Source organism: Rhopalosiphum padi, chromosome 3 (assembly GCF_020882245.1).
Source record: "Rhopalosiphum padi isolate XX-2018 chromosome 3, ASM2088224v1, whole genome shotgun sequence".
Classification (NCBI taxonomy): Eukaryota; Metazoa; Arthropoda; class Insecta; order Hemiptera; family Aphididae; genus Rhopalosiphum; species Rhopalosiphum padi.
The window spans coordinates 13,366,365-13,423,402 of NC_083599.1; the positions used below are offsets into that span (position 1 = coordinate 13,366,365).

Genomic DNA, 57,038 nt, shown 5'->3' on the forward strand with positions numbered 1-57,038 from the left:
TTGTGTGTTTTATAAACAGTTAAAAAAATGAATTTTTAATATTCGTCAAAATTATCATACAAAATCATGTTTTATAGTGTTTATGAAGAATCATCTTACATAATATCTATAGAAGTTAATAATAGTAAATTAGAATCATTTCTTAATATAGTGGTCCAGGTTTCAAGAGATTAACTTGAGAATTGAGTGTTTTATAAACAGTTAAAAAATGAATTTAAAATACGAGTCAAAAATTATCATATAAAATCATGTTTTATAGCGTTATTGAAGTATCAGCTTAAATGAAATGTATGCTAGTTAATAATGGTAAATTAGAATAATTTTCTTAATCTAATGGTCTGACTTTCATGACACTAACTTGAGAATTCACTGTTTTATAAGCAGTTAAAAATATGAATTTAAAATACGAGTCAAAATAATCATATAAAAACATGTTTTATAGTGTTTATGAAGTATCAGCTTATATGATATATATGGAAGTTGGAAATGGTAAATAAGAATCATATACTTAATCTAATGGTCTGAATTTCATGACACTAACTTTTTGTTACACTACTATTAATTGACTATCAATTATATTCAATATCAATTACTCGTACTATGCATAAAACTATTATAATTATCAGGATCGTCCAGTCCATTTTCAACGTAGGATGTTGAAACTTTCCCATGTGGTAGAAATGGTAATTCATGTATCAATATGTCCTGAGTATATCTGGTGTACAGCCATCTAAAAAAAAAATAGTAAGTTAAATATGTATAATGGTTGGAGGACAAAATGTCCACTACTAGATACCATAAGGAGAACGACAATTTTATATAACAACTAGTACGTGGACAACACTGAGTAATTCAGAAGTGGAAACTATCAAAACATAAACTAACAGACAAACTTCATTTTTATACAAAATACATGAAAGGAATTTACAACTGAAACTTAAATACAAAAAACGAATGTAGAACTGCAAAACATAGATAATAGATGATAATAAATAATAATTATGATAAGCCATAAAAGATAGTACAAATGTACCAGAATGTTTTGTAGAAGGAATTCAAATGTATTATGAGTGTAACTAAAGAATACATTTGTACAACAACTGAAAATCGCTCCTTTTCAATACGAAAAAATGTTAAGTTGTATTATTCGTCAAAATTAACTTATAAAATCATATTTTATAGTTTTTATGAAGTAAAAATATCAGGTAAAATGAAAAAAATGAAAGTAAAAATTATAAATTAGAATCATTTTCTTGATCTAGTAGTCAAGGGATCAAGACAGTTACTTGTGTTAACTTCGGGCATAAAATATGAACAATTCGTTTATAATATCAAAAATCTTAATTAATAAATAACGAGTAGACTCAAAATCTAAGTAAAAACAACGACCCCGTTACGATACACAGCAGTACGGTGAACGCCACACAACTATCTAGTTTCTTTCTGAGGCGATTCGGCCGACGGATGTCGTCCCTACTACGGCGACGCTCACGCCCTCTGTTGGTGTATACATTTAATATTTGACTGTTTTATAAGCAGATTAAAAGAGGAATTCATAATATTTCTCAAACTTATCATATAAAAACATGTTTTATAGAATTTATGAAGAATCAGCTAACATAATATCTATAGAAGTTAATAATAGTAAATTAAAATCATTTTCTTTAATATAGTGGTCCAGTTTCAAGAGATTAACTTGAGAATTGTGTGTTTTATAAACAGTTAAAAAAATGAATTTTTAATATTCGTCAAAATTATCATACAAAATCATGTTTTATAGTGTTTATGAAGAATCAGCTTACATAATATCTATAGAAGTTAATAATAGTAAATTAGAATCATTTTCTTAATATAGTGGTCAAGGTTTCAAGAGATTAACTTGAGAATTGAGTTTTTTATAAACAGTTAAAAAAATGAATTTTTAATATTCGTCAAAATTATCATACAAAATCATGTTTTATAGTGTTTATGAAGAATCAGCTTACATAATATCTATAGAAGTTAATAATAGTAAATTAGAATCATTTTCTTAATATAGTGGTCCAGGTTTCAAGAGATTAACTTGAGAATTGAGTTTTTTATAAACAGTTAAAAAAATTAATTTTTAATATTCGTCAAAATTATCATACAAAATCATGTTTTATAGTGTTTATGAAGAATCAGCTTACATAATATCTATAGAAGTTAATAATAGTAAATTAGAATCATTTTCTTAATATAGTGGTCCAGGTTTCAAGAGATTAACTTGAGAATTGTGTGTTTTATAAACAGTTAAAAAAAATTGAATTTTTATTATTCGTCAAAATTATCATAAAAAATCATGTATTATGGTGTTTATGAAGAATCGGCTTACATAATATCTATAGAAGTTAATAATAGTAAATTAGAATCATTTACTTAATCTAATGGTCTGGATTTCATGACACTAAGTTAAGAATTGAGTGTTTTATAAGCAGATAATAATATGAATTTAAAATTCGAGTCAAAATAATCATATAAAAACATGTCTCTATAGTGTTTATGAAGCATCAGCTCAAATGAAATGTATGCAAGTTAATAATGGTAACTCTTATGAAAGAAAATTACAAGTCAAAGGTGTTAACTAAAATTTTATTCAGATTATTAACGAATCTCAATTGTTTCACTGCCATTAATTTACTATCAATTATATTCAATAACCCTTACACGCACATTACATAAACCCAATATTATTAGCAGTATCTTCTAGTCCATTTTCAGCATAGGATGTTGATACTTTCTTAAGTGGTAGAAATGTGAATTCATGTATCTGCATGCTTGAGTGATCTGACATACGTCAATCTGAAAAATTGTAGTAAGTTAATAATGTATAATTGTTAAAGAATAACTTGAGCATTTAGTATTTTATAAGCAGTTAAAATATGAATATAAAATACGAGTCAAAATAATCATATTAAAACATGTCTTATAGTGTTTATGAAGCATCAGCTTAAATGAAATGTATGCAAATTAATAATGGTAAATTAGAATCATTTTCTTAATATAGTGGTCCAGGTTACAAGAGATTAACTTGAGAATTGTGTGTTTTATAAACAGTTAAAAAAATGAATTTTTAATATTCGTCAAAATTATCATACAAAATCATGTTTTATAGTGTTTATGAAGAATCATCTTACATAATATCTATAGAAGTTAATAATAGTAAATTAGAATCATTTTCTTAATATAGTGGTCCAGGTTTCAAGAGATTAACTTGAGAATTGAGTGTTTTATAAACAGTTAAAAAAATGAATTTAAAATACGAGTCAAAATTATCATATAAAATCATGTTTTATAGCGTTATTGAAGTATCAGCTTAAATGAAATGTATGCTAGTTAATAATGGTAAATTAGAATAATTTTCTTAATCTAATGGTCTGACTTTCATGACACTAACTTGAGAATTCACTGTTTTATAAGCAGTTAAAAATATGAATTTAAAATACGAGTCAAAATAATCATATAAAAACATGTTTTTATAGTGTTTATGAAGTATCAGCTTATATGATATATATGGAAGTTGGAAATGGTAAATAAGAATCATATACTTAATCTAATGGTCTGGATTTCATGACACTAACTTTTTGTTACACTACTATTAATTGACTATCAATTATATTCAATATCAATTACTCGTACTATGCATAAAACTATTATAATTATCAGGATCGTCCAGTCCATTTTCAACGTAGGATGTTGAAACTTTCCCATGTGGTAGAAATGGTAATTCATGTATCAATATGTCCTGAGTATATCTGGTGTACAGCCATCTAAAAAAAAATAGTAAGTTAAATATGTATAATGGTTGGAGGACAAAATGTCACTACTAGATACCATAAGGAGAACGACAATTTTTATATAACAACTAGTACGTGGACAACACTGAGTAATTCAGAAGTGGAAACTATCAAAACATAAACTAACAGACAAACTTCATTTTTATACAAAATACATGAAAGGAATTTACAACTGAAACTTAAATACAAAAACGAATGTAGAACTGCAAAACATAGATAATAGATGATAATAAATAATAATTATGATAAGCCATAAAAGATAGTACAAATGTACCAGAATGTTTTGTAGAAGGAATTCAAATGTATTATGAGTGTAACTAAAGAATACATTTGTACAACAACTGAAAATCGCTCCTTTTCAATACGAAAAAATGTTAAGTTGTATTATTCGTCAAAATTAACTTATAAAATCATATTTTATAGTTTTTATGAAGTAAAAATATCAGGTAAAATGAAAAAAATGAAAGTTAAAAATTATAAATTAGAATCATTTTCTTGATCTAGTAGTCAAGGATCAAGACAGTTACTTGTGTTAACTTCGGGCATAAAATATGAACAATTCGTTTATAATATCAAAAATCTTAATTAATAAATAACGAGTAGACTCAAAATCTAAGTAAAAACAACGACCCGTTACGATACACAGCAGTACGGTGAACGCCACACAACTATCTAGTTTCTTTCTGAGGCGATTCGGCCGACGGATGTCGTCCCTACTACGGCGACGCTCACGCCCTCTGTTGGTGTATACATTTAATATTTGACTGTTTTATAAGCAGATTAAAAGAGGAATTCATAATATTTCTCAAACTTATCATATAAAAACATGTTTTATAGAATTTATGAAGAATCAGCTAACATAATATCTATAGAAGTTAATAATAGTAAATTAAAATCATTTTCTTAATATAGTGGTCCAGGTTTCAAGAGATTAACTTGAGAATTGTGTGTTTTATAAACAGTTAAAAAAATGAATTTTTAATATTCGTCAAAATTATCATACAAAATCATGTTTTATAGTGTTTATGAAGAATCAGCTTACATAATATCTATAGAAGTTAATAATAGTAAATTAGAATCATTTTCTTAATATAGTGGTCAAGGTTTCAAGAGATTAACTTGAGAATTGAGTTTTTTATAAACAGTTAAAAAAATGAATTTTTAATATTCGTCAAAATTATCATACAAAATCATGTTTTATAGTGTTTATGAAGAATCAGCTTACATAATATCTATAGAAGTTAATAATAGTAAATTAGAATCATTTTCTTAATATAGTGGTCCAGGTTTCAAGAGATTAACTTGAGAATTGAGTTTTTTATAAACAGTTAAAAAAATTAATTTTTAATATTCGTCAAAATTATCATACAAAATCATGTTTTATAGTGTTTATGAAGAATCAGCTTACATAATATCTATAGAAGTTAATAATAGTAAATTAGAATCATTTTCTTAATATAGTGGTCCAGGTTTCAAGAGATTAACTTGAGAATTGTGTGTTTTATAAACAGTTAAAAAAAATTGAATTTTTATTATTCGTCAAAATTATCATAAAAAATCATGTATTATGGTGTTTATGAAGAATCGGCTTACATAATATCTATAGAAGTTAATAATAGTAAATTAGAATCATTTACTTAATCTAATGGTCTGGATTTCATGACACTAAGTTAAGAATTGAGTGTTTTATAAGCAGATAATAATATGAATTTAAAATTCGAGTCAAAATAATCATATAAAAACATGTCTTATAGTGTTTATGAAGCATCAGCTCAAATGAAATGTATGCAAGTTAATAATGGTAACTCTTATGAAAGAAAATTACAAGTCAAAGGTGTTAACTAAAATTTTATTCAGATTATTAACGAATCTCAATTGTTTCACTGCCATTAATTTACTATCAATTATATTCAATAACCCTTACACGCACATTACATAAACCCAATATTATTAGCAGTATCTTCTAGTCCATTTTCAGCATAGGATGTTGATACTTTCTTAAGTGGTAGAAATGTGAATTCATGTATCTGCATGCCTTGAGTGATCTGACATACGTCAATCTGAAAAATTGTAGTAAGTTAATAATGTATAATTGTTAAAGAATAACTTGAGCATTTAGTATTTTATAAGCAGTTAAAAATATGAATATAAAATACGAGTCAAAATAATCATATTAAAACATGTCTTATAGTGTTTATGAAGCATCAGCTTAAATGAAATGTATGCAAATTAATAATGGTAAATTAGAATCATTTTCTTAATATAGTGGTCCAGGTTACAAGAGATTAACTTGAGAATTGTGTGTTTTATAAACAGTTAAAAAAATGAATTTTTAATATTCGTCAAAATTATCATACAAAATCATGTTTTATAGTGTTTATGAAGAATCATCTTACATAATATCTATAGAAGTTAATAATAGTAAATTAGAATCATTTTCTTAATATAGTGGTCCAGGTTTCAAGAGATTAACTTGAGAATTGAGTGTTTTATAAACAGTTAAAAAAATGAATTTAAAATACGAGTCAAAATTATCATATAAAATCATGTTTTATAGCGTTATTGAAGTATCAGCTTAAATGAAATGTATGCTAGTTAATAATGGTAAATTAGAATAATTTTCTTAATCTAATGGTCTGACTTTCATGACACTAACTTGAGAATTCACTGTTTTATAAGCAGTTAAAAATATGAATTTAAAATACGAGTCAAAATAATCATATAAAAACATGTTTTATAGTGTTTATGAAGTATCAGCTTATATGATATATATGGAAGTTGGAAATGGTAAATAAGAATCATATACTTAATCTAATGGTCTGAATTTCATGACACTAACTTTTTGTTACACTACTATTAATTGACTATCAATTATATTCAATATCAATTACTCGTACTATGCATAAAACTATTATAATTATCAGGATCGTCCAGTCCATTTTCAACGTAGGATGTTGAAACTTTCCCATGTGGTAGAAATGGTAATTCATGTATCAATATGTCCTGAGTATATCTGGTGTACAGCCATCTAAAAAAAAATAGTAAGTTAAATATGTATAATGGTTGGAGGACAAAATGTCACTACTAGATACCATAAGGAGAACGACAATTTTTATATAACAACTAGTACGTGGACAACACTGAGTAATTCAGAAGTGGAAACTATCAAAACATAAACTAACAGACAAACTTCATTTTTATACAAAATACATGAAAGGAATTTACAACTGAAACTTAAATACAAAAACGAATGTAGAACTGCAAAACATAGATAATAGATGATAATAAATAATAATTATGATAAGCCATAAAAGATAGTACAAATGTACCAGAATGTTTTGTAGAAGGAATTCAAATGTATTATGAGTGTAACTAAAGAATACATTTGTACAACAACTGAAAATCGCTCCTTTTCAATACGAAAAAATGTTAAGTTGTATTATTCGTCAAAATTAACTTATAAAATCATATTTTATAGTTTTTATGAAGTAAAAATATCAGGTAAAATGAAAAAAATGAAAGTTAAAAATTATAAATTAGAATCATTTTCTTGATCTAGTAGTCAAGGATCAAGACAGTTACTTGTGTTAACTTCGGGCATAAAATATGAACAATTCGTTTATAATATCAAAAATCTTAATTAATAAATAACGAGTAGACTCAAAATCTAAGTAAAAACAACGACCCGTTACGATACACAGCAGTACGGTGAACGCCACACAACTATCTAGTTTCTTTCTGAGGCGATTCGGCCGACGGATGTCGTCCCTACTACGGCGACGCTCACGCCCTCTGTTGGTGTATACATTTAATATTTGACTGTTTTATAAGCAGATTAAAAGAGGAATTCATAATATTTCTCAAACTTATCATATAAAAACATGTTTTATAGAATTTATGAAGAATCAGCTAACATAATATCTATAGAAGTTAATAATAGTAAATTAAAATCATTTTCTTAATATAGTGGTCCAGGTTTCAAGAGATTAACTTGAGAATTGTGTGTTTTATAAACAGTTAAAAAAATGAATTTTTAATATTCGTCAAAATTATCATACAAAATCATGTTTTATAGTGTTTATGAAGAATCAGCTTACATAATATCTATAGAAGTTAATAATAGTAAATTAGAATCATTTTCTTAATATAGTGGTCAAGGTTTCAAGAGATTAACTTGAGAATTGAGTTTTTTATAAACAGTTAAAAAAATGAATTTTTAATATTCGTCAAAATTATCATACAAAATCATGTTTTATAGTGTTTATGAAGAATCAGCTTACATAATATCTATAGAAGTTAATAATAGTAAATTAGAATCATTTTCTTAATATAGTGGTCCAGGTTTCAAGAGATTAACTTGAGAATTGAGTTTTTTATAAACAGTTAAAAAAATTAATTTTTAATATTCGTCAAAATTATCATACAAAATCATGTTTTATAGTGTTTATGAAGAATCAGCTTACATAATATCTATAGAAGTTAATAATAGTAAATTAGAATCATTTTCTTAATATAGTGGTCCAGGTTTCAAGAGATTAACTTGAGAATTGTGTGTTTTATAAACAGTTAAAAAAAATTGAATTTTTATTATTCGTCAAAATTATCATAAAAAATCATGTATTATGGTGTTTATGAAGAATCGGCTTACATAATATCTATAGAAGTTAATAATAGTAAATTAGAATCATTTACTTAATCTAATGGTCTGGATTTCATGACACTAAGTTAAGAATTGAGTGTTTTATAAGCAGATAATAATATGAATTTAAAATTCGAGTCAAAATAATCATATAAAAACATGTCTTATAGTGTTTATGAAGCATCAGCTCAAATGAAATGTATGCAAGTTAATAATGGTAACTCTTATGAAAGAAAATTACAAGTCAAAGGTGTTAACTAAAATTTTATTCAGATTATTAACGAATCTCAATTGTTTCACTGCCATTAATTTACTATCAATTATATTCAATAACCCTTACACGCACATTACATAAACCCAATATTATTAGCAGTATCTTCTAGTCCATTTTCAGCATAGGATGTTGATACTTTCTTAAGTGGTAGAAATGTGAATTCATGTATCTGCATGCCTTGAGTGATCTGACATACGTCAATCTGAAAAATTGTAGTAAGTTAATAATGTATAATTGTTAAAGAATAACTTGAGCATTTAGTATTTTATAAGCAGTTAAAAATATGAATATAAAATACGAGTCAAAATAATCATATTAAAACATGTCTTATAGTGTTTATGAAGCATCAGCTTAAATGAAATGTATGCAAATTAATAATGGTAAATTAGAATCATTTTCTTAATATAGTGGTCCAGGTTACAAGAGATTAACTTGAGAATTGTGTGTTTTATAAACAGTTAAAAAAATGAATTTTTAATATTCGTCAAAATTATCATACAAAATCATGTTTTATAGTGTTTATGAAGAATCATCTTACATAATATCTATAGAAGTTAATAATAGTAAATTAGAATCATTTTCTTAATATAGTGGTCCAGGTTTCAAGAGATTAACTTGAGAATTGAGTGTTTTATAAACAGTTAAAAAAATGAATTTAAAATACGAGTCAAAATTATCATATAAAATCATGTTTTATAGCGTTATTGAAGTATCAGCTTAAATGAAATGTATGCTAGTTAATAATGGTAAATTAGAATAATTTTCTTAATCTAATGGTCTGACTTTCATGACACTAACTTGAGAATTCACTGTTTTATAAGCAGTTAAAAATATGAATTTAAAATACGAGTCAAAATAATCATATAAAAACATGTTTTATAGTGTTTATGAAGTATCAGCTTATATGATATATATGGAAGTTGGAAATGGTAAATAAGAATCATATACTTAATCTAATGGTCTGAATTTCATGACACTAACTTTTTGTTACACTACTATTAATTGACTATCAATTATATTCAATATCAATTACTCGTACTATGCATAAAACTATTATAATTATCAGGATCGTCCAGTCCATTTTCAACGTAGGATGTTGAAACTTTCCCATGTGGTAGAAATGGTAATTCATGTATCAATATGTCCTGAGTATATCTGGTGTACAGCCATCTAAAAAAAAATAGTAAGTTAAATATGTATAATGGTTGGAGGACAAAATGTCACTACTAGATACCATAAGGAGAACGACAATTTTTATATAACAACTAGTACGTGGACAACACTGAGTAATTCAGAAGTGGAAACTATCAAAACATAAACTAACAGACAAACTTCATTTTTATACAAAATACATGAAAGGAATTTACAACTGAAACTTAAATACAAAAACGAATGTAGAACTGCAAAACATAGATAATAGATGATAATAAATAATAATTATGATAAGCCATAAAAGATAGTACAAATGTACCAGAATGTTTTGTAGAAGGAATTCAAATGTATTATGAGTGTAACTAAAGAATACATTTGTACAACAACTGAAAATCGCTCCTTTTCAATACGAAAAAATGTTAAGTTGTATTATTCGTCAAAATTAACTTATAAAATCATATTTTATAGTTTTTATGAAGTAAAAATATCAGGTAAAATGAAAAAAATGAAAGTTAAAAATTATAAATTAGAATCATTTTCTTGATCTAGTAGTCAAGGATCAAGACAGTTACTTGTGTTAACTTCGGGCATAAAATATGAACAATTCGTTTATAATATCAAAAATCTTAATTAATAAATAACGAGTAGACTCAAAATCTAAGTAAAAACAACGACCCGTTACGATACACAGCAGTACGGTGAACGCCACACAACTATCTAGTTTCTTTCTGAGGCGATTCGGCCGACGGATGTCGTCCCTACTACGGCGACGCTCACGCCCTCTGTTGGTGTATACATTTAATATTTGACTGTTTTATAAGCAGATTAAAAGAGGAATTCATAATATTTCTCAAACTTATCATATAAAAACATGTTTTATAGAATTTATGAAGAATCAGCTAACATAATATCTATAGAAGTTAATAATAGTAAATTAAAATCATTTTCTTAATATAGTGGTCCAGGTTTCAAGAGATTAACTTGAGAATTGTGTGTTTTATAAACAGTTAAAAAAATGAATTTTTAATATTCGTCAAAATTATCATACAAAATCATGTTTTATAGTGTTTATGAAGAATCAGCTTACATAATATCTATAGAAGTTAATAATAGTAAATTAGAATCATTTTCTTAATATAGTGGTCAAGGTTTCAAGAGATTAACTTGAGAATTGAGTTTTTTATAAACAGTTAAAAAAATGAATTTTTAATATTCGTCAAAATTATCATACAAAATCATGTTTTATAGTGTTTATGAAGAATCAGCTTACATAATATCTATAGAAGTTAATAATAGTAAATTAGAATCATTTTCTTAATATAGTGGTCCAGGTTTCAAGAGATTAACTTGAGAATTGAGTTTTTTATAAACAGTTAAAAAAATTAATTTTTAATATTCGTCAAAATTATCATACAAAATCATGTTTTATAGTGTTTATGAAGAATCAGCTTACATAATATCTATAGAAGTTAATAATAGTAAATTAGAATCATTTTCTTAATATAGTGGTCCAGGTTTCAAGAGATTAACTTGAGAATTGTGTGTTTTATAAACAGTTAAAAAAAATTGAATTTTTATTATTCGTCAAAATTATCATAAAAAATCATGTATTATGGTGTTTATGAAGAATCGGCTTACATAATATCTATAGAAGTTAATAATAGTAAATTAGAATCATTTACTTAATCTAATGGTCTGGATTTCATGACACTAAGTTAAGAATTGAGTGTTTTATAAGCAGATAATAATATGAATTTAAAATTCGAGTCAAAATAATCATATAAAAACATGTCTTATAGTGTTTATGAAGCATCAGCTCAAATGAAATGTATGCAAGTTAATAATGGTAACTCTTATGAAAGAAAATTACAAGTCAAAGGTGTTAACTAAAATTTTATTCAGATTATTAACGAATCTCAATTGTTTCACTGCCATTAATTTACTATCAATTATATTCAATAACCCTTACACGCACATTACATAAACCCAATATTATTAGCAGTATCTTCTAGTCCATTTTCAGCATAGGATGTTGATACTTTCTTAAGTGGTAGAAATGTGAATTCATGTATCTGCATGCCTTGAGTGATCTGACATACGTCAATCTGAAAAATTGTAGTAAGTTAATAATGTATAATTGTTAAAGAATAACTTGAGCATTTAGTATTTTATAAGCAGTTAAAAATATGAATATAAAATACGAGTCAAAATAATCATATTAAAACATGTCTTATAGTGTTTATGAAGCATCAGCTTAAATGAAATGTATGCAAATTAATAATGGTAAATTAGAATCATTTTCTTAATATAGTGGTCCAGGTTACAAGAGATTAACTTGAGAATTGTGTGTTTTATAAACAGTTAAAAAAATGAATTTTTAATATTCGTCAAAATTATCATACAAAATCATGTTTTATAGTGTTTATGAAGAATCATCTTACATAATATCTATAGAAGTTAATAATAGTAAATTAGAATCATTTTCTTAATATAGTGGTCCAGGTTTCAAGAGATTAACTTGAGAATTGAGTGTTTTATAAACAGTTAAAAAAATGAATTTAAAATACGAGTCAAAATTATCATATAAAATCATGTTTTATAGCGTTATTGAAGTATCAGCTTAAATGAAATGTATGCTAGTTAATAATGGTAAATTAGAATAATTTTCTTAATCTAATGGTCTGACTTTCATGACACTAACTTGAGAATTCACTGTTTTATAAGCAGTTAAAAATATGAATTTAAAATACGAGTCAAAATAATCATATAAAAACATGTTTTATAGTGTTTATGAAGTATCAGCTTATATGATATATATGGAAGTTGGAAATGGTAAATAAGAATCATATACTTAATCTAATGGTCTGGATTTCATGACACTAACTTTTTGTTACACTACTATTAATTGACTATCAATTATATTCAATATCAATTACTCGTACTATGCATAAAACTATTATAATTATCAGGATCGTCCAGTCCATTTTCAACGTAGGATGTTGAAACTTTCCCATGTGGTAGAAATGGTAATTCATGTATCAATATGTCCTGAGTATATCTGGTGTACAGCCATCTAAAAAAAAATAGTAAGTTAAATATGTATAATGGTTGGAGGACAAAATGTCACTACTAGATACCATAAGGAGAACGACAATTTTTATATAACAACTAGTACGTGGACAACACTGAGTAATTCAGAAGTGGAAACTATCAAAACATAAACTAACAGACAAACTTCATTTTTATACAAAATACATGAAAGGAATTTACAACTGAAACTTAAATACAAAAACGAATGTAGAACTGCAAAACATAGATAATAGATGATAATAAATAATAATTATGATAAGCCATAAAAGATAGTACAAATGTACCAGAATGTTTTGTAGAAGGAATTCAAATGTATTATGAGTGTAACTAAAGAATACATTTGTACAACAACTGAAAATCGCTCCTTTTCAATACGAAAAAATGTTAAGTTGTATTATTCGTCAAAATTAACTTATAAAATCATATTTTATAGTTTTTATGAAGTAAAAATATCAGGTAAAATGAAAAAAATGAAAGTTAAAAATTATAAATTAGAATCATTTTCTTGATCTAGTAGTCAAGGATCAAGACAGTTACTTGTGTTAACTTCGGGCATAAAATATGAACAATTCGTTTATAATATCAAAAATCTTAATTAATAAATAACGAGTAGACTCAAAATCTAAGTAAAAACAACGACCCGTTACGATACACAGCAGTACGGTGAACGCCACACAACTATCTAGTTTCTTTCTGAGGCGATTCGGCCGACGGATATCGTCCCTACTACGGCGACGCTCACGCCCTCTGTTGGTGTATACATTTAATATTTGACTGTTTTATAAGCAGATTAAAAGAGGAATTCATAATATTTCTCAAACTTATCATATAAAAACATGTTTTATAGAATTTATGAAGAATCAGCTAACATAATATCTATAGAAGTTAATAATAGTAAATTAAAATCATTTTCTTAATATAGTGGTCCAGGTTTCAAGAGATTAACTTGAGAATTGTGTGTTTTATAAACAGTTAAAAAAATGAATTTTTAATATTCGTCAAAATTATCATACAAAATCATGTTTTATAGTGTTTATGAAGAATCAGCTTACATAATATCTATAGAAGTTAATAATAGTAAATTAGAATCATTTTCTTAATATAGTGGTCCAGGTTTCAAGAGATTAACTTGAGAATTGAGTGTTTTATAAACAGTTAAAAAAATGAATTTAAAATACGAGTCAAAATTATCATATAAAATCATGTTTTATAGCGTTATTGAAGTATCAGCTTAAATGAAATGTATGCTAGTTAATAATGGTAAATTAGAATAATTTTCTTAATCTAATGGTCTGACTTTCATGACACTAACTTGAGAATTCACTGTTTTATAAGCAGTTAAAAATATGAATTTAAAATACGAGTCAAAATAATCATATAAAAACATGTTTTATAGTGTTTATGAAGTATCAGCTTATATGATATATATGGAAGTTGGAAATGGTAAATAAGAATCATATACTTAATCTAATGGTCTGGATTTCATGACACTAACTTTTTGTTACACTACTATTAATTGACTATCAATTATATTCAATATCAATTACTCGTACTATGCATAAAACTATTATAATTATCAGGATCGTCCAGTCCATTTTCAACGTAGGATGTTGAAACTTTCCCATGTGGTAGAAATGGTAATTCATGTATCAATATGTCCTGAGTATATCTGGTGTACAGCCATCTAAAAAAAAATAGTAAGTTAAATATGTATAATGGTTGGAGGACAAAATGTCACTACTAGATACCATAAGGAGAACGACAATTTTTATATAACAACTAGTACGTGGACAACACTGAGTAATTCAGAAGTGGAAACTATCAAAACATAAACTAACAGACAAACTTCATTTTTATACAAAATACATGAAAGGAATTTACAACTGAAACTTAAATACAAAAACGAATGTAGAACTGCAAAACATAGATAATAGATGATAATAAATAATAATTATGATAAGCCATAAAAGATAGTACAAATGTACCAGAATGTTTTGTAGAAGGAATTCAAATGTATTATGAGTGTAACTAAAGAATACATTTGTACAACAACTGAAAATCGCTCCTTTTCAATACGAAAAAATGTTAAGTTGTATTATTCGTCAAAATTAACTTATAAAATCATATTTTATAGTTTTTATGAAGTAAAAATATCAGGTAAAATGAAAAAAATGAAAGTTAAAAATTATAAATTAGAATCATTTTCTTGATCTAGTAGTCAAGGATCAAGACAGTTACTTGTGTTAACTTCGGGCATAAAATATGAACAATTCGTTTATAATATCAAAAATCTTAATTAATAAATAACGAGTAGACTCAAAATCTAAGTAAAAACAACGACCCGTTACGATACACAGCAGAACGGTGAACGCCACACAACTATCTAGTTACCTTCTGAGGCGATTCGGCCGACGGATGTCGTCCCTACTACGGCGACGCTCACGCCCTCTGTTGGTGTATACATTTAATATTTGACTGTTTTATAAGCAGATTAAAACAGGAATTCATAATATTTCTCAAACTTATCATATAAAAACATGTTTTATAGTATTTATGAAGAATCAGCTAACATAGTATCTATAGACGTTAATAATAGTAAAAAAGAATCATTTACTTAATATAATGGTCTGGATTTCATGACACTAACTTAACAATTGAGTGTTTTATAAGCAGATAATAATATGAATTTTTAATATTCGTAAAGATTATCATATAAAAATGCATGTTTTATAGTGTTATTAAAGTTTTAGCTTAAATGAAATGTATGCAAGAGAATAATGGTAAATTAGAATCATTTTCTTAATATAGTGGTCCTGGTTTCAAGAGATTAACATGAGAATTGTGTGTTTTATAAACAGTTAAAAAAATGAATTTTTAATATTCGTCAAAATTATCATATAAAATCATGTATTATAGTGTTTATGAAGAATCAGCTTACATAATATCTATAGAAGTTAATAATAGTAAATTAGAATCATTTACTTAATCTAATGGTCTGGATTTCATGACACTAACTTAAGAATTGAGTGTTTTATAAGCAGATAATAATATGAATTTAAAATTCGAGTCAAAATAATCATATTAAAACATGTCTTATATGGTTTATGAAGCATCAGCTCAAATGAAATGTATGCAAGTTAATAATGGTAACTCTTATGAATGAAAATTACAAGTCAAAGGTGTTAACTAAAATTTTATTCAGATTATTAACGAATCTCAATTGTTTCACTGCCATTAATTTACTATCAATTATATTCAATAACACTTACACGCACATTACATAAACCCAATATTATTAGCAGTATCTTCTAGTCCTTTTTCAGCATAGGATGTTGATACTTTCTTAAGTGGTAGAAATGTGAATTCATGTTTCTGCATGCCTTGAGTGATCTGACATACGTCAATCTGAAAAAATGTAGTAAGTTAATAATGTATAATTGTTAAAGAATAACTTGAGAATTTAGTATTTTATAAGCAGTTAAAAATATGAATATAAAATACGAGTCAAAATAATCATATTAAAACATGTCTTATAGTGTTTATGAAGCATCAGCTTAAATGAAATGTATGCAAATTAATAATGGTAAATTAATATCATTTACTTAATCTAATGGTCTGGATTTCATGACACTAACTTGAAAATTGAGTGTTTTATACGCAGATAATAATATGAATTTAAAATTCGAGTCAAAATAATCATATTAAAACATGTCTTATAGTGTTTATAAAGTATTAGCTTACATAATATCTATAGAAGTTAATAATAGTAAATTAGAATCATTTACTTAATCTAATGGTCTGGATTTCATGACACTAACTTGAAAATTGAGTGTTTTATACGCAGATAATAATATGAATTTAAAATTCGAGTCAAAATAATCATATTAAAACATGTCTTATAGTGTTTATAAAGTATTAGCTTAAATGAAATGTATGCAAGTTTATAATGGTAAAAAAGAATCATTTACTTAATCTAATGGTCTGGATTTCATGACCCTAACTTAAGAATTGAGTGTTTTATATATAGATAATAATTTGAATTTTAAATTCGAGTCAAAATAATCATATAAAATCATGTTTTATAGTGTTTATGAAGAATCAGCTTACATAATATCTATAGAAGTTAATAATGGTAAATTAGAATCATTTTTTTAATATAGTGGTCAATTTTCAAGAGATTAACTTGAAAATAGTGTGTTTTATAAACAGTTAAAAAAAATGAATTTTTTATATTCATCAAAATTATCATATAAAATCATGTTTTATTGTGTTTATGAAGTATTGGCTTAAATGAGATGTATGCAAGTTAATAATGGTAAATTAGAATCATTTACTTAATCTAATGGTCTGGATTTCATGACACTAACTTGAAAATTGAGTGTTTTATAAACAGTTAAAAAAATGAATTTTTAATATTCGTCAAAATTATCATACAAAATCATGTTTTATAGTGTTTATGAAGAATCAGCTTACATAATATCTATAGAAGTTAATAATAATAAATTAGAATCATTTTCTTAATATAGTGGTCCAGGTTTCAATAGATTAACTTGAGAATTGTGTGTTTTATAAACAGTTAAAAAAATGAATTTTTAATATTCGTCAAAATTATCATATAAAATCATGTATTATAGTGTTTATGAAGAATCAGCTTACATAATATCTATAGAAGTTAATAATAGTATATTAGAATCATTTTCTTAATATAGTGGTACAGGTTTCAAGAGTTTAACTTGAGAATTGTGTGTTTTATAAACAGTTAAAAAAATGAATTTTTAATAATCGTCAAAATTATCATATAAAATCATGTATTATAGTGTTTATGAAGAATCAGCTTACATAATATCTATAGAAGTTAATAATAGTAAATTAGAATTATTTTCTTAAAATGGTGGTCCAGGTTTCAAAAGATTAACTTGAGAATTGTGTGTTTTATAAAAAGTTAAAAAAATGAATTTTTAATAATCGTCAAAATTATCATATAAAAATGCATGTTTTATAGTGTTATTAAAGTTTTAGCTTAAATGAAATGTATGCAAGAGAATAATGGTAAATTAGAATCATTTTCTTAATATAGTGGTCCTGGTTTCAAGAGATTAACATGAGAATTGTGTGTTTTATAAACAGTTAAAAAAATGAATTTTTAATAATCGTCAAAATTATCATATAAAATCATGTATTATAGTGTTTATGAAGAATCAGCTTACATAATATCTATAGAAGTTAATAATAGTAAATTAGAATTATTTTCTTAAAATGGTGGTCCAGGTTTCAAAAGATTAACTTGAGAATTGTGTGTTTTATAAAAAGTTAAAAAAATGAATTTAAAATACGAGTCAAAATAATCATATAAAATCATGTTTTATTGTGTTTATGAAGTATTAGCTTACATAATATCTATAGAAGTTAATAATAGTAAATTAGAATCATTTACTTAATCTAATGGTCTGGATTTCATGACACTAACTTGAAAATTGAGTGTTTTATACGCAGATAATAATATGAATTTAAAATTCGAGTCAAAATAATCATATTAAAACATGTCTTATAGTGTTTATGAAGAATCAGCTTACATAATATCTATAGAAGTTAATAATGGTAAATTAGAATCATTTTTTTAATATAGTGGTCCAGTTTTCAAGAGATTAACTTGAAAATAGTGTGTTTTATAAACAGTTAAAAAAAATGAATTTTTAATATTCGTCAAAATAATCATATAAAATCATGTTTTATAGTGTTTGTCAAGTATCAGCTTAAATGAAATGTATGCAAGTTAATAATGGTAAATTAGAATCATTTTTTTAATATAGTGGTCCAGGTTTCAAGAGATAAACTTGAGAATGGTTTGTTTTATAAACAGTTGAAAAAATGAATTTTTAATATTCATCAAAATTATCATATAAAATCATGTTTTATAGTGTTTATGAAGAATCAGCTTACATAATATCTATAGAAGTTAATAATAATAAATTAGAATCATTTTCTTAATATAGTGGTCCAGGTTTCAATAGATTAACTTGAGAATTGTGTGTTTTATAAACAGTTAAAAAAATGAATTTTTAATATTCGTCAAAATTATCATATAAAATCATGTATTATAGTGTTTATGAAGAATCAGCTTACATAATATCTATAGAAGTTAATAATAGTATATTAGAATCATTTTCTTAATATAGTGGTACAGGTTTCAAGAGTTTAACTTGAGAATTGAGTGTTTTATAAACAGTTAAAAAAATGATTTTTTAATATTCGTAAAGATTATCATATAAAAATGCATGTTTTATAGTGTTATTAAAGTTTTAGCTTAAATTAAATGTATGCAAGAGAATAATGGTAAATTAGAATCATTTTCTTAATATAGTGGTCCTGGTTTCAAGAGATTAACATGAGAATTGTGTGTTTTATAAACAGTTAAAAAAATGAATTTTTAATAATCGTCAAAATTATCATATAAAATCATGTATTATAGTGTTTATGAAGAATCAGCTTACATAATATCTATAGAAGTTAATAATAGTAAATTAGAATTATTTTCTTAAAATGGTGGTCCAGGTTTCAAAAGATTAACTTGAGAATTGTGTGTTTTATAAAAAGTTAAAAAAATGAATTTAAAATACGAGTCAAAATAATCATATAAAATCATGTTTTATTGTGTTTATGAAGTATTAGCTTACATAATATCTATAGAAGTTAATAATAGTAAATTAGAATCATTTACTTAATCTAATGGTCTGGATTTCATGACACTAACTTGAAAATTGAGTGTTTTATACGCAGATAATAATATGAATTTAAAATTCGAGTCAAAATAATCATATTAAAACATGTCTTATAGTGTTTATGAAGAATCAGCTTACATAATATCTATAGAAGTTAATAATGGTAAATTAGAATCATTTTTTTAATATAGTGGTCCAGTTTTCAAGAGATTAACTTGAAAATAGTGTGTTTTATAAACAGTTAAAAAAAATGAATTTTTAATATTCGTCAAAATAATCATATAAAATCATGTTTTATAGTGTTTGTCAAGTATCAGCTTAAATGAAATGTATGCAAGTTAATAATGGTAAATTAGAATCATTTTTTTAATATAGTGGTCCAGGTTTCAAGAGATAAACTTGAGAATGGTTTGTTTTATAAACAGTTGAAAAAATGAATTTTTAATATTCATCAAAATTATCATATAAAATCATGTTTTATTGTGTTTATGAAGTATTGGCTTAAATGAGATGTATGCAAGTTAATAATGGTAAATTAGAATCATTTTCTTAATATAATGGTCTGAATTTCATGACACTAATTTAAGAATTGAGTGTTTTATAAATAGATATTAATTTGAATTTAAAATGGAGTCAAAATAATCATATAAAATCATGTTTTAAAGTGTTTATGAAGAATCAGCTTACATAATATCTATAGAAGTTAATAATGGTAAATTAGAATTATTTTCCTAATATAGTGGTGCAGGTTTCATGAGATTAACTTGAGAATTCTGTGTTTTATAAGAAATTAAAAACATTAAATTTTTAATATTCGTCAAAATTATCATATAAAATCATGTTTTATAGAGTTTATGAAGTATCAGCTTAAATGAAATGTATGCAAGTTAATAATGGTAAATTAGAATCATTTACTTAATCTAATGGTCTGGATTTCATGACCCTAACTTTAGATTTGAGTGTTTTACAATCATATTAAAATAGGAATTCGTAATATTTCTCAAAATTATCATATAAAAACATGTTTTATAGTGTTTATGAAGTATCAGCTTAAATGAAATGTATGCTAATTAACAATGGTAAATTAGAATCATTTTCCTAATATAGTGGTGCAGGTTTCATGAGATTAACTCTTGAGAATTGTGTGTTTTATAAGAAATTAAAAACATTAAATTTTTAATATTCGTCAAAATTATCATATAAAATCATGTTTTATAGAGTTTATGAAGTATCAGCTTAAATGGAATGTATGAAAGTTAATTATGGTAAATAAGAATCATTTACTTAAACCTATTGTCAGGGTTTCATGACATTTACTTTTTGTTATATTGCTATTAATTTTCTATTAATTATATTCAATTATAAGCTCTACACTTACGTTGAATAAAACAATTTCTTATTATCAGTATCCTATAGTCCATTTTCAGCGTAGGATGTTTTACATTCCAAACTGATAGAAACATGAATTCATGTCTCAGCATGGCTTTCATTGTCTACTATACTGCCATCTGAAAATATTGTAATCAGTTAAATACGCGTAATAGTTGGAGTAAATAATGTCATTACTACACACCATAATTGGAACGAAAATCTTTGTATGAAAACTAGTACTTGGAAAATACGGAATAAGTCAGTAACGGAAACAATTAAACAAAATCTATCTGAACAACTTCATTCTTAGTATAAAATATTTGAAAACAATTTTCAGTTGAAACTTAAATGCAAATACAAATGTAAAATTGCAAAGTGATATGAAATATAATCATATAACACATGATAATAAATAATAATTATGATAAGCCATAAAAGATAGTACAAATCTACCAAATTATTTTGTTGAATTTGAATGTAAAATAAATGTAACTAAATAATACATTTGAACAATAACTTAAATTTTCTTCTTTTCAATATGAAAAAAATATGAATTGTATAATTTGTCAAAATTAACATATAAAATGATTCGTTAAAGTTCTTATGAAGTAAAAATATGTGGTTAAAAAAAACATATTAAAGTTATAAATGATAAAAAGGAATAATTTTCAAAATATAGCAGTCAATGTTTCAAAACACGTACTTGAGAATAAAATATTTTATTATCAATCAAAAACATGAATTTTTAATATTCGTCAAAATTATCATATAAAATCATGTTTTATAGTGTTTATGAAGTATTAGCTTAAATTAAATGTATGCAAGTTAATAATGGTAAATTAGAATCATTTTCTAAATATAATGGTCCAGGTTTCAAGAGATTAACTTAAGAATTGAGTGTTTTATCAATAGATAATAAGTTGAAGCTGTTATAATCATAATAATTTTTACCACGCAAATTTAAAATATTTTAAGTTGTATTATTGTTTTTATCTCAAAGAATAATTTTTTACAACATATTTTAGAATAAATATCTTTTTTATTCTAGTAATATTAGTTAAAATACGGACCCATATATTATATGCTAGGTATAGGACAGAATTTTAGGGCCCCAATTACATGTCGGGGGGTGCCCATGCACACCTGGAGCCCTCCCGTGCGTACGCCTATATATAAATCACCACTGCCGCATCTCATAATATGTGAAAATTAACTTATTCATATATTATATATATTATTATAATGGTTCTAATTACCTATTTGATAAGAACTCTGAAAACTGAATTGAATTATCTAATATGTCTGCTTTAGATCGATTAATCCACATTTTAAGATATTTGATTGAAACTTAATTTACCTAGCGTTGTTAATAATTTAGTGTTAAAATATAATAGTTATTCTTATCGTTTACACACCAATAATTTTTTTTTTTGATTGTTAGAAAAATATATTAGCTATTAATATAAATAATTTTATAGATATGTGTATGGTATACTGGCCAAATAAATTACTTATATTTTTCTTTTCTCAATAATGGTTACTCTAATAACTTTTTTACTGTTCTGTCTGTTCTGTTTTAACCACATTATTTCTGAACTTTACATACTTATTTGTTATAGTAAAATCTTTTATTATATTTTGTCAAAATAGGGGTCACATAATAATGAGAAAAACTATGTATCAGCTGACCACCCCCCTGATCAGAGTAGGCCACTGTTCTGTTCGAAAAACTATCACAATTAACAAAGCCATTAAATTAAATGTAATTTTGTGGACTCGACTCTATATATATATATATATATATATATATATAATAGAAACACATAGATTTCATATAGATTATAATTTATAAAAATCAGTGATCACAATAGTTTATTATTAATAATTAACATTCTTATAATTAATAATTACAATTTAAAAACAAATCCGATCATTAGTTATCATTAAAATGTAATAGTTACACTATAATAGTATTATCACACAGTTAAAAAAAATAAAATAAAAAATAATACAACAACCAAGTAAATAAAACAAGTTGGCAATGATTATGATATTACATGAACAAACAAGGAGATCATGAAATTCTTAAATACCTACATACATTATATTTCTTAACATAAAAATAGCTATTGCGATTGATATTGTTAGTTTTATATAAAAAAGTAATAACAACAGTTCATTAAATATTAATTAATAATAATGAGTTCACAATAATTGTACTATAAATTCATTTAAGGCAATGACTTTATACATTGTACATTATATATTATCGACCAATCAAAGTATTAATTATATTTTAATGAATAACAAGAATACAAAACGAATGACATAATGTTATTAACGTTAAGCATTGAAAACAGTTATACCATTTTTTTGTCTTAAGTGGTTAAATTAAATGTTACACAAAACATTATTTTTTTATCACATAAAACAGATTTATAGAACTAATTAATTCATAAATCAACTATTAGCATATATAATTAGATAATATAATCAATAAAAAAATTAATTTTTTCATAAAACAGTAAAATAAATGTTTATCATAAAATAAATATAATAAAAATAAATTTGTTTAGATATATTAAGTCCATAGTCGAAGTAATCAATAATAAAAATAAAAATCAACTGTTAATTTTTCAAATAGTGTTATTGTAATTTATCATAGGTTATAAGTTGAGAATTATTTTTAAACAATATTGCTAAATTTTTTGATGGAACATCATATTTATCATCAGCATAAAATATAGAAGTAAAATTGTAAACCTATACGTAGAATTTAATAATGTTATTTGAATTAATCTTCAACTTGTTGATAATTTTAAAATAGATTATAAAACATCAATTCCAAATGTACTCTAAAAATTTGTTCAAGTTATATTGGCTTAAATTAATAACAACTGATATGCATACCATTGATTTTTAGATATTATTTCTATATAAAAGAAATCACAGAAAAATTACTAAAATATTGTACTAAGTAGATTAATTAATATATTATATAATTTTTTATATTGTAACGGAATATACATTAGGAAATTGCATTATATAAACTACGATTTTATATAATTAAAAAAATGCTGTTTAAGATTTGAAATGAAAAATCCTAAAACAGTAAGATAATACAATTGTTACTACATCTTTTTAATTTAATTGATAGGGTTTTTTAATTGTTTGCATAAAATAATATATTTATAAGCTACTTTAATTTAGATTTAAAAATAAATATAGAAACTTTTCTTTTTTGAATTTTGAACAATACAATACAATGATCAAGTTATCACCATTTCTAACATTTTAGCTCATAATGAATATTTTTTATGTTAATGAAGTAAGTTTATGTTAAAATATTTTTTTTCAATCAATAATATGTGGTATTTGTGTTCTATTTGACATTTGACTAGGTACATATTTAAAAAAATTTAAATGATTATTAGACTTAAAACATTTATGTTATCTGTCTTAATGCAATAATTAATTATGTTTTCATTGATACATTCTAATTATATACATTTTTTAAATATAAAATACAATAGTAATGACTAAAGACACAGATATCTAATCTTATTCATCATAAATCAGAGTCTAAAATTATAATAAGTAATTTTGTATACGTATAGTAATTAGACCTTTTGATATACAATTTTATTCTGGGTTACATTGTGTTCGTTGTGACTGAATTATTGTTGATGATATTTGTTTAGTTGTAGAAAGCAATTGATTATCTAGAGGAATATCCATAAACTTATGTGATGTTGGGGTAAATACATCATCACTTTTTTTTGCAACTATTTTATTTAATGTTACTTGATCACTATTTAAAGATTGGTAAAATCTTCGAGTTGGTGGTTTTGGAAATTTTACCGATTCTTGATTTTTTTGATTATGTAACTCATGTTCAAACACTACTTCAGAAATATTTTCTAAATTAGGTAATAGAGGATTATTGTTTATTAAATTCATAAAACGACCTGTAAAATAAAATATAATTATTTAAATATATATATTAACATTAAACCAAATAGTATATTATGTGATAATAGCTAAACAAAACCATAAAAAAAATAGTTCTTAAACCAATAACAAAATAAAAGCAAAAAACTTTTTTGAATGATTTAAGTTAATAGTATTAATAATGTACAGGGAATAATAGAACATAAAGTGAACACATTTGTAACAAGGAATGTAATTTAAAAATACTAGAAGTTGTAAAATACTTATAACATTATTGTAAGATTAGTAAAAAATGATAGTTACTACTACAACATTACATTTAGAAATATCTGATTGATGAAAATGATTTCATACTTTTAATAGTACTTAGGCGAAAATCATATATACATAATTTGTTTTATCAATTATCATATAATTGATAAAATTATCATTTTATAACTTGTATTGGTTTCTAATGCCTCCAATATTTAAATAATTGTATAATACATATAAATGTTGTCATGTCATTATTGGTTAAGACCACATAATTGATGTTGTGATCATAGATATCATTATAAACCAGTATCTATTATATACATGAAAAATAAATAATAAAAACAAATAAATAGTCTTACGTTTTTGTATATAACTTGGATTACGAAACTTAGGATGTTTTAGCCATCCAATAAGATTAACATTATTATGTTTTCTCATCCAAACTCTATTTTCTTCATTTTCAGAATATAAACCATCATCAGTCCATTTTAAACAGAATAATGGCCACAATTTGTTACCAAAAAATGTTCCAAAATATTCAGCACATACTTGTCTTACTGCTTCTTCAGTTAAAACATTTGAACGACTTCTAATTAGAAATTTTTTACATTCCTGCAACAAATATGACCTTATTAAATATAATTTAAATAATTTACATAAAATATTTCTCAAATTTCATATTATTTAATAACAAAAAAGTACAATTTATTCTTGAATTATGATATAAAGTTTATAAATATAAAACAATTTATAATATGTTTATAAATTAGTTGTTTTGAAAATTCATACAATCAAATCAAACCATAATAGAATGGATTTTCATACTTAATAAGTAACAATACTTATTTTAGTATAATACTAATGAATACCTATATAAATCGATAACATATATTTTTATTATTAGGAAAAATACAATCTGTATACTATATACAATAAGAATTTATGGTACATTTTTATTTTACAAATTGTTTTGCTTCACATTAGAAGCCCCATTGGAGGTATTATCAATTATTGTAATAGGTGTAACTGTAATATAGTCAAAAAAATTATCATTAGATAATTATACCAACAATACAGTTCTAGTGCATATTTAGGCTGATATAAGATTAATATAAGTAAATCACACTAACTAATAGAAAATTTAAATATAGTAAATTATTTATCATTAGAACATTTATATTTTGTTTAAATATATTGTAATATTATAAGAATACTAGTACTAAAAAATATTTATTAATTTTCTTTACGTACAGTAAAATATTTAAATTTGAATATTTTTTTATAATAATTTTAGTGACTATTTTTCTGATGAATTTCATACAAAGATTGAAACTAGGAACTATGTTCAAATTTAAAAATCTCTTTGGAAAAAAAAATATTGATACTTATAAATACATAGAAATATATACAAATAGATTATTTTACAGTATAAAGGATATCAATTAATAAGTGTATTTTAATTAAAAGTTAATATTTTTATAAATTGCAGTTGTTTGATTAAAAATAAAGATGTATTAGTAATTAATAATTAACTATTTTATAAAAAAGTTCCAATAGAAAGTTTTGCTTATAAATATTATAATCAATGTAAAAAAGCTGTTAATAAAAAAACTAATAAATTGGCAACTTCACATCCAGTATTATGGTTAAAAATAACTTAATAGTATTGTTATCATTGTTATTAGATATAATAAATCATAACCATTATCTCTTCAAATAGATGCATCAATTATTGGATAAGTAGGAGGTTGAGAACAAAGCTTTAAAATTATTTCCTTACAATTAACTTTTTGTCATTAATGGTTTTTTTATACTAAATTAACAAATTCCATAAGTTTATACATTTAAAATAATGGTAGTTAATAAACCGCAATGTAGCTTAAGTTAATAAAAAAATAAAAAAAGTATCATTAAAAATCATTTTCTTACCCTTAACAAATAAAATAATCTATAAGTAACTTCAGCTTGTACAATTTTGATTGCTTCATCAGTTAAGTTTGAACTTGGACTATCTTTATTATTTTTACTATTAACTTCATCCATACAAATTTTTACAGATCTTTCTGTAATAACTAAATGTCTAATTCTTTTTCTAAGTGGAATTGGAGTTATTTTTGAATTAGCAATCACTTCATTATGTATTGAAATAGATGGACGGGGTAAAGGAACACGGGTTGGAAATGAATTTGAACGTACAGGAAGTGGTGTTTGTCGGGGTAAAGATTGTCTTGGTGAACTTTGTCTAGGGGTACTTTGACGTGGGGAATTTTGACGTGGTGATGTTTGTCGTTGTATATTTTGTCGAGGGGAAGTATTTCGTATTGAACTATTTCGTGGACTTGGAATTCGAGGGGGCGGTAAATTTCTTATTACCTGTAAACATAAAAATTTAATTTAATTAATCAATAATAATACATATTTTTAATTTAATTATATTTAATTTACTTGTGATTGAATATTTACAGGTTTTAATATTAATCTATAATCAACACCTCTTCGTGGGGATGATACCATAGCTGCTCGATAATTTGATGGTAAAATAACTGATCGAATAGTTTGATGTTGTCCAATACGTATATTATTCTCTATATTTGGTTGTGTATTATTTCGAGTAAGTATAGTTCCAGATTTTTGAGATATTGGAATTTGCATATAATTTGTATTAAGCTGTTGAATATTAGAAACAACTGGAGTACTTGATGAGCTTGGTTTACTATCAGTTGAATTGATTCCCTTAAGAAAAAAAACAAAATTAAAATTATTAAAAAAATAATTAAATAGTAAAATAATATCATTTGATTATATATTTTAATAGTTTTAATTAAATATTTTTTAACACACGTTTTATTAAAAAACTAAATATTAATGTACCTATAGTATAAAAATATAATATTTAAAACTTCATATTATATTATGTTGCAGATATTTAGTAAGGTTGTGCTTTTTGTAAAAATAATATGAATAAGATATGTACAAAACCATTAAATAAATAATAAAAATACCAAGTCTATATCAAATTATTTTTTTTTTAATAAAAATATTAATTAGTTATCCAAAAATATAGATAATTACTTTAAATTATGAATGATATTAATTAAATAAAAAATACAACTTTTTTGGTAAAATATATTTTCAGTATTTAAAGATCAAATAATTTATTTATTGTTTTAATAAAATGTTACACTATCAAATTATTTTAATATTTTATTTTGCATTTAAATATTTCAAAAAATTTGATATTTGTATAATAATTAATAATATATTATATTATAAAACTTAAAGATAATTTTAAATTAGTTGTTTAAATAATGTTTATGATAATTTTCAATATTAAGAGTAAATAAGTGTTATTAAACTAATATTAATAATACAATATTCTTTAAATATAAAAATCCTCAAACGATTTTTTTTTTTTTTATCAACAAAATTAATTATTTTTATAGTTCAGTAATTTTGTCTTACTTGGGTTGTAACATTAATTGAGTTTAGAACTAATTTACAATCAGTGCCTTGCTGTGGAGAAACAGCCGTTCGGTAATTTGATGGTAAAATTACTGAACGAATTGATTGATGCTGAGATTTTTGTTGTTGAATATCAACGTTAGATCTTAAAGTATTAGTAGACAACACAGTCCCGCCAGGTTTTTGAATCAATGGTATTTGCATATAATTTGTATTAATTTTTTGTAAACTTGATATGGGGACATTTTTAGTGCGGGACCAATCATTTGATGTTAGTATATAACTTGTACCAGGTTTTTGTTCATTCAGCTCTGAAATTATTATTATATAAATTAATTAATAACTTAACTTTCTAATTGTATCTAGATACTTACTAGGTTTAAAAGAAATTTTTGTAGTGTCATTTCCTTTTATTTGACTGTAGTATGTTGCATTCAATCTAGGAAAATTTATTCCAGTCCTTTGAAATATTGGAGATGTACACGTTGTTACACCAACTGTTCTAGACACCGTAACACTTGACCCAGCTAAATGAATAAATAAATATTTTATAGTAATAAATTGAAAAATGTCTATAGCACATTGCAATGAATTTAAGTAGGTTTATATGAGGTGTTTATTAAATAATATAAATTAAAATTAAAATAAACACATTCTATGCATAAAAACTTCTTGGTTTTATAAATTTTACACTCACAGTTGTTTTCTGTGTCAGTTGAAACACTAGATATTGAAGATTGTGTTCCTAATGGCGATATACTAGAATTTGTTTTTTGTGTACTAGATGTTAAAATATATTGTGTATTAGATTTTTGTTCTCCGGCTACTGTGGTTGTTACGACATTGTTCATCCTGACAATATGAGCACCGGATGGCAACATATAAGTGACATTTGATTGTTGGGTACTTGGCGACATTATATGCTTGACGTTGCCCGTGCTCACGTACTGGGGTATAGTTGTTCGAGCGGTCGACTGGACTACATACTGATGGGTGACGGGTACTTGTGAACTGGCGACGAGGGTGTAGTTGGTAACGGGCCTCAGGTTACTGGACGTCAGCACATAGCTATTGGTCGGTGGCGAAATGATTGTAGACGCCATTTGAGTGGTTTGTACTTGACAGGTGACTGCCGTCGGTGTGGGAAACGTAGAAGAGCTACAACAGCTTGGTCGTGGATTTTGATCCATCTCGTGCGGTTAATATCAAATGACAGTGGACATTGTATCCACCGAGTGCGTTGGTTTTGACATGGTAACAATATTAAAATCGAATAAATGCGACGAGAAATAAAGTGGTCGACCCGGTGCGGTCGCAGACGTCAAGTGGACGTGTGCCGGAGACGCGAACGACGGGCGCTCGGGGCAGTAGCAAACGGTCCGGAAAAAAAAAATTCGAACGGAACGAAAAGTAAATGTCGTACGAAATCGACGTACACTGTAACCATTTGAAATGTTGTATGTAACTTGCACATGACCGATACTGGTATCACACGTTGCGGTGTTGTTGATAGTGCCGCTCGTCCAATGAAAAGGCGCCGTCGCGAACGCACCGGCAATTTTTTATTATTATTGTGCCGTAGATAAATAACAACAACAATAATAATAATAATAATAATATTAAAACGATATAGATAATAACCGGTGCGACTGCTGCGACTTTTCCCAAGACGGTGTCGGGTAAAGAATAATAATATAATAAACGTTCGACGACTACCACCTCTGTACAAACTACAAGTACTACTCGCCTATTACTGCCGTAATAGTCGTGACGTCGACGTCTGCTGAACAGTAACATAAAATAATACGAGAAACAAAAAAATGCGACCGTTCCAGTGTTCTACGTCACTAGGTACCTATTTGTTCTTTACTTCTGAACGCATATTTTTGTCTCTGCTCGTCGCGTATTACAGTGTGTGGTACGAAATAGGAGAAACGTTCGTGTGTCGTACGATACTGTATGATATTATATTGGGTAGAGGCTCGGGTAGCCCGCGACTCATTTAACGTAATATTGTGGTATGTTATGAGTTACTACGACGGTTATTGTCTAGGTAAATATGTCAGACTAGAACAATGATGTTTTGATTGTCCGAATTTAATTTCTTGTACACCTATAATTATATACTTTGTATTGTACTTTGTAACGTGTTAACAGACAACAGTATTTAAAAACCTTATACCTGTCGAGGTAGCTCTTGTTTCTTAGTGTCAGTGTCATGACTACTGAGTGTGCTTTGCACACATGTCCCGAGCTTAGGACCTAATGGCTTCATAATCATTTTCATAGTCATACTTGATGAGTGATGACTGTGTTTCTCTTATTCTTTTACACGCTACAACGTCCATACCACTGACCCGTGACATTGTATTCGGTGTGTAGTCCATGACATAAAGTTTATATTTCTGTTTATTTCTGTTTTGTATTCAGATAATGAAATTTAAATGTCTTTCATCGTGACTCGTGGTTAATGTGAAAGATGTATAATATGTTAAATATATACCTGATTTACAGCTTCTTTTTTATATTATCTAACCTCTAACCTAATGAAAATGTGATGGTAAATAAATACAATAACAATTTAAATTGTCCCTTTGGAAAATATTTATTTGTATAATTATTAATTTATTATTATTTCTATAATATGAATATTCTCATCTGTAGAAATATTTTTATAAACTTATTATTATTTATATTTAGCACTTCTATTAACAAAAATAAAAACAAGAAATATAAATTTATAACAAAAAAGTTATTTTTTTTACCTACTTAATTATTTTTTTGTAGGTACTTTGCATGTAATACTGATAAATGGAAAGAACTAGCATATAAGTAGGTAACAATAAGCGACAAATTGTGTAGAATTATTGATAGAAAATATTGTATATTTGTACTCTCAAGTATATATATTAAGTACTTAGGTACTTAATTGGAATTTATTGTAAATTAAAGAGTGTCTTTTATAATAATGTTCCACTATGATATAACAAATATTACTGATATTTACAGCTAAATATATTTTAATTTAAATCAATTAATTTTTATTAATTTTTTTCCAATGTAAAATCCTAAACACAGAAAAAATAAAATAATAATAATTATGTATATAAAAAAAAATACAAGTTATATATTTTTCTTTTATTTATCATATTTAATTATACATAAATTATAATTTATAAGTTAATTAATTAAGTATGGATTTTATAAATCAAAATAATTATATAAAAGTATAATAAAACATTTAAAATTAATTTTGTTTGTTGAATTTAATATGGTCTACATTAAAATTTAAAATGTTGGTTAAATAAAAATTATAAAAGCTTTACTTATAGAAAAGTAATACCTATAATTATATATATATATATAATTTATAACATATATATATATGTATTATACAAGATATAAGATGTCAATAATCTTTATACAGATAATTCATACACCAACAGGACACAACTAAACTTTGTCTAAATACCAATACATAAAAACTATTACCAACAAATGAAGTAGGTACATAGGTACAAGGTACAACAAAAGTAACAAAGTAGAAGTATGAAATGAGTATTAATAGAAAACAATGGGAAAAATAGGTAACTAGGTAAGTACCTAGCTTAATAATTAATCGTGGTCAATACGGTACCTAAGTGTCGAATGTTACTCATCATTATTCATTGTATAAGTCTGTTTACATAATACACGTGTTAAATTTGAATTCAATGATGAATCATTATATTCATCAATCATTACATATTATGAAGAACGATTTTGAGAAAAGACCGTCAGCCAATCTATATTTTAAATAATTTATTTTATAATTAGTAATATGATAAATTGAATTAATTTTGACTGAAAACAATACATCTATACTCTATACCTGAATTAATTTTAACTTCAAATTTTTATAAAAAAATAATTGTGATAACAAATTGTTTTAGAATTTTCGGATCTTATAGGAACTACTTATCTATAAGTAACTTTGCATTAAATTTCTTAATCTTATGTATGAATAATTATTTCATGAATTTTTAACTAAAAATGATTTGCTAAATTTATTGATTAAACATTTTAATTTCAGTTGCTTATAAAATTTTGTAGCATTTCTTATGTATTAAATTAAAATTCCTCTAAAGCAATATTTTCTATAAGATTCATTTGTTGTTTATTAACTATGATTTACTCTTTTAAAAATTGAAAATTTCTTCGTTTATTCTCGTATTTACACTTCAATTGAATTGTTCTATAATTTTACTATCCAGTATCCTCATTATCGGTTAGGAATATTTTATGTTTTGCTAATTTTTGACGAATTTTCGTTAACTCAATAAAATTTAAATTTTATATTCAATTTAACTTTATAGATTCTGTATGAGGTTAGATGATTTGACGTATTGTCAACTGATCACAGATGGTCATTCATTTAGCTTACGGTTATTTGAAAGTTACAATATTCTATCTTGTGGTTATTTGATTAAACAGTAAACTGAATTCCCAAATTACGAGTATATTATTTTGATTGCCAATTGTTATGCTTATCTAATTTCTTTTATATCTATATAATGTAATGAGTTCAAAATATAGTTATATTTAAAATTGTTTATTAGCAAGTTATGTTATGTTTGGTTGCAGTCGATTAATTTAGAGAAAAAAAGTACCTATGTTAATTTTGATTGTATTATTAAGTATCAAACTTCTTTGAGAAAAAAAAGAAAAACTCTCAGATGAAAATTTGAACTTGCGTTGGGCAATGAGTTAAAAATAAGGTATACGGTTCTGATTTAATATTAGTATAAAAATGAATATATCGTATTTAAATTGATATTCTTAGCTTATTACTTTATATATATATTTATTATATGTAATTTTAATTCGGGGAGTAAATGAGAGAGCTTTCTTTTACCTTACCTTTTACGAAACTTGTTGGTTGAAATAATCTTCTTGAGTTTTGAATGGATTAGGAATTAATACAAAAGTAAATGATGAACAATATTTTAATTTAACAAATTAATAACATGATACAATTCAGATACATGAACAGTGATAGGATATTGACCGTGTGTGCGACGAGCGCCTTACTGAATATTTCTTGTGTTTTTAATGTTTTTATAGAAGATTTTGTGGGATGCTGCCTATGCTATCTATTAATTAATCTCACAAAGCATCTGTGTATTGTGAACATGACATTTGATAATAAATTATTCATTTAATTTATCTACTTAATTCTAAATGTTAAAATTAATTATATTATAGTATAAGAAAATGTTATATTAAATTATCTATAATTTGTTTACTTAAATTGCTAAATGTTAAAATCAATTAAATCTAATTAATAAATTAATAAATTAATAATGATAATGATATATTATATATTATATTATATCATTACAATAATTCGCAAGACTCGTATTATTCAGTTTTTAATCTACTTTTCTACAATAGTCTTTAGTTACGAACTATACCTACTATCTATATATTTACTTATTTTTATTATATAGTATTAATTTTTAGATACTGAGCGGAACAAAGAATGTACCCACCTACTGATTTTAAAAATATTTGTTTTTTGTCTGTATACACGATAAGTAACCGAAAAATGGTTTGATTGTTAACTTTGCGGTTGGTTTCAGATATCAATTTGTACCTTTGTACTTTCAAGTATTAATATATTAGTATTTTTTTAAATAATCTGGGAAAACAAGCAACACATATTGAGTAAAACAGGAGTTTTTACGCAAATCTATAGTATTTGACAAAATCGATTTTGTTTTCGTACTTGTAACAATTATAGCGCACCAAGTGCTATAATAATATGTGACGCGAATTATCGTCGTCCAGTATATATATATATATATATATATATATTGTAAGCGTACAGTATATACAGAACCATTATACGGTCTGTAACTGTCGTCTGTCAACTGTGCTGTAGCAGGTAAATAGGTAATATATCAATAATAGCGGTGGTAAAATTGTAGCATAATGTATTTTACGTCTGTCACACGCCAAGACGCAGTAACACAACACGCCTACAACGACGTTCATTATTCTTCGTCTTCGATGTCCAGTTCTTCGACGGTCGCCTCCTGGTACAGCTGGTACTCGGACACCAGGTCGTGCATGTCGGCCTCGGACTCGACGAACTCCATCTCGTCCATGCCTTCGCCCGTGTACCAGTGCAAGAACGCCTTCCGCCGGAACATGGCGGTGAACTGCACGGACACCCGTTTGAACATCTCCTGGATGGCGGTCGTGTTGCCGACGAACGTGCCCGACATCTTGAAGCCCCTGGGCGGTATGTCGCACACGGCCGTCTTGGTGTTGTTCGGTATCCACTCGACGAAGTTACTCGAGTTTTTCGTCTGCACGTTGAGCATCTGCTCGTCCACCTCCTTCATGGACGTGCGGCCGCGGAATATACACGCGGCGGTCAGGTACCGGCCGTTCCGGGGGTCGCACGCGGCCATCATGTTCTTGGTGTCGAACATCTGCTGGACGAGTTGCGGCACGGACAGCGCCCTGTACGGCTGACCGCCGCGGGACGTGAGCGGCGCGAACCCGGTGATGAAGAAGTGCAGCCGCGGGAACGGCACCATGTTGACCGACAGCTTCCGGAGGTCGGTGTTCAGTTGTCCGGGAAACCGGAAGCACGTGGTCACGCCGCACATGACCGCCGACACCAGATGGTTCAGATCGCCGTACGTGGGCGTGTTCAGCTTCAGCGTCCGGAAACAAATGTCGTACAGCGCCTCGTTGTCGATGCAGTACGTCTGGTCGGCGTTCTCTATCAGCTGGTGTACGGACAGCGTCATGTTATAAGGTTCCACGACGGTGTCGGATACCTGTACAACGCGTCGATAAACTTTCGTGTAGATATCTCGTTATTTATACTGTTTCATGTACGATTAGTATACGTATAGGACTCAGAAGTTATAGGAGCTAATATATGAGTAATGAGTATAGCTCTATATTATAATATATATATATATATGAATTATAGTAAAAATATGCTTAAAAAACTCGTGCAAACAAATATTTAGTTTCTGTTGTTTTTGGTATACCTACATGTTGATTATGAAAAAAATTATTTATAAATGTATAAATTATACATTATTGATATCGTTTAATTTTACTATATTAAAATCTTTTATTAAATATTTGAAAAATCCGATGTGTGGAGAATTGTTTGCCGGGTTAACAGAATGTGATGGTTATTGAATCGAGAAATATATTATCCGTTTAAATAGTATTCACAAAAATGTATTTGAAATATTTTTGAATTTGTAGGCTTAAATAAGTTATAAAATAAAAACATCATTTTTTAGAAAATGTTTATATTTATAGACCTATACCTACATCTTAATAATTGTTATAAGAATGGATTTCTTGCTATGAATTCTACTATAAATTGAGCACATATAAACACAAGTATGGAACTCTTACAACTTCCGAGCTCTAATTATTATTATTATTAATATGAACGAGGGTAATTTATAACAACCGTTATTAGGTACGTACAGACTGCCGGTAATCACGCAGGACTGGCAGGCAAGGCAGGCACGAGGACACTACTCTAGATACCAGTGATGTTCGGGGCCGAATTTGTTCCTAATATAATATATATTACACTAATTTGATAAAATAGACCTTATTTAATTGCAGTGCTCATTCATTGACTCCCGAGTTATTAAGTTTTTTTTTTTAAATAATAAAAATTAATAAGAGAAAACAGAAAACTACAGCTTAATATGCTGTTGCATTGTATTATATATTTATAATTCTTCTTCTAAAAAAAAATGATTTTAAAATAGGACTAATTTATTATGTTTAAGAATATTTTATAATACAGTTTATGTTTTAACGATTGAGTCACAATTTTTTGCCAGACAAGCAGTTCAAAATTTATAAAATTTGAGATTTTGAACGTAACGATAAATTTATTGATCTTATATTATGACGTGTGATTTTATTTATTTATTTTTTTGTGTGAGTACACACAAATCTGTCGATAAAATGTTACATATAAAATGAGATCTACTTTGCACTTAAAACTAATCTAAACTTCTTAACTTTTCTTTTTATTTCTAAGTTTTAAATATTTAATACAAGATTCTTTATAAAAACGAATCAAAAAAATATTGTATTACAAATTTTAAATGTTAATGTAAAAACTTAAAAAGTTTACAAAATAAATCTTTTTAACCGTAGCTGGGCCTATATCATTACTGAAAATCGGGCCTGGGCGAATTATTACATTATTAATATACATACATGTAATGGTGAATGGTGATGTATTATTTTACCATTACAACGAATTTTTTAATTTCTACTTATTCTGTATCAAAAATGTACATAATGTTTGGACCTCCTTACACTAGTACAGGACAAGTTTAGATATAGCCGTATAGTATAGGTGTATATATAGTAACTCATCGATCGATAAACATAATATTATACCTTTGGCGATGGGACGATGCTGAACGTGGAAATCATGCGGTCCGGGTACTCTTCGCGGATTTTTGCTATCATAAGCGTACCCATCCCGGCACCAGTACCGCCACCCAGCGAATGGGTCATTTGGAACCCTTGGAGACAATCGCAATCTTCGACTTCTTTCCTGAAATAAAACATTTTTGCTTTTAGTTATTTAATTTTTTCTGAGATTTTTCAAATAGTTAAGGTAGTTGACAGATGTACAATAATACGGTATAAGCTACACGTCATTAGGAAATCTTGCAGGAAACAATAACATAACGAAGAGTATACATTTAGCAATATGGTTTTAGCATTTAGTACATTTATTAATCTACGATAGGAAGTTTTAACCTCAACAATTTCATGTTATTTTTAGATTCTGAGTGGAGTGATGACTGTATTGATTTTACAATGAAGTGCTTTTTTTTGTGTATAGTTACTAAGTATATGAACACGTTAAACGTTTAGATTTTCAAAAAATGAAGGGTGGTTTCTGTTAATAAATGGGATTTAGTTTGCATTTTAAAGAGGTTAAAAAAGTAGGTACTTTTTTTTATTACCGGAAAATACAATAAAAAAATAGGGAAGAACGGGAATTTTTACGTAAGTCTAATTTTTGTTGTCAAAATTCGATTTTGTTTTTTTTTTTTGTATAAAACTCCAGAAAAAACATAACCAAAGATACTTAATATTTTCACAAAATGTATTATCTTAAATATTTTAAAATATTTTAACTCTTTTTGTGTTTTTATAATTATCAGAAGTTTTCGATTATTTTTATGTTTTTTTGTAGAAATGCTAGAAAATGTAATATAAAGCCCCTCATAAATTGCTATTTCCTAAATTAAATTTTTATTAATTTTTATAAGAATTTAATGTTAGAATTTTTACAAAGTTAACAAAAATTGGACTGCAAATTATTTTGTAGTTAAAAATTCATAAACATTTTGGTTTACATATCTAAGATTTGAAAATGTAATACAAGGTTTTTATAAGTTTTTCAATCTTTGTATCTATAAAAAAAACTGTTCTACCTGAAAGCCAAATCAATATTTTATGAGCATTTGACACATTAAAAATATATAGTTAATAACCACCCGTAAAATAATTATTTCTCCGCAAGCAATGTTATTGTGTTGTATTTATAAAAATAACATGGTTTAGAACATGGGAATACTCAAATAAAACATGAACCTATACTAGTATGTATATAAAAGGTATATAAAATAAATTGCCACATTGTGTATAATGTATCTAATCGGTTTAGATTTTTTTTTTGCCGCAGTTTACATATCGACTTTTAGAAAAGGTGTAATTTTGCCGCAGTTTACCATCCCCCTTTATTTTTACCTCTCAGGCGCCTCTTGCCTCTATATAATAATCCAGTCGCATACCTGATTACGTCGAACACAGAATCCATCAATTCGGCACCTTCGGCATAATGCCCCTTTGCCCAGTTGTTGCCCGCACCAGATTGTCCGAAAACGAAGTTATCCGGTCGGAATAACTGACCGTACGGACCCGACCTCACCGTGTCCAAGCTACCGGGTTCCAAATCCACGAGTACTGCTCGTGGCACGTACTTTCCGCCTGATAATTTCGCACACAAGTATCAGGTTTAGTAGTACCGTTTGAACGGCATTATAATAAAATATTATCGGAATAATTAACAGCTATCGAACAACAACAATAATAAAAGTTTTAGTATTCACTCCCGAGTCTTACCAAGCGCCTCGGTGTAGTAGACATTTATCCGTTCCAACTGCAAATCGGAACTCCCTTTATACGTTCCGGTTGGATCAACGCCGTGCTCGTCGGATATCACTTCCCAGAACTATATACAGCGATATAAAAGTCCGCATATTACGTAACAACAGTGTTATAGTATACATTGTGCGTAGACAGATGTCATTGGATTATAATTTATAATAGTTGTCATGTCCGATTATAAAATATTATAATAATTACTTTGGCGCCGACTTGATTGCCACACTGGCCAGTTTGTAAGTGGCAGATTTCCCGCATGGTTTTCAGGTACAATAACTTAAAATTTTAAAATAAGTAAAATTTGTGACGGGCCTAGCCGTATTAATGCAAAAGTAAAATTTATTAGTAATTTAATGTTAAAAATGTGTTTGTAATAAAACGTGTCAATTTAAAACATAATAATTTATTATGTTGCTTATAATTTGTGTGTTTTAAATTTATGCTTGGTAAATGATTGTTTATTAATTTATCGTTGTGGATTTTGAAATTTATCCATAGTAACCGTTATAATTATTTGTTTGCAATAATTATCAAATGAATTAAGTAGGTATAATATATATAAATTGTATATAATAAAAGTGACTTCAATGTATTACATGAAAAATATTTTTAAAATTAAAACAGTAGAATCTCGGTAATCCGACAGATATATCAGACCACTCTACTGCCGGATTAACGAAAACGGAGGATTAATTAGGGTTATTCACATAAAAACACATTTTTACTTATTGAAAAATTAAAAATTAATTTATTAATAACCTTATTATACTTCAACGTTAACTGAATAAAAATAAAATCTAATAGATTTATTCGGGTTTAATCTATTATTACTTAGATTTATCTAAAACGTTTTATCGTTTACGATAGGTAGTAACTTTATATACAAATACATATTAGTACATAAAGGTTAATATAGCCGGATTACTGGACGTATCGGATTATCGAACGGCCGGACTACCGAGATTATGCTACTGTATCTTGTTTTTATATACTATGGGTAATAAGTAATAACTAATAATAATAATATACTATATATTATTATTATTATTACTATCTAATAATTCATACCTCTACAGACAGCCATAAATCAAAATACATTCAATCTTTGCATTTATTTTTTTGAATAAAAAAATTAGCTTTATAGTTTATATACATCACAATGTACATCACAATCAATATCGTTTTTCGCTTTGTCACCAGAAAGATATGTCAGACGTCAGTATTGAATTAATCAATTTTTGGTTTATTTTCAAAGCACCATATATATATATATATATATATTTACTTAATGGTGATAGTAATAATTTTTAATTTATCCAATTAGTCGCTGAACTTAAAATTTAAGACTACCTTATTTCGATATCTGGCGTTCTTAAGCTAAATAAAAACTAATTTGTAAGTGATAGATATGATAAATGGAAAACAGAAACAATATATTTTAGTTGTGGTGATATTTGGTATTGCATATTTTTATAATGTGTACGCTAGTCTTGTATTTTCAAATAGAAGTGTTTTATGCACCGATTCTTCAAAAATAGCTGACTTGTATTTAATTTAAAACAACTTAAAAGACTTATAATTGGGCTATTTTTGGGTTTAAAAGAGTATTTCATAATATTTAAAATGTAATTTTTTAAAGTTATTTGTTAGTATTTAAGAGTTTAGTTTCAATTGGTAAAGAACTCTTTAATAATATTTTTTAGTCTTAAATTTCATATTGCTTTTGAGTTGTGTCAGTCTTGTTCTAGAAGTAGGTGTGAATTATTTAACTGACTATATTATATAGGTACGATATTATTTTGAAACCTAACCTATCCATAAAAAGTCTTTTGGTTAACTGTAGAGTATTAAGAATTGTAATTATAATTATTAATTACTAACTGTATGAAAATGTTTCTTGTACGATGTATCAATACAGATTTGTGACATGTTTTAACAGTTTTTCAGTTTTTAAAATTTTAAATCACAGTGGAATATAATTTAAACCAAGTTTAAACCGTTTAAACTTGAACTAAAATTCACACAGTTTCCATAAATAATCTTTAATATAGTTACATATTGGTCGAATTAAGTCATAATATACATAATATATTAAATAATATTTGGATTTTATTGTTCATTAAAAATTTGCTGTGTATCATTAAATTTATTTCAAGTTTAACATCTAGTAATTAGTATCAAACGCATTTATAAAAAGTAGAGACGATGAGCATAAGAGAATACCTATTTAGGTATTCTTAATAACTGGCCTTACATACCTATATACATTTTATTATTATTTTTTTTTAACTTTTCGAATGTTGACGATCAACTAAAAATAATTGGTTTCTAACGTAACACGTTCCGGTATTATAAATACAACAACACTCAAACAAAAGCAGTTTTCAATAAACCTCACTAAAGCAAAATAAAGCACAATTCAATTCAGCAATACAATTTTAAATCGAAAATAACATGGACACAAACCAATACGAAAAACAATGCGAACAACAGAATTTGATGAACACACTGAAAGAGATTCAAAGAGAAAACACGAACAGAAGAATAAATTGTGGGCAGGCGAATCCGAGTTCGGGCCCAAAGAAACGCACTCCTTGCTGTACGTTGTCGCCCGTGACGCCGACTCCCCTGATCAATTCCAACGTTTGCGAAAGACAGAGATTGCCGAACAGAAATTTTTGCACCACCGTCAAAAACGAATGTGACGTGTCTGAATTGACCGAGTACGGAAAAGGATTCATAGCGAACAATGGAAAATTGGTGAATAGAGATAATAATAATAATATTTTATTGGCCAAGAAATTACAATTTTTATATAACATAGTTAAATGGCCCATCTCATATTTAAAAAAAAAAAAAAAAATTTCAAAATCACGGAAACTCTGGGTGTTAAACGTATATTATATCTATATAAGACATAGAGATTATTGATAATAATAAATAACTCAACTCAACGCGTGCGTATACGCATTTCCGGCTTTTGTCATTGAGTATATAATTTATCGTATGATACTACTCTATACAGTGTACACCTAATGGTACCTATATTATGTACTGCTATAATAATATTAAATTATACGACGTTGGTATGATGATATTATTGTCGTATATTAATGGCCACTGACAATTATTATAATAGGATGGCAATTGATTTAAATATAGCACTATACGTATTATACCGAGGGCAGAGCACCTATTGGGATGGCACTTGTCTCCCCCCGTGGACAAATAATATTAACTTATAATTTATTATTCTTGTCAAAATTAATCGCATTTAACGTACTATTAAGATTGGAATGAAACGAAAAAATTGTAGCTCTTATTTACCACTACTAAATAATACGCATTTGATTATGTATGACTAAATATTTTATTTATTATTTTTCACTGTACTTATTAAAATACATTTAGTTAATTATATTTTATATACAACAATACAAATAGACAATAGTCATTTTAATGCTTTAGCTTACATTTTGAGATTTTTATTTCTCTCCCTTCCGCTATAATTTTACCTATGAATACCCAAGATAAATATTTCATAATATTCTCGATCTGAGACAAATGGATAGGTCGTTTGTGCAATATTATTTTATTCGGGCTATCCGACGTTAAAACGCATTCTAAACATTGTTGTATATAATACAATAAAAAAATTAATGTTTCAAGTTACCGCGTACTGCATAGAAAAATTAGCCGAAGCGATTTTAAACGTCCCTTTGGCCTTTACAGTACCAATATTTGACATTAACAACATAAACGACGGTTTTTTCCAAAAATTAAAACTCTTAGATATTTTTCATACGCGTTTCAGTACTTGTATAGGTATAACCACTGCTTTCGGTTTACTACATTTGTCGTAATAGAAGTTTACTGTAAGTATGCAAAGGGTTATTATTGATTTAGATAACTTCGGATATCCGATATCCTTGTTCTGATAAAACTATAATACTATTATACATATTAAAAAGCTAAACATATCAGCAACCCGAATAAAACTAATGTATTATTATTTATTATTGTTATTATTATTTGTGTCTAAATGGATGCATCCATCATTTGGTCTTGTTCATTATAATATTCTATACTACGGAATAGTACATGTATTGTTGTTTATAGTGTTACCTTAGACTGACTAAATAACACAATGTTTCTTATTTCAGGCTTCGAGATGTGTGTGTGTAAAATTCAACGGTCTTCAAGACTCGTGTCGGCATCCTGGGTGTTACAACAAGGACGGATGTTTGGACAATCCGTTCCCCACGTGTCCACCAGCACAACAGTGGAGAATGGATTACAATCCAATCAAAAGGAAAAACAGTAGATGCTAAGATACCCAACCAGCTGTACACTATACCAAACACTTAAACAATAATAAAAAAACACTGTATAAAACGTACGATATCTACTACACTACTGTAGTAATGCTAACCTAACCGAGAAGCACATATTAAAATTATTATCATAAAAAAAAAAAAAAATAATAATTTTAATTTAATTTGCCCATTATGATTAGGTCTTGATATAGCTTATTTTTTTTTTTAAATCGAGTATTATGTTTTATTAGAACACAGAAAGTCTACTTTATAAATTTATTATTATCATAACCAAATGTTTAAGCAAGAAAAAAAAACAAGTCTGCTGTGATGGGGTCGGGATGATAAACTCCTGATACGGTATGCCACCTTTTTTTGTTAACTAAAGTTTAGCAAAACGTGAATATATTTTTATTTGATTGTTTAATGTTGCATATAATGAAAAGAATTCTATATTATTGAAAAAAAAAAAAATTAACATTTATAAAATATTGGAACTCATTATTTCCAAACATTATATTTTGTATCTACTTTAAAAAGTGGATAATTTCATATAAATTCAATTGTTACTTCAACATACAAAATATATAATCGTATAGAAGAAAATTACTTTCTTATAGATGATACTATTAAATGCTGCTTGTGTTTTATAAAAATATTTAACCTAAAAAAATAAAATACTGACATTAAAATATGAAGTAAATTTTTTTTTAAATACCTATGCATGACAGTTTTTTGGGAGTAACCAAATTGGTTCCCGTTTGGCCGAATTGGTTCCCGTTTGAAAAAGGTATTTTATTAAGTTGAGCCGAATTGGTTCCCGTTTGCGTACAGGTAATTTTTAATTTACTACAAATTGTTGCGAATCGTTCCATTCAAAGCTGAATAAAGAATTTACAAGTGCCCATCCTAATATATTTTATTTTATGGAAACTTTAAATAGCATTCAAACATTAAATTACATAAAATTTCGAAGTATTAATACTAGAAAACTAACTAGCAAACAACAAAAAAACAACAAGTACTTGGAAAATTGTATGACTGATTATATTAATAAGACTATAGTTGACTTCCAAATCAACGATTTAAAATTGTATATATTCTATCTTTTTTTTTATAACACACATTAACGCACATTTTTAACCAAGCCTACTTTTAAGTTGACAGTCCTAAGCTTGTAAAATTGAGAAGGAAAATGTGCGTAATTAAACGGGAACCAATTCGGCTTAACTTAATAAAATACCTTTTTCAAACGGGAACCAATTCGGGATGTGGGGTTGGAGCTCGGGAACCAATTCGGTACCAGCCAGTTTTTTTGGTTTTCAAATAACACCTAATTTATAAATTAAGCTTTTCATCGTCAATTAAACTAAGAATTTATAACAAAAGATATTAAACAATAGATTTGATTATTTTCTAAAAATATATTATACCTACATGAAGTTATTGATATGAAAAGTATAAAATATAGTGTTATTTACTCGTGAAATAAATTATTGTAATGAAAAAACGGAGTAAATCAATTTAATTATATCTAAAATATCTTATTGTACTCGTATATTTAGAATATCTTGTTAACATAAAATATGAACTTTGATGTTTTCAAACTTAATAAACTCAATATTATATATATATTAATTATTGAACGATGAAGAAAATAATTATTATAATAAAACAGCGTCATATTATGACTATAGTTTATTCGCAATAATTTTGGGTGTCGGTGGTTAGATTATCATTTTTAATTAGAGTTTTTCGTCTTTGTAAATCGTTATAGGCACATGTTTTAATGAGCATTATGTTCCGAGTTTTTTTTTTTTTTTTTAATTGTCCATTTATTACAGAAACAAAGGGAGCAATTAGTTTGTGCACATTTGACATTTTTTACCTGAAAATTGATGACTCATTTGTGCACTACATAAACACTACGTAAACACATATTTTGTGTTTTTAAATTTGAACTCTTTTTAAGTAGTTTAATTATCAGTACAAATTATAAATTTTCGAATATTCTGTAGCAATATAAGTTTATCTTACAATAAAAATGTATCATTAGCAGAAGAGTACTATACCTAGGTATATCAAAAATAATCGTCGTGTATTAAACATATAGATAATAAGATATTAGTTGGTTTCAAACTTTTAAACAGTGTTGTTCGCCAAAAACGGTACTACTCGTATAATTACTATTATAACTATGGATTTCCAAGTTTGTAATGTTTTTGAAACGCTTCGAGGTAAAAAGTGTATAAATGTAGATAGTTATAAATTTAGTGAATATCGAATTTTAAAATCTGGAGATACAAATTTTAAGTGTATAAATAGGCGCGCAAACGAGTTGTACCTTTATTATTTAAACCTAATATAACATTATGTGTGCGCAAACGAGTCGTACTCGAAACAAAAATTTCTGTGATAGTATTTTGTGTTTGTTTACTGAAAATCTTGGTCGCATTGTAAGCTGTTTTAGATTGTTAAAGTTGGCGAGTTAAATTATTTATTTGTTAGGTAAACTGTTGAAATTAAACAAAGCGACCGGTATAATTATTAACGAGTATATACGTACGATTTTACACTATGATTTTAGTACAATTATTATAAATTATTATATTGTAAATAAAATTATTATTATTGTTTATGTGACACATTCGTATTTACGGGTGTAGCTGTAGTACGCCATCTGGATATATATATATATATAATATATATTACAATAAATAGACGTCAGTCGAGTTACGCGACCCGTTGCTATTGTACGATCATTGTTGTTCCAATTAATTATTATCGTTATTATAATACAGGTATGTATTTTCATAAATATAATAATAAATAATAATAATAATAATAATTTTTTTATTACACGTGCCATCGTCAAACAGGTTAGGACAGACACTCGAGTATGAGAGTATAATATAAAAGCAGCGCGTTTGAATAGTTTAAAATAAATACATTGGCAGTTGTATAGACATATAATTAATTATATATATTAATGATTTTATAATACAAATGTCAATAAGTTAGAAAATTTATTTTATTATAATTATTAATAAATTTATTTCGTGTGACTTACATTGTTACGCAAAGATAACTGAAAATGTATCTAGAAAAAGATGAAAGATAATATAAAAATAAATTCATCTAGATAAAAATAAAATATATAACACTACTTAATACTTATATGGATACAAAAAAAGATAAAAATTTTCATTTGAATTTACACACACTATTATTATAGAAGTATATAGGGAACATACTTTATTATATTATAAAATACTATATATTATTATATTATATTACTATAATATTACCCTAAACACCATGCAAAACTAAGCATAATTTATTTTAAACATACTATAGGTGTTATAAATTTACTCGTACATATGCGTACTTGAATTTTAACTTTAAATATAATATAAGAAAGATAATAATAGTTATACAAATTATAAAGAAAAACAAAATTATTAAATATTAATTTACAGTAACAACCTTGTTATCTAGCTGTTATAATAAACAATTTATTTTAAAACAATATATATATATATATATATATATTAAATGAATCCCAGAATGACTTCTCTATCAATTGTTTTGGAAATATCATTTTCCATACTAATGATTGCTAAATATTGTTAAATCTATTTTGCAACATAAATTACCTCAACCATGTTTTTGTTCTTCTCATTGTGAAAAACTACGTTCACATGTAGACGAACTTATGGTTTTTATTTGCATTCCAACAATAATTTAAAAGTTAATATTTTACTTATATTATTTTTGAGGGGGCTAAGCCCTTTCAAGCCCCTACAATTTCCGCCTATGAGCAGTGTACAGTCGATTCGTACCTAATAGAAAACACGGAAAACCAATCCGTAAAACCCCCTGTAATTCTCACAAAAAACGACGAATATTGATTTGGCCCATTATCGCGAGTTGGCTATCTCTAGTATATTGTCCGCATCTATTCGCACGACGAATAAAATAAGGGCAGTGCGCTCTACGCGGAGTGTTGGTCGGTCGCGAGTTGGCCAACGATGATCATACGCCACCGACAGAGTGCAGCGTTCGAGCTGAATAAAACCGTGCATTCGCTTTTGATCGGAGAAGCCCATTTTTGTCGTGTATAAAAAATACAGCCGAACAGTATAGATATCCGAAAGACTTCGCATCTTTTATATCAGCGAGAACGCTCGCGATAGTCGACGTCGGGCCACAGGCCCACAGCCGCGCAGAATTTTAGCAGAGATCCGTATTCGGCGTATTCTGTAATACTTCAATGTTGCTTCAAGTAGTAGTAGTGTAGTGTACTTATAGGATAGGTACTGAAACTATACTAAAATGCTACTTCGTTGGGCGTTTCGGCTAACGTCCGGTGACAACAGAGGAGTTAGTAGTAGATCCGACGACTTAGACTTAAGTAGGTACATTAAAAACACAAAATTGATTTTGCGTAAAAATTCACTTATTCCGATTATTTTGAAGGGCGTGTACCAGTTGCCTTCAAAAGTAGTTTTTTATACCAATTCCCCCCGAACTACCTAGAGCAAAATGCACCAGTTTCCTTTATTATATACAAGATTATAATAGGTTTATAATGCCAATCCATAAAATAGGAGAGGTAAATAAGTTAAATAATAATAATGTTTATAATAAAAGGATAAATACAATAATTATAAATGGTATACAATGTAATTTGTCAAAAAAGTAAAATTATATAAAATTATAAAAAAAAATAATATTTTCAATAATATATATAAAGATGTGTAGGTATTGTATTTTTTAACATAAAAAATAGACAGTATAGTAGAGTATATGTATTATGTTTTGTAATAATGACTATAACAGATTTAAAAAAATCTAATCTGCTAGTAGCTAGTATTATTATTTTTATATTTATTTAAAACATTTTCAATTTCGGTTTTTCTTTTTATGTGTAAGCGGGATTATTGGTGATATTTTTTGTTTCTTGTATATTACTCATAGAAATATAAGTAGGTACTCGTTTGAATTTCTTTAAGAACATTTGTGCCAGTAGGTGAGCTATTATTATTAATACAATTTTTATTATTTTTAATATACTATAATTATTATTTACATATTTACATCCCCTATTTTACGGATTTGTATATAACAATATGCAAGGGCAATTGATGCATTAGGTTGAGAGCAACTGGTATATTTTTAAAATTCCATAAACCCCCGTCGAGGGCAATTGGTCAACACTCATTTTGGAAAGTGCTAGAATTTTTAATTTTGACTTCTCAATAATACCAACTAAATTCATTGTTCCACCAGAAAAATATTATGTAAATTGTAAATAAATAAATAACATTTATTAAATCGATAATGACGAGGAACTGTAGGGTACTATGCTCTGCAGTACAGAAGATGTCGAATGACGTGTCACTGTAACGGATGAGTTAAATTTTAATTCAATGCCATTACAAAATCATCGTATACGATATAATATGAGTTCGTTTTTAAATATAATTCTAAGCGGCGATGGTCTGCCAGTTTATATATACCTTTCACTAAGTATATCATACCAAATTTCATGATATTATTTTTATTGATATTGTATTATTGCTGCTATTAACGTTATTTATTTTACTGTTGGTTTTACAGTTAGTAGGCGAATTAGATTTTTTCTGAAAACATCGCATTTATTATAATAGTATTTAATTATTATATTAATACATATTTAAACCATATTATTATAATATTATACATAATTGTTACTAAATTTTGAGCCAATACAACTAAGGTTGTGTAACAGTGTGAATAGGTTAGTGGTATAAGCTTATGAATAGGTTAAAGGTAATAACTTAGGTAATACCTAAATTTGATCTATATATTTTGAAAATATTTTGCACGAATTCATAGTATACGTAAAATGTTCGAGTCTCCGCGAATAATATTTTTGAATTAAAACAAAATAATTAAAATCGTTTTTCATCATTTAAATAAGTTATTTTGTCTAAATGTGAACTTCAAATGTCTATGAAAAACAGTTATGACCTGAACCATAATTTAAATATTGGTCAAACTTGCTCATGATGGGCAATTAAATATATGTGTGAAGAAAACAAATTGATAAACAATGTTGTACTTGAGTATAATAACTTTGTAAAACGTATTTTAATTTGGTAACTGGTAAGTGAATGATGTTTTTGACAGTAATAATGTTAAATAATCGATAATTATAAATCATAACTGAGAATCATAAAGAATCAAAAAATTTCTGAAATATACATCTAGAATTCTGCAAATTATTTTAACACCCAACAATAGTGTTAACACTGTGATTTTATGAAGAATCTAATATAGGTACTCGATAAGCCTAATGGAACTCTCCTGATATTCTACGCTACATATTTCATATATCCGTATAGGTATATTATTTTTAATTATGTTTAGTAAAACCACAATTATTATACATTTTCTCGATTAACCATGTCTATGTACATTCCTTGGCTTGTGCTGGGCATACACTGCATAATAATATACACCAGAACTTAAAGCATATAATTAAAACATTTCAATAAATAAATTAAATGGCAGTGTAAATACCGAGACGCGACGGCTAACAAGATTCTCAAAAGCGCGATCACTGAGAGACAAAGCTATACTGGATATTGACGTCACGCGTAGTCCACGCCCATTATAAACGTACGCGTAACTTTCGAAGTCCAATAACTCGGTCAATTTTAATTTGTAATAAAAATCAAAAAATAAGGGTTTTTTTATTTACTGTAAGAGATTTAAATAGTAATAAAAAATATGTTTAGGTCCTAATTTATTGTGTATATTAAATTTTGTTTTTTTTTCTGATTTTTTAGTTCTATTGTATGAGCTACTTAATATGTGGAATAAGTTGAAAATCTGATGAGGAAACTTGTATTCAATTTTCAAATCTTAGATATAAAAATAAGAAGATATGTTGACTTTTTTTAGTTAATCAGAACTCGGAGACGAAACTTTCAGCCAAATTTCATGACAGGTATTTCTTGCAATAATCAAAGCAAAACTTAATTAATGAAATGTATATGATTATGCAATATAATCAATATAATATATTTTATATCATATGCTTATTAGTCAATTTTTGTTTTTTGAATCGTAGGTAAATTGTGATTTCTTTGCAGTTAGCATCATTGTGTTTCACAAATCATTAAACCATAATGTAATTTAGTAATTATAATTAATGACCAATAACTACATGTTTGTAGTACCTATATAGTAATAATTATCATCTGATACAATTTCTTTAAAAATTACCTACTTATATACAAAGTTTATAATGTAAACAACTCGTTATAATATTCAAAATCGCGTGTTAATTGAACGGTTAAAAATTATATTATTTTATTTTTTGGGGCACGTCATGGTGATGGTATTACAAAAGTGAAAGCAATCTCTGTGCACTCGAGTGAGTTTTTTTTGTACCTTCGGTAGATCAAACTACACCTCATGGAAAGTCAGTTCTATAATTCAAAATTACTATTATTGCTTATAATGGACATAATATGCATGCAAAAGTAGTACCTAACACTTGTACAGCATGTGCTCACTTGTTATATAGAAGGTATCTATATGTCATAATTATGTTTTACATTGCACATAATATTAATATTTGTCTGTTGTGAAATATTATACTCCAAAATGTCCGAGTGAAATAAACACTTGATTTAGTATTATTATTATTTATATTATGGGTACTCGTAATTTATTAAACATTTGTGTCTTAGGTATATTATAATAATTAATGCATACATATATAACAATAATAATAATAATATTTTTTCAATGATAGAGGTTGTGATGAATGATAATATTGTTTTGCTGATTAACATGGTGTTATTTGGATTATATTAATAAGTACAGGTGGGGCCAGATACTGAGAGAATGGCGTATTAATTTGAATGCGCGATACATAAATATTTATCTTGAACATATTAAATACTATAAATGTATCAAATCCATCACTTGTACTTATTATTGTTAAAGTAGCATTTACTCGTAGATATGGTGTTATATTTTTATTTAATTTTTATTTAATCTCCAAAAAGATAATGAGACCCATCTATAATGTTTGTTTGGTTCTGTACTACTGTATGTTTATATTGTTATTGTACGGGTACAAATTATTATCTAAAATAAATAAATAAATAAAAATATTACAATAATAATTAATGTAAATTGTCCTTATTCTTATAGTATTATATATTTATATAACTACTTTATATATTAAACACATACTGGATCAATATAATTTATTAAATTAAAATTCTGAGCGTCGTACGAAAGTCGACGTATTATTTACAAAACGATAGTTATTCAGTATTCTACATGTTGATATATCCACGAACACTCAAAAGACATAATGACGTTTTTCGATCTTCTTACATCATGAAATTAAGCCTAATAAGTTGTAGAGAAGAAAAACTTGTCTCAGCTGTAAGACTGATAGATGATTTAATGTACCAAGTATGCAGAGAAGTTGAAAAATTATAGAAAATATATTTTTCATCAGTATGCTGTAGTTTCATTACTCAATTATTAAATTAAATATTTCTTTAAAACAATCTGTAATATCCAATCAGTATGCACAGAGTTAAAGCATAATTTAAAATTAATTTAAAAAATAATAACAATTTGGTTTTGAGTTTGCTACTTACCTACTTTTATTTATAGGATATTTGGATTGATTTAAAACCAGGACTCAGATGTATGCAATATAAATATTTGAAGAACAGAAAAATAAAAGTCGTGATTATGTGATTATTTAAATAAAATGGCTATCAATCATTTATGTTATAGATAAGTAGGTACTTGACATTTATTAACTAATAAAATTAAACTAAGCGTCATCCGTTCGTCATAAAAATAAATGTTTATAATAAAATAGGCTTAATATTATGTGTAATATATATGTATTCAATATCTATATTACATAATATAATGTCAGAATCATTGAGAAATCTTCAAGTATAAGTACCTCAAGTTTTACTTTTAAAGGATACTTATTGCTGTAAGTAAAATGTATTTTCTCCAATTATAAAAACTATTTAATCACACAATTATTAAAAATGTTCATGTAGTTGTAGGTAATTTACGGAGTTTAAACCACGAGGTCAATTATTGGTATATCTAATCGAATTTGTTTAAAATACTGTGATATAAAAAAAATATCACATTATAACAAGGCATGCAGATAAGGTATTTCTAAAATGAATTTAACTTTATTATGTATATTTACGAGTACCTATCTATCTATTGAGTTTGAGTTTTAAATACTCATACATGATCAGGCATAATAGTCAATACGTGTCTTGCGGATGTTAAATTTTGTCTTGAGTGCTTCATATTATGTGATTTGTGTGAGGTCCATCCTTCAAACACGCGGATCATTTAAATAGTATGTGTACTGCGTGTAAGCTGTCAACTCGTCCTTGTTCGTACATGAAACGTAAGTATTATATCAGCAATATTATACGTATTACCTTGCACAATAATTAACGAGTAGAGTATAACTATAAAGTTAAATGTCTTAAAAAATATATATTTATAATAATAGCATTTGAAGTATCTCTTAAAATACTTTATTGTTGTTGTTATTGTGGACATGTATATAATAGCTAATTAGATACTCAAAGGTATTTATTATATTATACAGATCATTTTATTTCGTTTTGATTACTACAAGCCAAATTAGTTTATTTTTCAGATGACAGAGCAAATTTGATTTATATATTCACTGATTCAGTATGTAACAATGACTATTGCACGTCTATTGCAGACATACGATTTCATTTAATACGTCTTGCGATAAAAAATGTGCTTGGAAATCCGTTTAGTCAGTTGAATTGTGTTAATAGATGTGAAAACTGAATTAGTAAATGAGTATAATCATCACACGTGATATTGATGTCCAGGAATCATTAAACCTAAGTTACTAAATATGATAAGTGATAACTAACGAATATTTTCATTTTTATAATAAAGTATTTGAATTAACCTGTTTTCAAAAATATTACCTATCTTTATATTATAGGTATTATATGGCAGGGGTTGCCAACCAGTCGATCGCGACTCCCATTCGTATTTTCTTGAATTTTTGAATTTTTTCTGTAAATTTGTATATCTTTATATCAACGAATATAAAAATTATACTTAGAAAATGCAATAAATAACTATGAAAAACGAGATTATATACAGATATCGAATAAAAGAAGTGTAACACGCATGTACATAATATTATATAATATACATATTTATTTTTATTGACAACCTTTTTTTTTTTTTTTTTGGTCGATCGCGACAACCTAAAAAATCTCGGAGGTCGATTCATTTGTGTAAGCATTTTAAAATAAATGCCGAATATGGACCATAATAAATTATTTGTAATTTAAACGAACCGAATTTTAATCCAATAAAAAGATTATTGTGTAAGGTTAAATATTATAAAACGTAAATAGTGGAATTAGTGTTTAATTTTTTTTGAATAAATTGTACGTTTTCCCCATTATAATAGGGTTTTTAATTTAATCTAATTATAATTACTTTTCCAGAAACAACATACCGGTGCTTAACTTAATATTAATATATTATATTATGTTCATATCGAATATCGTGTATTTTGATTTATTTTAAAACTCTAATTTTCAGTACCTAAACAATAAAATTAATCGATACAGTACAATCAATAGATGACACAATAATACTCACTACTCAGGTATGGGCGTTCTCACGGGAGGGGGATGATATGGGGGATAGATTTTTTTTTAGGTAATATAGAGTTTGCTGTTTAACTAATACTTATGGTGATGATAATCAAAACACTTTTTTGATTCGTAATAATTTTTCACAATAGTCGTATACCAACGTGTAATGATATTGCATCAATACACCTTGATTTGTATACAGCTAGATTACAAGATTACAGAGTTACAAACCAGTGACCACACAGGATTATAACCGCGTAAAATTAAGAAACATTGATATGATTTCGTAAATGTAATATTTTAATCAAAAATATAATATGTTATAATTTAATATATGTTGTTTTTTTTATTATAAGAAAGGGAGTGTGAGGGTTTAGTCCCCACGACTCAATTTTTAATACATTTTCATATCTCCCCCAATAAAAATTCCTGAAAACGTCTTTGTATATTGTACTATAGACTACATTAGTGTTTACGAAATTAAATTAAGAATGGCCAAACTTTAGTTGATTAATGTTAAAAAAAAAAAATAATTATATTTTGTTTATTAAATAAAATAAAAAGTTAAAAAATACAACGTCTTAAAACTATATCTACATATTTCAATGTTTAATTTTCGAATGCCTACCATTTGGATACTATTATGGTTCTTATTCTTTCATTAATGAGCAGCTATCTATATAAACTTAATATTATTATCGTCACGCTATGTAAATATTGATAATAATTAGTATTAAACAAAATGCTTATAAACAAAGATGAAGTAGTTATTATAGCCTTACAGACATTAATTTATTTAGGGTAATTACTACGAGTAATTAGATGATAAATAAATAAATGAAAAAAAAAATCAAGGCAACATAATATTATATTATAATAAAATCATATTATAATAAATTTACAATTTCTAACTGAAAGCGATTCATTGCGGTTATTAAAAATACATAAGATTATTAATTGTACATACTATATTATTATTAAGTACACGAATGATAAATTTATATTTTTATATACAATATATTATCTCAATAACGAAATAGATGATTGCATTTTGATGTATATGGCATGTTTTTAATAAAAGCTCATTTTTCTGTCATTCAAATTAATATAGAATCGATTTAAACATGTTTCGTTGCTTCTATATACAAAAGCGACGCCCAAGAAAATACTTTTGACCTATTTTTTCAACGAAACAATAGGAATCGAACACACTTTGTTCACACCTTTTTATTATGAAGGTACCTACGTTTAGTCTATATAGCAGTTTTACTGTGCAAAATGTGCAGAAATCAACCATTTTAAAATATAGTAAACCTATATTAATATTTAATACTAAATAGAAAATCTTTTTTTCGTAGGCGTATAATAATAATATGGTACGACACACACATTTTTGTTGACAAATTTTTAGAAACCGTTATGAACGCTTATATATTTGAGTCAATTGTCAAGTACCTACTCTTATGGTGCAAAATTTATTTAGCACGAGTACTAACAATATTCATCAATGATTATGGCTAAATGATGAGTATAATGCGAGTAGTTACAATTTTATTAGCTTTTCAATAATATTGCAATATTGCCAATATTGGTACCTATTGTTCTTTTAATGAGTTCTAACGTTTCTTCAATATTCTACATGCCAACACTACAATATACTAGTTGCTAGTATGATGATGGTTATTCATCTATTGGAGTGGTGGTTACCTTCTTTTTTTCGAGCGTGCCATGTAAAAATATTATCTATACCTATATTGTATTCAATATTATAAGAAAAATATTATTGTAATTTTATTGTATAACATTAATGTATTAATATAAAAAAAAAAAAGGTCAGTTTAGATACATAATCATATAATAACATTACTTTGTTAATTATTTATTTTCTTAATGTGATTTTTTTTTTTTTTTTTTTTAATACTACATGCCAATTCGTTGATATTTTGGGTTAGAAAAATATTTTAATTTTTCATGTGCCACTTTGGGAACGCGTGCTATGGATTTGCCATCCCCGATTTACGGACTGGTGCACTAGTGTGAGGAATATTGACGTTTTCGTATAAAAAATAATTTATAATTTCTTTTAATCTAATTATGTTTTGATAATAGACTTATTATTTATTATTCATAAAATATATTCCAAATCGATAAACAAATAAACGTAATTTTATTAGGTCAGCCGTTAACCTCTTTTGTGAAAAGCATATATAAGACGTGAAGTAATAATAAAAAAAAAAAAAAAAAACGTCATGATATCGAATAAAATAAAAAGGTAAAATAATATAGGTACCTATATACTTTTATATATATATTTTATGGTTAATTTATAGCAGGACATATGTTGTAGTCATTTGTGTCTAAACGTTATTAATATTATTATTATTATTACTTTTTTTTAGAAACCGTCATAAAACTTAAATTACATTCAACATATGACGGAATCACATGCACACATTGCACAGTCAGCCATAAAATTCTATGTCAAGAATTAATAAATTTTAGCACTACAAGCGTATGGTAAAAGAAAACATTTTACCCCTACGGAAAATGCATGTACCTCATCACGTTGACTGTTTGTAATGTCAAAGTTCAATTATTTCTTCTATTGCTTATACCACGCACGTCATTGCAAGGGTGACAGGTTGGTGAAATGTTAAAATGACACGTGAATATATGTTTACTTCTTTGTTAAATCTTGTATTGAATGAAAAATGTTTTTATTATTCCTCAATAATTATTAATTTTAGGTATTACTAATAATAAAATATTCAGAGTTACTTTCAGATTTAAGTATTGTTTTTTATTTATGGGATGAGCTTAAGTAGTTCAGTAATATAATACTAAATACTCAGTAATCATATGTCAAAACACAGTTGATAATAATATCTATTTTCGCCGAAGGAATGCGATCACATTAAAATGAACTGATCGGTACATCGATGACAAATAGTACATTGGCGGACTAGTGATGCTTCTATTCCATCAAAACTAATAAAATACAAAACTGATACTAAATAAAAACCCAATGATAAATTTAAAC

At 26.3% G+C, this 57,038-nt stretch overlaps 3 protein-coding genes and 2 long non-coding RNA genes across 13 annotated transcripts; 2 read left to right on the plus strand and 3 right to left on the minus strand.

The window, feature by feature from the left end:
- Window positions 1–3,629: 3,629 nt before the first annotated feature.
- On the minus strand, window positions 3,630–21,421 carry LOC132927899 (uncharacterized). 7 transcript variants are annotated; one of them, XR_009661887.1, is made up of 11 exons: window positions 21,263–21,421; window positions 21,068–21,197; window positions 16,240–16,375; window positions 14,524–14,654; window positions 12,823–12,953; window positions 11,856–11,985; window positions 9,768–9,898; window positions 8,795–8,930; window positions 6,713–6,843; window positions 5,746–5,875; window positions 3,630–3,788 (listed from the first exon to the last, which is right to left on the minus strand). It is a non-coding gene; the product is annotated as an uncharacterized LOC132927899 (long non-coding RNA). The 7 variants fall into 7 exon arrangements; XR_009661886.1 differs by having other exon boundaries at window positions 8,801–8,930; window positions 11,850–11,985; XR_009661885.1 differs by having other exon boundaries at window positions 3,631–3,788; window positions 5,740–5,875; window positions 8,801–8,930.
- Window positions 21,422–24,585: 3,164 nt separating this feature from the next.
- LOC132924649 (mucin-2-like) lies at window positions 24,586–30,292 on the minus strand. 2 transcript variants are annotated; one of them, XM_060989077.1, is made up of 7 exons: window positions 29,426–30,292; window positions 29,103–29,255; window positions 28,729–29,039; window positions 27,730–27,999; window positions 27,196–27,639; window positions 25,626–25,878; window positions 24,586–25,028 (listed from the first exon to the last, which is right to left on the minus strand). In XM_060989077.1, the coding sequence occupies exons 1-7, from the start codon at window positions 29,916–29,918 to the stop codon at window positions 24,703–24,705; spliced, it is 2,250 nt and encodes a 749-aa protein (XP_060845060.1). In that variant the 5' UTR covers window positions 29,919–30,292; the 3' UTR covers window positions 24,586–24,702. The 2 variants fall into 2 exon arrangements, with proteins under 2 accessions (XP_060845060.1, XP_060845059.1); XM_060989076.1 differs by having other exon boundaries at window positions 27,712–27,999.
- Window positions 30,293–30,438: 146 nt separating this feature from the next.
- Window positions 30,439–43,512, plus strand: LOC132924651 (uncharacterized). Of its 2 annotated transcripts, none has more exons than XR_009661356.1 (2): window positions 30,439–30,579; window positions 43,125–43,202. XR_009661356.1 is itself a non-coding variant. In XM_060989079.1 (2 exons), exons 1-2 carry the CDS (start codon window positions 41,416–41,418, stop codon window positions 43,290–43,292), a joined length of 474 nt encoding a protein of 157 aa, XP_060845062.1. In that variant the 3' UTR covers window positions 43,293–43,512. The 2 variants fall into 2 exon arrangements, 1 of the variants encoding a protein (XP_060845062.1); XM_060989079.1 differs by lacking the exon at window positions 30,439–30,579 and adding an exon at window positions 41,416–41,721 and having other exon boundaries at window positions 43,125–43,512.
- On the minus strand, window positions 34,221–39,219 carry LOC132924650 (tubulin beta chain-like). Its single transcript, XM_060989078.1, has 5 exons — window positions 39,163–39,219; window positions 38,920–39,028; window positions 38,589–38,784; window positions 37,177–37,336; window positions 34,221–35,561 (listed from the first exon to the last, which is right to left on the minus strand). Exons 1-5 carry the CDS (start codon window positions 39,217–39,219, stop codon window positions 34,764–34,766), a joined length of 1,320 nt encoding a protein of 439 aa, XP_060845061.1. The 3' UTR covers window positions 34,221–34,763.
- An 8,993-nt stretch (window positions 43,513–52,505) lies between the features above and the next one.
- On the plus strand, window positions 52,506–56,788 carry LOC132926815 (uncharacterized). Its single transcript, XR_009661536.1, has 2 exons — window positions 52,506–52,743; window positions 56,398–56,788. It is a non-coding gene; the product is annotated as an uncharacterized LOC132926815 (long non-coding RNA).
- Window positions 56,789–57,038: the final 250 nt, after the last annotated feature.

Coding starts and splice junctions, on each gene's coding strand:
- LOC132924651 (XM_060989079.1), top strand. CDS start 41,416: ATGGACACAAACCAATACGAAAAACAATGCGAACAACAGAATTTGATG. Junction 41,722..43,124: donor TAGCGAACAATGGAAAATTG/GTGAATAGAGAT, acceptor TTCTTATTTCAG/GCTTCGAGATGTGTGTGTGT.
- LOC132924650 (XM_060989078.1), bottom strand. CDS start 39,219: ATGCGGGAAATCTGCCACTTACAAACTGGCCAGTGTGGCAATCAAGTC. Junction 39,029..39,162: donor GCAATCAAGTCGGCGCCAAA/GTAATTATTATA, acceptor CGCTGTATATAG/TTCTGGGAAGTGATATCCGA. Junction 38,785..38,919: donor CTACTACACCGAGGCGCTTG/GTAAGACTCGGG, acceptor CGAAATTATCAG/GCGGAAAGTACGTGCCACGA.
- LOC132924649 (XM_060989076.1), bottom strand. CDS start 29,918: ATGGATCAAAATCCACGACCAAGCTGTTGTAGCTCTTCTACGTTTCCC. Junction 29,040..29,102: donor AAAAATTTCTTTTAAACCTA/GTAAGTATCTAG, acceptor TAATAATTTCAG/AGCTGAATGAACAAAAACCT. Junction 27,640..27,711: donor CTGTAAATATTCAATCACAA/GTAAATTAAATA, acceptor TTATGTTTACAG/GTAATAAGAAATTTACCGCC.